The 72,089-nt window shown below is 44.7% G+C and overlaps 1 protein-coding gene across 2 annotated transcripts; it reads left to right on the forward strand.

The window, feature by feature from the left end:
* Positions 1–1,325: 1,325 nt before the first annotated feature.
* Positions 1,326–58,984, forward strand: ONECUT2 (one cut homeobox 2). Of its 2 annotated transcripts, XR_009222456.1 has the most exons (4): positions 1,326–2,612; positions 46,000–51,181; positions 51,408–57,864; positions 57,895–58,984. XR_009222456.1 is itself a non-coding variant. In XM_058557201.1 (2 exons), exons 1-2 carry the CDS (start codon positions 1,376–1,378, stop codon positions 46,284–46,286), a joined length of 1,524 nt encoding a protein of 507 aa, XP_058413184.1. In that variant the 5' UTR covers positions 1,326–1,375; the 3' UTR covers positions 46,287–51,182. The 2 variants fall into 2 exon arrangements, 1 of the variants encoding a protein (XP_058413184.1); XM_058557201.1 differs by lacking the exons at positions 51,408–57,864; positions 57,895–58,984 and having other exon boundaries at positions 46,000–51,182.
* Positions 58,985–72,089: the final 13,105 nt, after the last annotated feature.

Below are 72,089 nucleotides of genomic sequence, written 5' to 3' on the forward strand. Positions count from 1 at the left end.
GTCGTTCCTCTCCAGGGATTCGAGAAAAGCGTGTGTGTGTGTGTGTGTGTGTGTGTGTGTGTGTGTGTGTGTATTAAGGGAAAGATCGGTGGGTGTCGTCCCGCAATGTTTACCTACTCCCTGCCCCAGGAGAAGTTTGCTTACTATAGGCATCGGCAACAATCCTACCGCATCCCCCCCCCCCACACACACACGCACTGCTTTCCAAGTCACTAATGGGGCAAGCATTTAGTCACCTTGAAATCGCAGCTCTTGGAGTTCTAGTTTTGTTTTGCAATCTAGAAGGGCCCTTCGAAAGGCTCATAACTGTAAGATTTATGGGCTCGCCGGGTAATTAAATGATGTTATTGTGTTAACTTTGCATGCATTACGGCGGCCCGCGCCGCCTGTGGGCTTGTGTCCGCCGGCCGCAGCTCGCAGGTGGCGAGGGCGCTGGAGTTCCTTTCGCTCGGTAGATTATGCATGCCCCAGTCTCGGGAATTTACCCTGCGTTAGAATATATTAGCGCCCACATTTTAAAAGGCTAAACTACTGGCCTCAGCTAGAGACACTTGGGAAGTGGCTTGCTGGAGACGTGTGTTTGTTTTTACACCAGCACGTAGTGGAGTCTTCTGCCGGCTTACTAGCCTGGAGAAAAGCTTTGGGGTGAGGCGCAGGGAACTGAAGCAATGCCCTTTCCCCCAGATCGCAGCTGCTCGGGAAGGACACAGCTCGGCATCTTTAACATAATTTCTCTCCCTGGCTCGCACTCTCGCTTCTCTCCCTACTACTCCCCCCTTCTCCTCCCTCCCTCCCTCTCCTTGACGTTTGATTCCAGTGCCAAAGGAGGAAAAAAAAAGGCACAGAGCCGTCAGCCAAACATGAAACGCGCGGCCCCGCCCCCTCCTCAGCCACTGGCAGTCGCGCACAGGAGGCCCGCCCCCCGGGGCAGCCGCGGCTTCTGAGTGGCTGCTCGCGGCGCCCATTGGGCGCTTCCCCGCCCCGGGTCCGGGAGGGTAGGTTGGCTGCCCCGGCGAGCGGCAGAGCCCTTCTGGACAGCTCCCGCTCACCCAAACAGAAGACGTCGGCGCCGGAGCAGGCTCGGACATGGCGAGGCGGCGCGCCGGCCCGAGCGGCGGGGCCCGGTGATCCCTCCCTCCCTCCCCACCCCCTCCCCTCTCCCGCACGCACGCCCTGTCCGCCCCCACCCCGCCCCCACCCCGGGCGCGCCTGCCCGCCCGCCCGCCGGCAGCCCGGGGCGCACACCCGCACGCACGCTCCCCCTCCACACACTCACGCACTCCCGCGCCCTCCCCCGCTCCGCGGCCGAGCTCCGCCACGCGCGCCTTGCCAGCCCGCCGGCCGCCCCCGCCGCCCCCGAGCCCCGATGGACTGAATGAAGGCTGCCTACACCGCCTATCGATGCCTCACCAAAGACCTAGAAGGCTGCGCCATGAACCCGGAGCTGACAATGGAAAGTCTGGGCACTTTGCACGGGCCGGCCGGCGGCGGCAGCGGCGGGGGCGGCGGCGGGGGCGGCGGGGGCGGCGGCGGGGGCCCGGGCCATGAGCAGGAGCTGCTGGCCAGTCCCAGCCCCCACCACGCGGGCCGCGGCGCCGCTGGCTCGCTGCGGGGCCCGCCGCCGCCGCCGCCGCCGCCAACGGCGCACCAGGAGCTGGGCACCGCGGCAGCGGCAGCGGCGGCGGCGTCGCGCTCGGCCATGGTCACCAGCATGGCCTCGATCCTGGACGGCGGCGACTACCGGCCCGAGCTCTCCATCCCGCTCCATCACGCCATGAGCATGTCCTGCGACTCGTCCCCGCCCGGCATGGGCATGAGCAACACCTACACCACGCTGACGCCGCTCCAGCCTCTGCCGCCCATCTCCACCGTGTCGGACAAGTTCCACCACCCGCACCCGCACCACCACCCGCACCACCATCACCACCACCACCACCAGCGCCTGTCGGGCAACGTCAGCGGCAGCTTCACCCTCATGCGCGATGAGCGCGGGCTCCCGGCCATGAACAACCTCTACAGCCCCTACAAGGAGATGCCCGGCATGAGCCAGAGCCTGTCCCCGCTGGCTGCCACGCCGCTGGGCAACGGGCTAGGCGGCCTCCACAACGCGCAGCAGAGCTTGCCCAACTATGGGCCGCCGGGCCACGACAAAATGCTAAGCCCCAACTTCGACGCGCACCACACTGCCATGCTGACTCGCGGGGAGCAGCACCTGTCCCGCGGCCTGGGCACCCCGCCCGCGGCCATGATGTCGCACCTCAACGGCCTGCACCACCCGGGCCACGCTCAGTCCCATGGGCCCGTGCTGGCGCCCAGCCGCGAGCGGCCACCCTCGTCCTCGTCGGGCTCACAGGTGGCCACATCGGGCCAGCTAGAGGAGATCAACACCAAAGAGGTGGCCCAGCGCATCACCGCCGAGCTGAAGCGCTACAGCATCCCACAGGCGATCTTCGCGCAGAGGGTGCTGTGCCGGTCTCAGGGGACGCTCTCCGACCTGCTCCGGAACCCGAAACCGTGGAGTAAACTCAAATCTGGCAGGGAGACCTTCCGCAGGATGTGGAAGTGGCTGCAGGAGCCCGAGTTCCAGCGCATGTCCGCCTTACGCCTGGCAGGTAAGCCCAGAGGGTCGCCTGGAGCCAGACTGCTGGGGAGATGGCTCCGGGGCGCTTGTGGCCCCTGGTCATCGCGCCTAGCCACTTCTCTCGGTTGTCTCCTCCTCTCCCCGACACACTTCCTATTTCTTCTCGACAATGTTTCTTCTTCCATTTCCTCTTTCTCTTCTCCTTTTCTTTTCTGTTCTCCCTTTGTTTTCTTTTTTCATACTTCTTTTCCTTCCTCCTTATCTCCGAGCTTTCATTGACCAACCCCCCATTTCATTCGCCCTGCCCTGAATGTGCCAACTTTGCCCTCTCTTTCTGACCCTCCCCAGTTGTGGGAGGCGGGATGGGGATGCGCGGTGTCCGCTAGGAGCTCTCTCTTTCCAGGACTCACAGTGACCAGGGACTGCCCTTATTCAGAACCCTGAACACTTGAACTCTTGTTTAGACAATACATTTCAGTTTTCCAGGCTGACTAGTCTCCCTAAGTGGAGACAGTTGAGGGGCTGTGCCTTTCAGAAGGGAAAAAGATCTCTCTGCTCTTCTCCTACCCACCATATCAGCCAAACTTCTTTGGTCATTGGCAGGAGTCACAGCCTTGCCCGCGCGGGGAACGGGTGGCCAGGATACAACAGCGCTTCCCGAGCCCATCTCCGGCCTTGGCGTTGGCGCGGGGACTTTCTGAGCGAAAGAGCGAGCTTGGGCCAGCTCCCTTGTCACTGCCCACAGGGAGAGGAGGGTACAAGGGCGAAGGTTGAAACTGCCACATTCACCTCTTTGGGAGGACGGGAGAGGAGAAACTAAAAGTGTAGAGCGTCCTGCCTTACTCGCCGGCCGCCCTTGCCCTGCTCCCAGCGTTTGCTGGGATTTGCCGAGGTTTGGCTCGCCTCCGGGAGAGGCTAGGCGCTCGCAGGGAGAGGTGCAGAGAAATTAAGATGCAGGTTAGTTAATGCATCTTGGCCGCCGGCTACAGGCTCCGCCTTAGTATTAAGCGGACGCTGATTGCGCGCGTAGTGCGGCGGCGGGGAGGGCTGGCGGCCCGCGGGCGGGGACGGGTCGACGCGCTGGTTACATTGTTCTGGAGCCGGCTTGGCTCTTTGTGCCTCCTCTAGCGGCCAAGCCGCGAGGTACAGCCCTCTATTGTTCTAGGAGCACAGAAACCTCCTGTGTGGGCGGCGGGAGCGAGAGAGAAAGACGCAGCAGTGGCTGCGACTGGCAAGCACTTGCGCGCTTTTGTGCGCACAGACCCAGCGCGGTGCGCGTGGCAATTGTGCGGCCCCCAGGATCGAGCCGCGGGCCAAGAGGGACAAAGTGTCCAGGCGCCTCACGGGGGAGGACACACAGTACCCTAGTTCGAGCCGGGATAGGCAGCTTCTCTTACACTGGAGCGATCTCTCTGCATCGGCGGGCCTTCTGGGGGACAATTCGTGGTGGCAGTGATTCACATAGGCGCAGGTAGTGGGACACGCGCGGTTCCGAGCCGGCAACACACAACGCGCTTCCGGAGCGGCGAGCGCAGGCTTCCTTTCCCGCTCCCGGGGGCTTTCCTCGCACCGCTGAGCCTGGCTTATGGGGTGCACTCTACCGATGGCTGTTGGAGCTGGGGGATGTGACAAGCAGCGTGTTCACCCATGCTTGGGGAGCGAGCGTTTCCGCTCTGACAGCCTCCGCCTTTGCCCACTCTTGGAGGATTCCAATCTCTAGTCAGTAATTGCCCCGGCAGTGTTGATCTGAAAAGATAAAGAAAATAAGCTTTCCCCTCCGAGATCTTCCTAAAATCGGTGGACTACAAATACTTATGCGTGGATTTAGAAATCTACTTTCTCCTTCTCCTTTAGCTTACTCTTCATTCTCTCCTACAGTTTTCTCTGATTTGCTCTTGGCCCCTAACAAAGATGAAGCAGTGAACAGAGTAGCGATGAGAAATAAACTGGAGGCTTACTAACAATTCCGAACAGTGTGGTACACCATTGTCTTAGGCCCCCGAAAACCCCCCCAAGTCCCTCTCGGGCTGGCTTCGTGGGCACAGGAGGCCAGAATGAACTTGGCAGCCTTTCTTGGGCGGGGGGTGGGGGCACAGTTAAAGGCAGGATGACAGCTATTCTACTCCAGCCCATCTCAGAGCGCTGCCGCCCCCTCATGCCTGTGGCGCAAAGGACAGAGCTTTTAAAAAGACACGTGCCTTCTGCCTCTGTATGTCTGAAAGTGATGTGAAAAGTAATGCTTTACCTGTTAGCGCGCCTCAGCTTTTACAAGGGCTTCAAGCCTTTCTGGGATGAGGGAGAGTGTGGCATCCCAGGGGTCCCCAGTCCCACCACCTACCCTGGGGCGACTCCTCAAGGGCTGGCCTCGGGAATACGGGGCTTTTCGGAGGAGAAGCGCTGAAGCCGCCTCCGTGGGAGACTGAAGACTGAAAGCCTCCTCCAGCAAGTGGGAAATTCCTGCTGAGGACCCCGCTTTGCTCAAGCATTCAAATGTGTGTCTGTTTTATTACCCCGAGTTGAAAGGGGACAAGAGCTTTAGCCTTTTTATCTGGCCATTTTATCAGCAACTACAAGTGTGTTGAGTGGTTATTATTACATAGGAGGCTTTTCAGTTTGGGGTCAGTAGATCAGTCTCTTCAGACACTGACGCGGAAGCTGGGACTGGTAAGTAGGTATTATGTGCTCAGGAGCGCTAGGGCACAGGAGCAAATGGAGAAGAAAAGCGGAGGCCTTCTCCGCCGGAGTATCGATCGGAATCCCCGCCGGGACGCCGCTGAGGACCCACACCGCTCGGCTCCGGGGGTTAAACAAGCCCGGTCGCTCCACAGGGCGGCTCGGCCTGACTCCCAGCCCCGCGCCCCGCGGAGACGGCGCCGGCCCCCCCAGCTCGCTCAGACCAGGCCTCTTTGCTCTCCCTTCTACCCTCCTTTTTGTTTGTCTTACTCATGTTGGGCCCCTCTAGGTCTTGCCAGAGGCCCAAGCAGACAGGGGTTTGAGGGACCTCAGAATTAAGATGTCTGATTTGGGCCAGCGCCCGCAAGCTTCGCCCTTAGTTGAAGTACACCCCGTCACGAGCGAAGCAGCTCCTTGCTCTCTTCTCCCACCCGCGCCCCATGGCTCTCCTCCCTGCGGGCCTCGGTGCATCCACAACCCGGGGTGGCATTTCAAAGGGGAAGGGAGAAGACGTCGGGGAACGTCGGCCTGACCCAACATTAGATTTCAGAGAAATGGAGTCCAAGTGCACGATTTCGTGCGGAAAGGGTGGCGCGTGCGGCAAGTGGTTGCAACCGCGCGCCGTCGCGCCTCGTCCACGGCTGGCTCCCGAGGGGCTGGCTCCCGAGGGGCTGGCTCCCGAGGGGCTGGCTCCCGAGGGGCTGGCTCCCGAGGGGCAGTTTTTATTAACCGCTTAAGAGGCGGCGAGGACAAACTCCCGCGGGTTCGAGCGCAAACACTCTCAGGCTTTGAGCCCAAGAGGCCTCCGAACCAGGCACAAACACGAACAAGGAGGGCCTGAGAGAACCCAGGCAAGAACCTGGACAGGCGCCCCGCGCAGGAAAATCGAGGCCTCGTTAGGCGAAGTGGTTTCCTCTAACGCCCTAAAGACAGAGCAGAGCCCCGGACGACATACCCTGCCGACGTTTCCGCCTCCTGTGACCTGGGCTTACAGGGCGGCCTGCCCGGAACCTGCCTCCTGTCCCCACTGCGGACAGACGCACGGTCCTCTTCAGGCAGCAACTTTCAGCGGCCAGTCTGGAGCCAACTCTGTTCAGGCAGCTGAGGGCCCTTAACCAACTCGCCATGATGTCGCCTAGGCCACCTGACGTCCGCAGCGGCGCAGCAGGGCCGGGACAGAGCGCAGCGGCTCCTGCCAGGGGCACCACGTGCGCGTGTGGTGTCTCCTTCGGCGACGGGGACGTCTTAGGCTCCGCTGGTCGACTGGTGTCTCCTAAGTCGAGGGCGGGGGCGGGGACCTCATTCGCAGAACCCCCCCACCTCGCCTCCCCTCCCGCTGGTCCGGCTCCCGCCTCGTCCCCGCTCAGCCCGTCTCTCCCAGCGGTTTAGTTAGGGATCCGAGCCCGAGAGGCCGAACGCAGCCCACCTCGGTACGGAACACGCGCTATTTTCGCCTGCGGGCTGATCGGATTAATAATTGAAACGCTCGCTACTATCCTTGCTTGGTCAAGTCCCAGGTGCCTCGAGAACTCCTTCCTAACGCGCCTTAGGTGGGCGGGAGCGCGCCGAGGAGGCGGGACGCGAGGCGGGGTAGGGAAGCCGAGCCGGAGAAGGAGCCCAGGCCGCCGGGCGCCCTCGACGGGAGACGCTGCGCATTTATTTCTATTCCAGGCTTTCCACCGTGTGGTTATGTCACTTTCTCAAACAAATGTGTACATGGAGGGAGATCGATGCTGATAATGTTTAGAAGATTAAAAGAGCATTAATGCTGGCAACAGTAACGTAAACGTGTGGACCCAGATTTCATTGATCTGGAACCTGAGCCGGCGCGTTTCCAGTAAGCCCGACGGCGCGCTCTTCCCAGCAGAGCCCTCGCCAGCGCCCCGGCTCCCCGGCGCTCCCGGCGCGCCGCTTCCCCAGCTCCCGGCGGGTTCTCCGGTCTGACCGCAGCTCCTCCCCAGCGCGGCCCCAGCCCGCGCCTTCCTACCCGAGACTTTCCCACGTCGCACGGCAGCCTACCCTCTCCCCTAGCCCCCGCGCACACACCGCTTTCTGCGCTCCTCGCCGAGAGCTCTCAGGGAAGCTGGGTCTGCGACGGCGTTGCGTGGGACGGCGCCCAAGTCCTCCCAGCCCTCTTGTTCTCAAGGGGCCGTCGCCTCTCGGCCAGCGCAGCCTGCACCTGGTCCAGAAGGGCCCGGATCAACTTCTTTCCTCCATCGAAACCGTCCAGGAAATTCGGTCTCCCTCTCAGTGTGCGAGAACGACCAAGTCCAACTTTGGAAACGACGTCTCTAAAGCTGCCTACTAACCGCGCAGCTTTCTGACCCGCGGATCCCTTCCCAGCCTCTTTTTCATTAAAAGAGGACATTCGCATTCAATGTTCCCATTCGTAGGCTTTCCACACGGATGCGTTAGACAATTAAATGCGGCCCCAGTGACAAAGGCCTGGGCTTCTCCAGAATGGTCTGCTCTGCCCTAGGTTAATTGTGTCAACCTGGGAAGAATCTTGTTTCCTACCTCGGCTGGGACAGGAAGGTAAGGAAACCAGACTGGGGAACACCCGTCCCACCTCCCTTTCCCACCAGCTGGAGGGAGCTTCCCCTCTGAGATCCCGGGTAGGGAGGTTTACTCTGAGACACCTGCACTGACTGGAAAAGAAAGAACTTTTCAGCTTTTCCTGAGTGGGGGAGACGCTACACCCTGCCAACTGCTCCCCTTGCCAAATGGTGGCTTAGTCTTCCAGAAGGGACACTAAGTTGACTTTTACTGGAAAGAATGAAAGAGCGGGGACGGTACTGGGGTGGGATGAGAACTCAGTTCTGGTTTTTTGAAATTATAAATCATCCAATTGGAGAAAGCTAAGCTTTTCCTTCAAGAGAAGATCTTAATCTGGAAGGAAAGGCGTGTTTTCCTTCCTTCTCCAAGAACAAAATGAGGAAAAGAGGAGAGAGAAAAATGAATCTGGCATTGTTCTGCTTTGAGGTAATGCAGAGGGCAAGCAGGTATTTCTTTCTGTCCTCCCCAGAGATGGGGGATATCATCCCACCAGTGGCCTTGCTTAAAGAAGGGTGCTTTGATACAGCTCTTCGATTCCCCGTCAGAACATGCCCTACCTCCCCTCCTGAAAACTACAGTGAACTAGGTCAGATGATCAGATAGGACACCAAGGAGAGGGGGTGGTTTCCTTTCCGTGGGGAAGACAACTAGCCCCTCCCCACATGCCCCTCATGAAGGGCCCCTAGGTTCTGGGAGGGGTGAATGGGCTTTTGGAGACTAGGGTCTTAGACTCTCCCCCACCCCATCTTGAAACCCCCCAACAGGGCGGGATTCCTGCTGAATGGTGAGGGTGGGGCAGAAGGGAAACTGATTCCCCCAGATTCTCTACCTCTCCAAAAGGAGAGCTGCTCCACTTCCCTTTGGAGCCAGGTCTGCCCAGAGGCAACAGAGCTTTGAGTTGGTTTACCTTCCCCAGCTCCAGGCCTGAACCCCGAGGGAAGGAGAGCCTGCCCCTCCTGCTGTCTTCATCTCAAAACTTCATTTTAGGGTCACCTCTTGGTTTTCTAGTCTTTAGAACCTGTTTCTAAAGGAAGATCAGAGGAAGGGGGTTGAAGAGTTCTCTGGAAGAAAGTGCTGGGCCCCACCACACCATGGCTGGTGGCTGCTGTTGGCAGAAACTGTCTTCAGGAAAAGTGGTCTCATGTAGGGGGATCCCTGGAGGAATGAAAACCTCAAAGGAGAAGCAGAGAGATTTAGTTTCTGGGTTCTTGCCAAAGGAAGGGAAATGAGGAGGGAATAAATAGAAATAATTGCCTGGATAAAGGGCCCTGGGGAAAAGAGTGAATATTGAGGCACCCTGAGCCCTGAACTTCATCCACAGACTCTCTGGGTTATGCTCACCCCTGACCCTCTCAGAGACCCTTGTTTTTCCTGACCGGGGGGAAGTTGCTTCCTCCAGGGGGATACTTTTCTTGGTGGGGAGAGAAATGAGAAAGCCCATTAGGGTCATTTATGCTCTCATGTGCAGAGCCTGCTCAAGATGGGCTGGGGGCCCATCAGCACCCCTCATAACCCAGCCTGTCCCCCTAAACCCACTTCAATGCCTTTGGGAAAGGCTTTTTGATTTCCAAGTCTCACTTTAGGCAGACTCTAAAACATGTGCATATGGTTTTGGGGGGGGGGGAGCTAGAGAAGTTGATTGGATAACTTAGCCCATCTGATTCCTGACAAGGTGCAGATGGGCAAGGTGTGGAGGCAGGCTGTGTGCTGTGCAGATAGAAATAGTCTCACTTGGGGAGCAGGATTCCTAGAAGCTATGGACATTTGTTATGAAAAACTGTCCCACACAGGTTGTCCCAGAGGGAAGAGAGGCTCTGCATTCCACCTTGGCGCCTCCTCGCCATTTGAAGATCCATTACTCTTCTGTAGAAAGCAGACTTTGGGTTGGAAGCACACCTCCAACGTAATTTAATCAGCATTGGACTTTGGCTCATGTAATCAAATATACATATACTTTCTCTTGCAGGAAGAAAAATAATTTCTCTGTAACTGGTATTGACTTGAAGTCATGTAATCTCTGGAAAGCATCACATTTTTAAAGGGAAAGGTAAAATTAAGGGGAAAAGAACCCACAATTTTAGTGGCTTGCCTTGTCATTGCTAAAAGAGCCAGTTACCACCTAAGAAAGAGCAGAGAGAGCATTCTAGAGCTCAAATACTTGTGCTGCTCCAATCGTAGCTATTTCACTCAGCTTCCTCTGTGTAGTCAGTTTCCCAAATCTACATTGGTAGGAAACAAGATTGACTGGCTCACCAGATTGCAGGAATTTTGCCTTTATATTTACATTGGGTTGAGACATCATGGGGGAACCTGTTTGGTGTTCCATTTTTCTACCCTCTTTGGAGAGGCCACAGGCAGCAGCAGCAGGATCCCAGTGGGCAGCAAGCCCCTTCTTTAAGGGTGATCAGCAGCCATTGCCAACTTGCTCCCCACTCCATCCCTAGGGCCTTGAGCAAGAAGCTTTGCCCTAGAGCATCCCCCTAGATCGAGCTTGGACTCCCCACCCCCAGGGTGAGGCTCTGGGCTTTACCCAAGTTGAGTCTGTTAGAGAATCTGTTGTAAACACAGATCCATTGATTTGCATTTGTCAGAGAGTAAAGTTAAACCAGTGAAAAGAGAAGCCCTTACCCTTTTATGCAGGGCCAGGGAAACCTTTCGTATTGATCCTATTGATCCAACCTTTCCCTTTAAGGAAACCACATAGTTAAAGACCCTCGTTCAATAGATTTACCCTTCGCGCTTGTGATATTCCTTTAAGTGTTCTCATCTAGGATAGCTGGGCATTAAGCCCACAGTCCAAACCAAACAAAAATGAAAAGGGGGTAGGAGGGGATAGGTCAGAAGGGAGAATTGTGGGAAGTGAAATTGAATCAAACTGAAATGTGTAATGACTCAGTTGAGGATGTTTTTCTTATTCTTCTAAGATGACATGCGGGGGTAAGGACAAAATAGATGCATTTAGCATCTCTCTCTTTTTTTTCCCCCACAGAAGAAAATCTATTTATATGCTAGAGTAGCGACGTCTCAGGGACGTCATTTTCTGCTGTAAAATTATTTCAATCAAGGCACTAGCTTGGTTCATTTATGCTGGTTCACTTAAAAACAGTCATACTTCCACAAAAATGATTTTGGTTCATTTGTAGCCAATCAGGAATAGAATTGTCCCCAGAAATGCAATACTTTGGACTGTGTATATGAGCATGGACACTGAGGTCACTTCAGAAGAGAGGGGGCTTGGAGTTGTGAGTTCTGATGGAACTGGGTAGAAGCTAGACCAACAGTAAGGTATACTTTTCTTATAGAACAGCGTACATGAAATAGGAATTGATAAATACTGCTCAGTATCCTTCATGTTTGCAGATATGAAAATGAAAGTCTTCTTTGTTTCCAGAACTGTTAGCATGATCCGTTTCATTTCTTCCTTGACCCTTTTTTTGTTCTGTAAATAACATCCATTTGTGATTTTTTTCAACATGGTACATGTGCTATTTCTAATTGGCTGCCTCTTGGGTTGTGTTCAGACATTCATGTTTGTTTTATGTGATTGAAAAATATTAATGATTCCTTAGGTGAGCTAATGTATTTATCTGCTGAGTGAGTTCAAAGGGCAAAGTTCAGCTGCGGTTCAGGTTAATTGAACAGGAAGCAGTGAGCTCTCCAGCCTGTGTTGAACAAGGGACTAGTCCCTTAAAATATCAAACTCAGCAAACACTCAGTTTCACTGTCCTCATCCTAGAGTCTGATGTAAGAGGCTCAGATCAACTTGGATTGCCTGTTTAAAAACCTGAAGCAAAGCACAGCAACTGCAACAAAACCCTTGAGTCCCCCTCAGGGAAGAGGAGTTTTCTTATTGGCTAATTGCTTTATTGGTAGCACTGACCTGCAGAGCAGCTGCAGGGGCCTGGATGAAGGCTTAGGCCTCAGAATAATGTGCTCCATTAGAACAGGGCAAGGCATTTTTTGTTTACTCAATTGGAGCTCCCTGCGAAGTGCCATTAACCCCAGCCCAACCGCGTGTGTGCTGCAAAAGCCAAAGGTCACGCCAATCAGGCTGTAGGCGCAGCCAGCTCTGCCCTGGTGGGAGGGAGGGGCCATTCTGCTGGCATTGCCCTCCCCAAGCTTGGCCCACCCCCGTGGGCCCCTCCAGGGCTTCGACCAAAGCAAGTGGTTGCACAACTTATTTACATTTCCCAATTGCTGAATCATGTTATTGATGATTAAACAGTTTTGATCTGAGCACCATCAATCACAGTGGGAAAAAAATCCTCCCACTGACCCTCTCTTTTCTATTTATTTTCCCTTCATCACTGTGCATTACAGTAAATAGAACTGTGCAAACAGTGCTTTTTAGCAGGAATACAGTCTGGATAAGTGCTTGGATCAAGAGGAACACAGACCTGCAAACGTGGCTTGGGGTTGTTCAGCAGAAAGAAGGTTTGATGACGTGCAGCCGCGGAGCAGTCAGGGCTTCCACCAAGAGCACCTTGAGCTGCCACCTGCCGGGAGTCTTCTAACTGCACCTCCAAGGCCCAAGCCCCTTCCTTCATGTTGTTCCTTTTATCTGTGTCCCCATTCCCCACCCTCCTGACCACTACCCATATTTTCCTAGAAGTTTCTTAAGGGGCTTTTTCCTGGTCCTTTGGGACTCTAACCTCTACCTCTTCTAATTCATTGCTGTGGAGAACTCAGTGCTTCTCCTGTGATGGGTGAGGTGACTCACTCACCCTGCACATTGAGGTAATAGTCTCCCACTTAGTTGGAAAGTGCTTGGGGGAGGCGGGGCAGAGAAAGTAAAAAATATCTGTGGGAGAGAAGAGGAATGGTTATGTGTGTAAGAGAAATGGCCCAGTTGATGGTGCCAGTGAGGGTCATGCCAACTGTAAGGTGCTCTGCAAAGGTAAAATATTGTACAAAGGAGAAGAGGTGGGAGAGAATTAGTATCGGCAGGGGGGACATCAGGAAAGAGATAGGCAAAATCAGTGAGCCAGAGGTGGGCTCTGTGAAATCCCCTAGGAAGAGAGAAAGTGAACCAGCCGTTTTGCAATTGCAAAGAAGTGATCTCATGAGCTAGACTTGGAACCAAACTGTGGAGCTGGCTGTAGCTCTGTGGACAGCAGCTGTTTCCAGACTCACCTCTCATCCATCCCAGCCCAGAGCCCCTCGCAGCCAAGCGCCTGTGGGTGGGTTTCTGCGTCGCCGCCCTGGAGCGGGCTTCAGCACCACGAACAGCGCCACGGAGCATCCCCGAGTGCCATTGCGCCCTGGCGCCGTCTGAGCGAGTTTCCACCTCAACCCAGAGAAAGGGAATCCCTCCGGGGTTAAATCCCGGCACAACCCTAATCAGTAGCTCCAGCTCTCTAGATCTCGGCGCCCCAGACAGAACAGGGCCTCAGATTTTCCTCACGCACCCCGCGGCTTCTGTTCTCTTTGTGAGGTCAGCGATAATACAGGGGGAAGAGCGGATGGCGGGGTGAGAGGACAAAAGATGCTAAACGACCCTTTCCTTCCGAAGAGGAAGAGCATTACTTCTGTTACGGGGCAGAGGCATTGAACTATTTTTCTCAATGTTACTGCCTCTGCAGACACTGATTGCCGCTCTCAACACGGTATTTCAGATTTGGATTTCCTTTCAGGATTTACAGTCAGGTTGTCCCACACACAGGTGTACACAAATGGATGCTTTTCTTCCCCATCTACATGCTCTTGATTTTTGAAACTGTGGTTTTCCTTATATTAAACAATATTCCCATGTTATAGCAACAGTAATGTTGCGGGGAGAGCCAAGTGTGGGAGATCACTACCTCCAATAAGTCTAGAAAACTGGGTTTGATTTCTTGAGAGTCATCCTTGATGGGGCTCTCTTTAAGAAGAACCTCTCTACCCCTTCTGCGGGCCACGGGTTGAGTCACTTCCTCCAGACCACACAAAGGAGTCATATGGCCCTAGCCAGGGTGAGAGCTAATATTAGGCGCTGACACCCTGACCCCTGACTCCCGCCATTTTCAATCAGTTGCTCTGCTTTATTTGTATTTTTATTCCACAGAAAAGAGGCAGATGGGTCCTTCTGGTCTGTGATTGGGCACAACTCACATCTCTTTGTGTTTATAGTAAAATGGCCCTTGACTTACCAAAGCTAATTAAAATGTAAAACTTCTGCTTTATTTCAAGGAACTATAGTGGAAGCCTAATTACTGCTAAAGTGGTTCTCAGGGAGGTGGAGCATAGGAACATACAAGGGTGTCCTCTTTAAAATAAAGTCAAGGGTATGATAAATGAGATTTTCTTCCCTGTAACAATTCATCTTTAAATTCCAAGTGGCTCTTGGATGAAAGGAAGGAAAATCCAGCCCAGCACAAAAGAAATGTGGTAGAGCATTCACTCTCAATGTTGAAAAAAAGATTTTTTCTGTGTCTAAATACCTAAAATTTTGCTCTAAAAATGAGCAGGAACATATTTGAATCAGATCTAAGAACTGGCTTTAAATCTATTTGATAAACACTTATTTAAAGCAGTTTCTTCAAGTCGTATAATCGTATGATCTTTGAATTTGAAGACATGCAGTTCTTAGTAGTTCTTGGGTTACACTATAACCTTTTCCAGTAAAACATGGATTTGATAGTAAGCAAAGCCTTTTTTTTTTTAGTCCATATTATATGCATCACTGCATTTATTAAAATAAGGCAGTTGATTCTGCAACGGTTTGTACTAAATGCATTTCTTTTCTAGTGAACTCAATGTAATCTTTCTTTAAAAGGTATTTTGACAAGACTGCCATGTAAACAGGACAGGACCTTGCCTGTAGTCTTCTTTGACTCCAAATGCTAAAAAAATATGTGGAATAAAAGAACTTTTTGCTTTTCTGAAACAGTGTGACAGATTCCCAAATCTAAAAGATTTAAAAAAAAATCTTCTTGGATTTAGTTGCCTCCTAATTTATACCAGAGTTCACTTCAGTTCATGTTCAAGGCACAAAAAATTCTTTATTCACTCTCAATGTCTCACCTCTCTCATCCTTTTTGTAATTCTTCTGAAATGGAAGAGACAGTCTTCCTGTTGAAGGCTAATTCCTGACCTGATTCTGAGCCCCTGCCTCCCCTGCCTTCTCATGACCCCAGCCTGTTCTGTGATTCTAACCTCTTTCTCTCCATTTGCTTCTTCCCATCAGCATTTTTGTGCTCCAGTCTCTCCTGTCATTTTTTTAATGCTCCCCCAACACCTGTTCTAGCTTTCTCTCTCCCTTCCCTTCACTCTTAGAAAGAGTTGCTGTCACTCAGTGTCTGTTTCTTACCTCCTCGCTCAGGCCCAGCCCTGTGCAGTCTGGTTGCAGCCACTCCTATTTACTAAACCTGTTCTTACCAATGTTGCTATTGAGGTCTTTGTAGCCAAATCCAATGGACACTTCCCAGTTCTTATCTTAACTTGGCCTCTCCGCAGCAATTGACACACTGCTGACCACCCACTCTTCTCCCTTTCTTCCCCTGACTTCTGAAATACAATGCTCTCTTGTTTTCCTTTTTAGCATTCTGACCACTCCTTGTCAGTCTCCTTTCTGGGCTCTTCTTGCTTTGTCCATTTAGCTCAGCCTTGTGGCCTAGGCTATTTTATTTTTTCACTCAACGTACTCACCCTGGAAGATCTCATCCATTTGGTGACCATTTCTCTATGCTGAGGATTTCTAGGTCTCTCTCCAGCCTGATAACTCTCCTGAGTTCCAGGTCCCTGTTTCCTTCTGCATCTGGACATCTTCGCATGAGTGCTGTCAAACTTAGTCTGCCTCAAGGTGAACTCATTTCCTTACCCTCCAGCCCCCCTCACCACCACCACCAAATACTAGTCTCTTCTTTTATTCTCTCTTTCAATAACATCACCCTTGTACACAGACTCTCAAGCTGGAAACCAGGAAATCAACTCGAATTTTTTCCTTTTCCTCTTTCCCCGTCGGTCAACCATGCTAGCCATGTGGTTTATACCTCCTAAATATCTGTCTATGTCTCTCCATCCCCTCTGCTACTGCCCTACTTGGGGCCATCACTGATTTCAACAGCCTCCTGACTGCTCTCCCTAGATCTGGTCTTGCCTTCTCCCATCCATTTTCCAACCTTGCCAGAGTGATTTTTCTGGAACCCAAATCTAACCACATTACACCCTTGTTTAAAACTTTGTTAGCTCTCTGTGACCATTGGAAGAAGATCCAGATCCCTGAGCAGGACACAGCAGCCCCTATATGGACTGACCTCTGCTCCCTTCCACTCTCCTTTCACATCACTCCACCCATTCAGTCTGTGCTCCAGACATGCTATAATTCCAGCTCCTCAAACACATTTGGCCATTTCTTTGGGCTAGAACACTTTTTCCCTCACTCAGGTACCTTGAACTCAGTTTAAGATCTTGGCTTAGACATACTTGAGGTCTTCTGTGGTCTCCTAATTTGGGATGCCCTTGCACTACTACTCCCATTGCACGTAGAACATGGGTAGGTATCACCTGCTGACTAGTCAGTGTCCCCTCCACTAGATTTTCAGTTCTATGAGAGCAGAGGTTGGATGCTGCATACAGTAAGCAGTTAATAAATATCTATGGATAAATAAATACTTTTCTTTTTTATGACACTGTTTCTGCCCATTGTACTCCTCCAAGTTAGTAGATGGCATTTGAAAAAGAATCATCGGTGTTGGTGCATCATTTTGGAGCAGTATTTCGTATTTCACGATATCAAGTTCTCATCAATGTCATTTTCTTCCTAAGCTAAGATACTGCAGGTATGTGTGAGTCTTAAAGGGAGTTTTGAAGTGGGGTTAAGTCTTATCCAAAGCTTCAGATTATCACCAGTGAGGCAAGGGATGTGATATGACAATCACTAGACACTGGAATGGGGATTCATTTTACCAGTTGACTCCGGTGCCCCAAGGTAACCTGCTCCAGTCACTGTTCTGCTCATACATTGTCCTCTTTGCCGTGTCCGTGTCTTTGCACACTCTGTTCCTCCTGCCTGGAATGCCTTATTTTTATTTATTTATTTTTTTGCTGAGGAAGATTCGCCCTGAGCTAACATCCTTGGCCAATCTTCCTCTATTTTGTATGTGAGCCACAGCCTGGGCTCTAACGAGTGGTGTAGGTCCACACCTGGGAACCAAACCCGGGCCGCTAAAGCGGAGCATGCCGAACTAAACCACTAGGCCACTGGGGCTGGCCCTGGAATGCCTTATTTTCATCTGTCTCTCTCCAGGTCCTCTCCGTCCTTCCAGCCACCTCAGATTCTCCTTCTCTGAAATCTTCCCAGCTGCCTCTGGCCCATTCTTTCTTCTCCCTTTTCTGAACTCCAGTTGCAATCATCTGTTCCAAACTACATAGCAGCTTCTTAGCTGTGGTCTTACACCACTCTCCAGGTCTCTTTTGTGTCTCCCTTCGCTATGGTCTAGAGGGGAGATATCCTTGTGCCTCCCACAGCCTGGTCTACAGCTGAACCCATAGTAGGCATTTTTCTCAAGTGAGCCATTTGATGGACTCCTGCCTATCTATATAGAATCCACCAATTTCAGTCTCTCTGGGTGGAATGGATTGTATATGTGTACTTATATCTGGCATTTTTTTCTAGCCTCTCCTCTTTAAAAATGGGTATTCTTTTCTATAAATGTTTTGATCATTGACACAAATGTTTGCTTACATAACCAAAAATGGATTCCTATGTTAACCTGAAATGAGACATAAGCTTAATGTGGAGAAAACATTGCTCATGGTGGCTTGGTTAATAACAAAGCTTGCTGCTTCCACTCGAAGCCAAAAATGTTACCTATGTTAGAACAATAGAGCCTATAAACACATCAGCAAATCAGAGGGACTGGTTTCCTCTTTGACGTCATTTTAATTATCAGTAAACTAAATTTGTATTTAAATGGCCATTACTTGATGTACTGCAAATTCTTAGATTGGTATTGAGTTAAATTTACCTGTAAAGAAAAAAGCCAGAGGTCAACATTTTTATATTTATAAGTTTATCCTCTTCCTTTCTCATTTCCTTATCTTTTGGCAAATGAGTATATAAATTAAGTTACTTGACATCTTTGAGACCCAGTAGTTCAGAATTTTTCAGGGATGTAGGCAGTTCTGCATACACAGTACTGAACTAAGTAGTTAAGAATGGAAAAAAATTAACTAGCTTTTTTCACCTTTGATTTTACTGGATTTTTAAGATTTGAGTGGATAAATCCTCATTTACCATTACAATATCCATACAGGATTGAGTTAAAGCAGATTTTATATTATCTCAACTTTAGTAAGAAACTGAAACTAAGATAACTTACTGTATGTCTTATGTGGAAATTTATATTGCCTTGCGATATTTTATCTTTTTTACAGTTATGTTTTGCCATTCCTATTACACAAGTAACAAACTGTGAAGACCAAGCATATATGAACAGAATTTACTGTTAAAATTAAAATATTCCAGACTTTTTTTTTCTGATGACTTTAATTGAAGGTGTTGGTGTGCTGCATAATTAGGTATGCTCAGTAAGCCATTGATTTAAGTGACTATTATTTGTGTGCCTTGCATAGCCAAAGTGAGTTTCCTTTGACACAGAGGCGGAGGCAGAGACAGGAAGGGTTGGGCAGAGCAGGAGGCAGCTCTGATGCCTCTCTAAAGAGCCTTAGACCCCCAGTCAGAGGCCTCCCTCTTTTCAGGCTGGGGCACCATGGCCTGGACATGGCTAGCACCAAAGGCCACACACTCTGCTTTTTTCTCTTCTGCCCAGTGCCTCAGCCTCCTCCTCTGCCATCCTCCCAAAGGAATCAGATGGGACCTGGAAGAGCCCGTGCTGCTGAGCTCACCCCTCCCTGACCAGTTCTCCACCTAGAACCTCAGACATATGCAGACTCTGCAAAGTCCATTAAAAGGGCAGAGTGGGGAGTAGGTAGGTGATTGGCTTCAAGGGAAAGGGAGGAAAATCCACAGTAGAGATAGGTGGGCTTTTCTACTGTAAGCCACACCAACTCAGAACCCAAGCATTCTGCCTCCTTAGAGCTCTGGAAGTCCCTGGGATATAAACATCCCTATCTGAGATGAAGGAGGAGCCCCAAGAAGAGAGGAAGTCTATGGCAAGTCCTGGGAACAGTGCCTATACAACCCAGATCCCTCTCTCCTAGGCTGCTGGGAAGGGGTTGGAGGCACCAAGCACTCCTTCGTACCCCCCTCTCTCAGAGCTGATCTTACAGAGGTAGTGGCAGGATAGCACTGTGGAATGAATGGTCTTTGGCTTCCGAGTCAGACGGGCTTGGGTATTTATTCTAACTCTGCCATTTACTAACTCTAGCTTAACCTCTCTGAGTCTCATTTTCCTCCTTTATAAAATGGGAATAATATGTCCACCTTGGAGAGCAGATGTAAGTATTAGAGATGATCTGTATAAAGTAGTTGTCAGGTTACAGGCTGATGAACTGTCTTCAGGACTTCCCCACAGAATCCCTTGCCTTGAGTGGTGACCTGAGAGACAAAATGGCATTGGATGTTGGGAAGGGGGAGAGAAAGGAAATAAAGTACAGATTTTATCAAACTTCTATTATGTGCTGTGTATCAGTTACCTATTGCCATAGTAATGCTGAGTAACAAATCACCCCAACACTCATGGCATTCAACCAGAAATATTTGGAAATATTTTTTCCTCACATATCTGCAGAATTCAGCTGATCTAGGTTGGTCCCAGCTCAGCTTGCCCATGCATCTGTAGTTTAGCTGGCTTGACCGTGTGTCTGTGGGTGGCTCTGCTCCACGTTTCCCATCCTCTCCTGGGACCACTGGGGTGGTCTGGGCGTGTCCTCGTGGCGATGGCAAAGGGGAAAGCACAAGCAATAACATACTCTGTAACATTCCACTGGTGAAAGCAAGTCACATGGCTGAGCCCAGGGACAGAGTGGGAGGGCACTACACGTTACATGACAAGGGGCCTGGGTACAGGAAAGGGTGAATTGGAGCATATTTTAGCTCACTTTTATTCTTGTAGGAAGCCATTCTTATGGTAGGGATAGGATAGGACAACAAATAGAAAATAAATGTGGAAGTATTTCACATTCACCAGTATCACACCTGTGCCCAACTTGACAGAGCCATGTTTCTTTGTCCTATGACTATTTGTAGATGGGCCTCTTCTTCTAGATGGTGGCAGGCAGGGACCCCCAAGCTTTGCTCTCCATCCTAACGCATAGTTGGTACTCAGTAAATATGGAATGCCAAATCATCCCTGGGGTCACACAGCTCTCCTGTCCCACTAGGAGGTACCCTCCAGCCCCTCCAGATGACCACATGTAGCTCTACATGTATTTTAAAATGCAGCTTCATTTTAAACTTTTCTATTCTTTTCCACTGAAATAATCACCAAACATCTGAGGAACAAAAGTCCAAATCTGTCACCTACAGAAGTTAAGCCATCCAATTCAGATCTGAGTTTTTCTGTGCCAACAAAATTGAAACAATGTGAACGCTTAGCTTAGGGTTTGCCAAATGAATATAGAAGCAATTTGGTGGTGAAATCACAAAGATCAAAAAATTTACTCATTTGTGACTCTAACAATGTCTAAGGTTTGTTGGGTTTTTTTTAACCTTAGGTTCTGCATCTGAGGCATGCTTTTATTTTTTTAAATCATAAGCAGTGTTAAAAATACTTGAGAGTTTTGTCTTGATTCTTAATGTGGGTGTTAAGAAAGGCCTTCCATTAGTGAGTATGCCCCAGATAATGTGTTTATTTGCTTCTTCCTTCTTCTCTGCCTGTCCCCTAATGGTCTGGTACACAAAGGGCCACTTGAGCTGATTTATATGGATCTCAGTTGCCCTCATTTGTGCATACTTAATTCAGAGAGGTGATCACATTGATTTCCAACCCCCACTTTTCAGAGATTGTACTAACATAGATATCTCAGCTGCTCTAAGTACATTGTCTGAAAAGGAAAACATTTGAACCTTTGGAAATAATTTTGATGGACATTTCATTGTGTTCTATATTACTTACCTCATTAAATTTCCTTCACATCGAGGTCTGTTTAAAATTAAATTGAGAAATATTTTTGAGTTCCATGGGGCAGATAACTTTGTTTAGCTGGATTCGTTCTGCGTGCATATGAAATAGCATCGTATGAATCAATACCCAGTGCTTATACTTCCCATGGATGTGAAGAAATGACACCCTTCGTAGGCAGATGTAGTCTCCTGTTATTCATAACAAGCTGTTCCTGGTTACTAAACATGTTCACTCTGTAATTCCAAAAAGTCTTTGTGTTTTTGTGCCTGCAGTTTAGCAAGCTGATTTATTCCGATGCTAAGCGTTGTCAACAAAATTCATAACTTCCTTCGTGGATTAGCTAGAGTCCTGGGACTCCTATTTACAAGCTCAGGGTCCAGCTCAAGACAGCTTGCTTCCTTTAGGACATACAAAAGTCTTATTTGCATAGCCAAGGGGGTAGAATTCCAGATTGGGTTTGAAAGCAAATAGAGTGAGTCTGAGGATCCACCCCCAGTGCAAGAAGTGTGCTTCTCAATGTTTTCTATCTTTGGAAGCAAGACAGAAGAGAAAGGCGTTATCTCTCAGCTCCGCCCACCCTGCTGCTGAAGACGAGAGAAACAGACCCTCCTCCTGTTTTATCCTGGCTCTCCTTGAGATAGCCATTCCATTAAATTCTAAGGCAAGGGACCCTTTGGTGATAGAGCTGTAATTGGAGAGTTGGCATTACATGAGCACTGCTTTAATATTTTTAAAAAATAGTCCCAAAGAACTGCTTTTTGTTGCATTGTTAGTTAGCCTTTAAACCTTTCAGAATTCATTAGACTCTTCAAGGTCTTCAAGGTTTATCTTGTTTATCTTGTCTTAGTTCATTGGAGCTGCTATAACAAAATACGACACACTGGGTAGCTTATAAACAACAGAAGGTTATTACTCACGGTTCTGGAGGCTGGACATCTGAGATCAGGATGCCAGCAGGGTCAGGTGAGGGCCCTTTTCCAGGCTGCAGACTTCTCATTGTAACCACAGGGCAGGAAGGGCGAGGAGCTCTCTAGAGCCTCTTTTATAAGGCACTAATCCTATTCATAAGGGTTCCCCCATCATGACTTAAGCACCTCCCAAAGGTCCCACCTACTAATACCATCACGTTTGGAGGAGGTTAGGTTTCAACATATGAATTTTGAGGGGACACAGACATTCAGCCCATAGCAGTCTCTGTGCCTCAAGTAATACTAGTACATCATAAGGTTATTGGGAAACTTAAATGAGCATATAGATGCTTAGAACAACTGGTACATAGTGAATGCTCGCTAATTTAGGTGCTATCATCATTATTATTATTATTATTATTATTATTGTTATTAATATTACCTTTGTAACTTCTCTGCATATAAGCCAGAGATTTGGCCTGAATCACCAACTCTCCCATAGTTTTTACATATTAAGAGTTGCTTGGCATTGTCATTGAGAGCATGAACTTTGGGTTAGACAGATCCAGTTTGTATCCCAGCTATACCACTTATAGCTATGTAACCTCAGGCAAGTGATTCACCTCAGAGAGCCTCAGTTGCCTTCTCTGTAGAATAGGGATAAGGCTGGTGCCGACATCATCTAGTTGGTGTGCAGATTAAAGGAGATACCACAAAGTGCTTAGCACTGCACTTGGCACCTCTCGTTTCCTCTGTACTACAGATGACACCCTATTTCCTGTGGACACATCCATTCTTCAGCATAATGTGTGTGTCATTTTCGCTGGTGGAATTTGTGGTGAGAGAGATTGCCAGACTCCACACTGGCCCCTGGGTATGCTCCTTGCAAACTGTCAAACACACAGCAGTACTATTTACTCCCCTACCCCCACCCCATCCCACCCTCGTGTCCTTTAAGAATCATGGGCACTTTGCTAAGCTCATGCTCAGAACACAGAAGTCTAATGCACACACAGTAGGTTCTAACTGAATCCTTACTGACTTATGTTGGGATAAAGTCCGTTTTGTAAGTGTGGTGCGTGTTAAGCACAAACGCTACATTTGATGGAATTTTACAATTTTACGTGTAAAAATTGCAGCTCAGCCATCAAGCCTCAACTCATATCTCTATCATGATCACAGGTTTTGCCATCATATCAGAAAATTATTTTGTCAGACATCCATGAGAAATGAGGCTAAAAGTGCTGAGGAGAACAGTTTCCTCTGTAGCATCCTTTCTGGTTTCAGTATGTCTGGACCTTGCCTCTTTATCACATTCCCCAAATCCATTCATTGTGCATTCACTTGGCTTCTCATCTAACTCCATGAAGCGTTCCTGTTTTGGTTCACACCATCGTCTTTGTTCCCAAACCTGGGAGCCTTAACAAGAAAAAAATGAAAGAAAGAAAACCTGTAGACACCCCACTGTTGCTTTTTCTGAAGCAGCAACTTATTTGTTAATATAAGATGTCGAAGCCATGGGCCTCTGAATTCTCAAAACACAAGTCTATTTAAACAGTCTCTAGAATTCTCTCCTGACCCCAAATTACTCCCAAACATTAATTGTCCTAGTGGTTTCATGGCCACATTATTTCATATTCATTAGTGTTTTCATGAAAAATTATAACACTAATTAGAGCGGCTTCCAGTTAATTCACTTGGTGATTCATTACTCTCTTTCGTCTTGGTATTCTGCATGTGGTCATCTTGGAGAAAGCATCCAAGGGGTAATTGCAGCTCTATTCCCTGAGTGATCGCCTAATGCCATTAGTTCTGATCCACAGGCACAGCTCCTGCAGCTCTGATGGGGTCTGGTTACAGCTGCACCCTCATCCCTGCCCTTTGGATGCAGGGAGAGAGGGAAGCTTGCAGTGAGGACGGGTCCTCTGGAAGGGGTCCAGGGCGGCAGAGGAGTGAGAGAAAGGAGTAGGGGCGGAGCTTCTTGGTAGTAGGTGAACATCACTTTAACCTCTTCTGGAACCTGAGGTAAGGACAGGATAGTGCCAAGAGAAATCTGCCCTCAGAACTTGGACCTGAAAAAGATTAAGGGAAGCAAATTCTCTTCAGTTTTAGCAGATATGTGGCCAGGCACTGGCTAGACTCTGGAAGCCTAGTTCTCCCTCAGAGCTCTGATGTCCAGTTCTTTTCATTAAAAGTTTATTTGACGTCATACCCTTTGGGATGGCACCTATCAAAACACTCAGAAGATAACAAGTGTTGGACGTGGAGAAATTGGAAACCTTGTGCACTGTTCGTGGGAATGGAAAACAGTGCAACCTCTATGAAAAGAATTTGACAGTTCCTCAAAAATTTTAAAATAGAATTACCATATGATCCAACAATATCACTTCTGGGTATATACTCCAAAGAATTGAAAGCAGGGTCTCAAAGAGATATTTGTACAGCCATGTTCTTAGCAGCATTATTCACAATAGTCAAAAGATGGAAGCAACCCAAGTGTCTATCAATGGATGAGTAAGTAAAATGTGGTGTATACATCAATGGAGTATCATTCAGCCTTAAAAAGCAGGGAAATTCTGACAGTCATAACATGGATGAACCTTGAAAACATTATACTGAGGGAAATAAGCCAGTCACAAAAAAAACAAATACTATATGATTTCACTTATATGAGGTTATCTAGTATAGTCGAATTCATAGAAACAGAAAGTAGAATGGTGGTTGCCAAGGGCTGGGGAGGGGAAAATGGGGGAGTCATTGTTTAATGGATATAGAATTTCCCATTTTAGAACATGAAAAAGTTCTGGAGATTGGTTGCACAACAATGTGAATATACTTAACACTACTGAACGGTACACCTAAAAATGGTTAAGATGGTAAATTTTGTGTCATATGTATCTTACCATAATTTTTTATTTTATAATTTTATTTATTTATTTTTTCCCCCAAAGCCCCAGTAGATAGTTGTATGTCATAGTTGCACATCCTTCTAGTTGCTGTATGTGGGACGTGGCCTCAGCATGGCCGGAGAAGTGGTGCGTCCGTGCGTGCCCGGGATCCGAACCCGGGCCGCCAGCAGCGGAGCGTGCGCACCTAACCACTAAGCCACGGGGCCGGGCCTACCATAATTATTTTATAAAGATTCTTTGTCATTTATATTGTATTGCTTGCTTAATTTACAAAATTGGAAAATAGAAAACAGAAAAACAAAAATGTTCAGCCACTCAAAGACAACCACATTAATCTTTTACTTTTATTAAAATTATTTTTTAATTACTTAAGTAATGCATTAAAACATCCTCCTTGTAAAAAGTCAAAACGTTAATGATCAGAATAAAGTTCCCTTTGCCCACGTCCTGTGATCCCAGGCTCCTTCATTACTTCCCAGTGGTAACATTCTTATGACTGTGATGGTGGCTGCCAATCCAGGTGTTTCCAGTGCATTTGTTTACCTTCATATATACTCGGAGAAATGATGTATATCCATAAGCTTGTGCATTGTTTTGCTTTAACACAAGTTGCATCACTCAGCGTGCATCATTCTGAAGCTTGCTTCTTTCATTCAATGGTAGGTCTGTGCAGTTTCTACATATAAATGAGGTTCCCCTGACCCAAATCAGTGCATTCTATCCCATGGCGTGGGTATTTTCATTTTTTAGTCATTCCTGTATGGATGGACAATTAGTTTATACTGTTTGGCTATTTGCCTTGTCTGCTGGGCAGTGTTGAGTGAACGCCCTTGTATGTGCCTCCCTGTGTACATGTCCAAGTGCTCCCTGGGCCAGACACTGAGAAGTGGACTGCTGGGTCATGGAGAAGCACGTGTTTCAATTTCGATAGATATTACCAAACTGTTCTCCAAATAGACTCCCCATCAGCAATGTGGGAAAGCACCTGTTTCCCCCACACAGTTAATATATAACCCATCTTTACATTGTTTTGCATAGTTGGTGGGGAAAAAATGGCATTTTGTGGTTGTTTTCGTTTATATATTCATGATTTCTAGTGAGCCTGAATATATTCACAGACCTACTGGTCATATGTATTTCTTTTTCTGAGAATGTCCTGTTCATATCCTTTGTCCGTTTTTTCTGCTGATTTGTTTTTCTTTTCTTTTTTCTGTCTTTCTTTTTTTGGAGGAGTGCTTCTTTGTATATTCTGGATGCTAATCCTTTGTTTTATATTTTGCAAATATTTTCTCCCATGCTTTTTTTCGAAACTTAATAAGGTTTCTTTTGACTTTGATGCAGTCAAATTAATCTTTTTTGTTGTTTTATTTTATGTGTTTTGCTTCTTGGGTCATTTTAAAACATTTGGATCTTTAATCTTTTCTTTTTTAAAAGAATTTATTTTTTTCTAGAGCAGTTTTAGGTTTACAAAATAATTGAGAGGGAGGTATAGAAATTTCCCATATACCTCCTGCACCCACTCATGCGTAGCCTCCCCCATTATCAACATCACCCTCCAGAATGGTACATTTTTACCAAGGATGAACCTACACTGATGCATCATAATCACCCAAAGTCCATAGTTTACATTAGGGTTCACTCGTGGTGGTGTATATTCTGTGGGTTTGGACAAATGAATAATGACATGTATCCACCATTATAGTATCATAGGGAATAGTTTCACTTCCCTAAAAAATGCTCTGTGCTCTGCCTATTCATTTCCTGCCCCGACTCCCCTCAGGCAACCACTGATCTTTGTATTGTCTCCATAGTTTTGCCTTTTCTAGAATGTCATATGGTTGAAATCATACAGTATGTAGCCTTTTCAGAGTGGCTTCCCTCACTCAGTAATGTGCGTTTAAGGTTCCTCCACGTCTTTTCGTTGCTTGATAGTTCATTTCTTTTTAGCACTGAATAATATTCCACTGTCTGGATGGATCACAACTTATTACCACAACCGAGGACATCTTGGTTGCTTCTAAGTTTTGGCAGTTATGAATAAAGCTGCTATAAACATCTGTGTTTAAGTTTTTGTGTGAACATAAGTTTTCATCTCCTTTGGGTAAATACCAAGAAGTGTGACTGCTGAATTGTATGGTGAGAGTATGTTTAGTTTTGTAAGAAACCACCAAACTGTCTTCCAAAGTGGCTGTACCATTTTACGTTCCCAACAGCGATGTATGCGAGTTCCTGTCACTCCACATCCTCGCCAGCATTTCATGTTGTCAGCGTTCCAGATTTTGTCCATTCTAATGAGTGTGTAGTGGTATCTCGTTGTTTTAATTTGCATTTCCCTGATGACATATGATGTGGAGCATCTTTTCATATACTTATTTGCCATCGGTATGTCTTCTTTGATGAGATGTCTGTTAAAGTCTTTGGCCCATTTTTTAATCAGGTTGTTTGTTTTATTTTTGAGTTTTTAGAGTTCTTTGTATATTTTGGACAACAGTCCTTTATCAGATGTGTCTTTTGCAAATATTTTCTCCCAGTCTGTGGCATGTCTTCTAATTTTCTTGAGCTTGTCTTTCATAGATTGGAAGTTTTTAATTTTAATGAAGTCCAGCTTACCAATTATTTCTTTCATTGATTGTGTCTTTGGTGTTTTATCTAAAAAGCATCACCATACCCATGGTCTTCTAGATTTTCTCCTATATTATCTTCTAGGAGTTTTATAGTTTTGCATTTTACATTTAGATCTACAATCCATTTTGAGTTAATTTTTGTGAAGGGTGTAAGGTCTTTGTCTAGATTTTTTTGCATGTGGATGTCCAGTTGTTCCAGCACCATTTGTTGTAGAGACTATCTTTGCTCCATTGTATTGTCTTTGCTCCTCTGTCTAAGATCAGTTGACTGTATTTATACGGGTCTATTTCTGGGCTCTCTATTCTGTCCCATTGATTTCTTTGTTCTTTCACCAATACCACACTGTCTTGATTACTGTAGGTTTGTGGTAAGTCTTGAAGTTGCATACTGTCAATCCTCCAACTTTGTTCTTCTCCTTCAATATGGTGTTGGCTATTCTGGATCTTTTGCCTCTTTATACCAACTTTAGAATCAGTTTGTCGATATCCGTAAAATAATTTGCTGGGATTGCATCGAATCTGTAGATCAAGTTGGGAGGAACTGACGTCTTGAAAATATTGAGTCTTTCTATCCATGAATATGGAATATCTCTCCATTTATTTACTTCTTTCATTTCATTCATCAGAGTTTTGTAGTAATATATACATATAAATCTTGTATATATTTTGTTAAATTTGTACCTAAGTATTTCATTTTTTTGCATGCTAATATAAATGGTATTGTATTTTTAATTTCAAATTCCACTTGTTCATTGTTTGTGTCAATAAGTCAATAAGAAGCAATTGACTTTTGTATATTAATCTGTATCCTGAAACCTTGTTATAATTGTTTATTAGTTCCAGGAGGTTTTTTTATATATTCTTTTGGGTCTTCTACATATATGATCATGTCATCTGCAAACAAAGTTTTATGACTTCTGTCTCAATCTGTATACGGTTTATTTCCTTTTCTTGCCTTATTTTATTAACAAGGACTTCCAGTACAACATCAAAAAGAAGGGGACACAGCTTTGCCTTGTACCTGATCTTATTGGAAAAGCTTCAAGTTTCTCACCATTAAGTATGATGTTAGCTTTAATCTAGTCTTTCATCTGTCTGGAATTTCTTTTTGTAAATGTTGTGAACTTGGGATCTAACTATTTTTTTTCTCAACTGGATAGCCACTTAATCCAACAGTAGTTTCTGAATCATTCATCCTTTTCTCCTGATTTAAAATACAATACTTTGTCATATATTAAATTCACTTATATACTTGGATCTGTTTCTGGACTCCATTCTGTTCTGTTGGTCTACTAATCCCCATGTCAACATCACACTATTTAAAATACTTTTACTTTATAATATGTCTTGAGGTCTGGCAGGGCATGTTTTCCATCTTCGTCTTTTTTTTCCACATTTTCTTAGCCTTTTTTACACTTTCATTCTTCCTTAGGAATTATAGAATCAGTTTGAATTTGTATATTATTTTGACCTTTCCAGTTATACGTAGGACACAGAGTTCCACTTATTCAAATATTTATTTATATCCTCAGTAAGGAAACAAAAGTTTTAGTTTCAATCTTTCCATTTTTTTTTAGAGTTATTCCTAGGTACTTGTTATTATTGTGAATTTTTTTTTCTGGTGCACTTTCTAATAGGTTATTTCTGGTGAATAGAAAAACTGTAGCATATATAAAGAAGTCATACAATTCATTATCAAAAAAACAAACAATCCAATTTAAAAATTGGCAGAGAATCTGAATAGACATTTTTCCAAAGAAGACATACAGAAGGCCAACAGGTACATGAAAAGATGCTCAGCATCACTAATCATCAGGGAAATGCAATAAAAACCACAATGAGACATCACCTTACACCTATTAGAATGACTGTTATCAAAAAGACAAGAAATAAGTGTTGGAGAGGATGTGGAGAAAAGGGAACCCTTGTGTACTATTGGTGGGAATGTAAATTGGTGCAGCCACTATGGAAAACAGTATGGAGGTTCCTCAAAAAATTAAAAGTAGAACTATCATATGATCCAGCAATTCCCTTTCTGGGTATTTATCCAAAGAACACAGAAACACTAATTCGAAAAGATATATGTGCCCCCATGTTGATTGCAGCATTATTTATAATAGCCAAGACACGGAAATAACCTAAGTATCCATCAACGGATGAATGCATAAGGAAAATGTGGCATATATATACAATGGAATATTAGTCAGCCATAAAAAGAATGAAATCTTGCCATTTGTGACAACATGAATGGACTTTGAAGGCATTATGCTACGTGAAATAAACAGAGAAAGACAAATACTGTATGATCTCACTTATATGTGGAATCTAAAAAAAAAAACAAGCTCATAGATAGAGAACAGATTGGTGGTTGCCATCAGTGGGTGTGGGGTGGGTGGGCAAAATGGGTAAAGGGAGTCAAAAGGTACAAACTTCCAGTTATAAAATAAATGTCATGGGGATGTAATGTACAGCATGGTGACTATAGTTAATAATACTGTATTGCATATTTGAAAGTTGCTAAGAGAGTAGATATTAAAAGTCCTCCTCACAAGAATAAAACTTTACAACTATGTATAGTGACAGATGTTAACTGGACTTATTGTGGTATCATTTCACAATATATACAAATATCGAATTATGTTGTACACCTGAAACTTCAGTTATACCTCAATTAAAAAAATGTAAAAGTGGGGCTGGACCCATGGCCTAGTGGTTAAGTTCAATGTGCTCCGCTTCAGTGGCCTAGGTTTGGTTCCTGGGCGCAGACTTACACCACTCACTGGCGGCCATGCTGTGGCAGTGACCCACATACAAAATAGAGGAAGATTGGCACAAATGTTAGCTCAGGGAAAATCTTCCTCAGCAAAAAAAAAAAAAAAAAAAAAAAAGTAAAAGAAATGAAAAAGCAAAGCTATAGCTTTTTAAAATGTATTATTGTAAAATAAAACATGCATACAGGGAGTGCATAAAACATAAGTGGATAGCTTAATGAATTATTGTAAAGCAAATTGAATATTGCCAGCAGTCCAGAAGTCCTCTATATTTCTCTTCCTTGTCAAAAACCCCTCCCTCAACTGTAGAGGTAAGCAATAACCTTCCCTTTATGATAATCACCTCCTGGCTTTGTTTCACAGTTCTTAACACTCAACTATGTATCCCTAACCACTATAGTTTAGTTTTGCCGGTTTTTTAAATTTCATATAAATAGACTCACTCGGTGTGTATTTCTTTGTGTCTGGCTTCTTTTTTCAACATTCTCATCATGTTGTTGCATGTAGTAGTAGTACTTTCTTTTTCATAGCTATATAGTATTCCATTAAATTAATATGCCACAGTTTATTCATTCTTGTGTTATGTGTGGTTGGGTTCTTTCCAGTTTTATTACAAACAGAGCTGCTCTGAACATTCTTGGACATGTATATTAATGTACATAAGCATATATTTCTGTAGGGTTTTTTAGTTTGGGTTCCTCGAAAAGCAGACCCTAAAACAAGGATTCAAGTACAGGTAGTTTATTAAAAGCACTGGTAGAGGCCGGCATGGTGGCGCAGCAGTTAAGTGTGGGTGCTCCGTTTTGGCAGCCCAGGGTTCGCAGGTTCGGATCCCCAGCACGCACTGACACACCACTTGTCAAGCCATGCTGTGGCAGCATCCCAAATAAAGTAGGGGAAGATGGGCACGGATGTTAGTCCAGGGCCAATCTTCCTCTGCAAAAAAGAGGAGGATTAGCATCAGATGTTAGCTCAGGGCTGATCCTCCTCTCAAAAAAAAGAAAATAAGCACTGGTAGAGGAGTGGAGAAATAAGCCAGAGAAGGGAAGAAACCCAATAAGAGTTGCTTTATCAAGCATATTGCCACAGTAGGCACTGGAGCTAATCATACTGAGTAACTGTGAAAGTCCACAGAAGACACCCCTCAGAGTTCTTCCACCTGGGAAACAAGGGTGTTGGGGTATTTATCTGGCAGCTCTCATCATTCACTGATTTGGGGAAGCTCCTGGGAGAGGACATTAATTCCCCAACCCTTCTGGCCTACCCTGCATATGGACAGAGCAGGATCTGGCAGCCAGCAAAAGCCCTTAGGAAAAGGGATGAAGGTGCCAGCAGTTGGAAGTTAGACTGACGTGCACTAGGATGGTGAAGGCCAAGGAGGTGCCAGCACATGACAGGAGGTCTGTCCAGGAGCAGAAGTTTTGAGTCCGAGGCATGTACATATTCAACGATATCAGATAGTGCCAGTCTTCTAACCCTTCGTACCAATTTACACTCCCGCCAGTGGCACAGGAGAGTTCCCATATTCTTGCCAGCACTTGGTACGGAGAGACGCTTACATTTAAGGCATTTTGGTGGATGTATAATGTTGTTTTAATTTGCAATTCTTGGGTTACTAATAATTTTGAGCATCTTTTAATATAATTGTGGGCAATTTGGATTTCTTCTTCTGTGAACTGCCTCTTCAGGTCTTTTGCCTGTTTTCGATTGGGATGTCTGACTCATTCTTATTGATTTCCAAGAGATTTTATATGTTCTGGATTCAGGCCCTTTGTCAGTCATTTGTGTTGCAATATCCATGGCTCTCCTTTTTACTCTCTTATTAGTGTCTTTTGATAAACAGAAGTTTTTAATATTAATGTGCCCTACTATGTAAATCTTTTTCTTTTGAGTTAGTAGTTTTTGAGTCTTGTTGAAGAAATATTTTCTGTGATTTTATAAAGGTATTACGCTATATTATTTTCTGAAAGATTTATTGTTTTGCCATTCACACTAAGGTCTGTGATTCATGCAGAACTTTTTTTGTGTGTATGACATGAAGTAGGGGTCAAGAATTATGCCCTGCCCCAGTGCTTATCCAGTTACCCTGGCTCCATTATTGGCAAGAACACATTTTCCTCATGTTCTGCAGTGCTAATCTTGTCATTCAATTAAGTGTCCACACATATATGGATCCATTAGTGGGCTTTCTCTCCTGTTCCGCTGGTCTGGTTGTGTATCTTGTCCCAGTACTACACCGTGAAAAGTGTACTTATTAGTCTTGATAGGGATGCAGCAAGTATTCCCATCTTGTTCTTCTCTATCAACAATAGCTTGACTGTTCTTTGATTTTTCCCATATAAATTTTAGAATCAGCTTATCAAATCCCAAATACTGAAAGGAAAGAAAGAAAAAAGGAGAGGAGAGAAACCTGCTGGAGTTTTGATTGGAGATTTGATTGGATCTGTAGATCAATATGGAGAGAATTAAATGCCTTACGGTATTGAGTCTCCCAATCCATTTATTGAGGTATTCTTTAACTTGTCTAACAAAGTTTATTGTTTTCTCTGTCAAAGTCTTGAATACCTATTGTTAGATTTATTGTTAGGTACTTAATGTTTTGATCCTATTATAAATGGCATCTTTTTCATTTTCTGTTTGTTGTGTTGTATAGCAAGACAACAGATTCTTGTGTACTGATTTTGATCCTGGAAACTTTGCTCAATTCTCATGTTAATTTTAGTAGTTTATCTGTATCTTCTCTTGGATTTTCTATGTATAGACCATCAATATTGATTTTTCTATGTTTGTCTTGTAACTGACCACTTTGCTGAGCTTTCTTATTATTCTAATAATTTGTCCATTGAGGCTCTTGGGTTTTCTAAGTTAAAAATCACATTAACTTATAATTATGAATGTTCTGTTCCTGCCTGGAAAAGCAGTGTAGGGTAGCTGGTAGGTACAAAGAGTCTGGAGTCAGACTACCTGAGTTTCAATTCCAGCTCCATTACTTACTATGTAATCTTAAGTAATTTGCTTAATCCTCTGTAACTCAGTATCATTAATTATAAACCACCTCATAGGTTAACTGTAAAAATTAAATAAGTTAATACACTTAGAACAGTGCCTATCAAATGATGAGCACTCAGCTTATGTCAGCTTTTGTCATGTTATCAATTAGTTTCATTCCTTTCTTATTTCTTTTTTCCTATTTTATTGCATTGGCTACTTTCCCAGCATGATATTGAATAGTAGTTGTGCTTTCAGGCCTCACCTGAAACTTTGAAATATGTCCTTCTAGTTTTTAACAGGCATAGTTGTTTTATTTTGTTTTTCATCTGTTTGACATGTATGAAATTATCTTTAACTGGCCTTACAAATCTGGTGCTAAACTCTGCAAGAGGGAAAGACTTTTCCAGAGGAATTTATTTTTTTCAAAATATGTTGTTCACATAATGATGAAAACATTAATAATGGAATTATTTGATTTTAAACGTCACTGAAATCCTGTTGTGAAAGGAGGTACCGACCCTTCTGCCTTCCTGCAGATTCAATGGTGTAGCCTTTCCAAAGAGGTGCTGTTTGTTAATGTAATGATACTCCTTTGGATGTTTGGGGTGAGTTCGGGGGGTATTCATAGCCACAGGGCTGCTGACCAATTCTTTTTTTAGGACATCATCACATTCTTGAGCTTTTAATTTTGATTAAATTCCAAGTAACTTGGAGTATGTCTTCATACTATGATGTCTTCATACTATGAATAACTTTATGAAAAGTTATTTTTATTTTCATAAAGAGTATATAGATACACTTTTTGAGTCATTATGTAACTGAGGATGCCTCCCTAGAGGAAAGACCACCTGCACTGCATTAAATTCTAGCATTACAACTGTGGTTTCAGTTTTGCTCTTAATTTTTTCCAATGCTATATATATCTCATTTTCTTGCAAGTTTTTGTCTTTCTCATCTCTTATCCTATGCTTTTTCATTATATACCATTACTTATAGAGTTCTGTTTTCTTCTTAATCACTTTCTGTTCCTGTTTCATAGAAGCCATCTCTTTTTGCATGATATTGAGATACCAAATGATTCTCTAAAATGTTTTTTAAGTTTCTGTAAGATATTTTCAGATAAATTTCCTCTGATTTCAGATGATGGTCCTTTTTTTCTATTTTCCGATATTTTTCATCTGTTTCCTTTTGTCTTGTTTATTTGTTCTCGAATGAGAAAGACCCATTCAGGCCTGATGTGGTCCATAGAAAGGGTGTGTGTTTTCCTCATGACCTCTTTTCTGGATATTAATGTACTCAGTCTCTCAGATCTTCACTAAACCTACCCTAGCTCCTAACACATAACCAGCTTCATTATAATTTGCCCCTGGTGGACCACCGTGGATTCATCTCCTGCATCCACACTTGGATTGCTGACAGGCTGGTCAAACGGAGTATGTGCAGCAGTCCCCAGTGGACTGCATGCCAAAGCCTCCTCTTGTCCCTGAATCATCTAGAGCACTCTTTGAGGTGTGATCTACCACCATCGGTGTCCCTCCTCCACCCCCCAGGTTTTTTGCGTAGTTGTTTTCCTACATATGCAGCTCTCAATTGGTAGGTGGAGGGGAGTAGACAGCACTCTGGCCGTTTCCAGAGGCATCACTTATCCAGTCGAGTGATGGCTGCTTAACTTCAATTTCTGAACAGCTGGAGAACTCGGGTGTTATTTTTTTGATCCAGATGTTATTCTTCAATCTAGTTCCATTGGCCTCGTGCTTAGGTGAAAATTCCTCAGAAACACCCCCATGCAGGTTGACTGCAGTCCTGGTTTTCAGTTTGGTGAATTTTAGCTTTTATTCTAGGTCTTTGAGATGATTTTAGTTGGGAGTTAGGAGAGGCTGCACCAGGCTCTCCCCTCCGTTTTAAGCCAGACATTTCTATCTAGAATTAAACATTTGATTTAGCAACTCACAGTTTCCTAGATAGCTTGCAGGAATGCAGCTATGCAGGAGAACTGAAGATCTCTCTTTGCCAGGCTTCTTCATAGGCAGGTAGATGACCAGGAATTGTGATTTCAAAGGCTGAGTGCGCCAAACAATTTATTCTAACAGCCAAGTGGGAAATAAAAGCCCCACTGGACTAGAAGTGAAGGAATCTGGGATCTCAGGGCTCTGTCACTGAGCAGCTGTGGTCAGTGTTGGGCAAATCATGGCACCTCAAAGAGCCTCAGACTCCTTATATCTAAAATAAAAGATTGGACCAAATGGTCTCTAAAGTCCTGCCTTCTAGGACTCGGTGGTTTTACCAGCTGGCCTGGAACATCTGCTGTTGGAAGCCTATTCCTTGGGGCTCCCCTGTTGCTCTCAGAGTTCCTGCTGAAAGGAAAGCAGAGGTAGAAGGCACATCGGCACTGGATGTGTAAGCTCCGGCGATGGGCAGAACGTGCTCGAGAGGGACAGCTGGAGGAGCGCCGGGCAGCACAAGATGCACAGGCCTGGTGCCCTCCTCTGGGAGATTCACCATCTGGAGGACCCTGGGCCTTTTCCAGCCCCTGCCTTTGCATAAGCAAGTTGGCAGACATCCAAAGACCCCTATTTCCTGAGTTCCCTTCAGTGACTTTGTATTGAAGTTAAAAATAGAGACAGGAAATAAAACTTGTTTTCTTCAGAGAATGTCTTTGAGGCACGGGAACTGAGAATAGTGGCTGGCTCCCTTTCACTTGACAATAAGTGGACATTGGGGAGTTGCTGTAACGCTTGTCGCAGCCAACCTGCTTATTACCCCCCAACACCCAAGTGAAGGCAGAGGCGAGGGTGTGGAGGAAGAGCAGAGATTTATCATCCACATTTTCCAAATGAGAGGAAGAGTCATTTTCCAAAATGAAGAAGGTTCATTTTCCAAAAGAGCACGGAATACCCAGATGGCAGGAATTTGCCCCATGTCAGAAGTGAAGCCCGAGGCGTGCCTCAGGCATTCGAGGGCAGCGCCAAGCCTCCCGGGGCTCCCAGCATCTCTACACTTTGGATGTAACCTCCCTCCCAGAGTGTCCAGAATGAGAGGTGTATGTGTTTATGTGTGTGCATGTGTGCTCACACATGCATGGCCCCTCTGCTCTCTTGTTCCTTCTTCCTGCTCTCTCCTTTCTCTGTCTCCTCTTACCCTTCTGCTCCCACATGCCCCACCCAGAATATTTGCTCTAATAAGCCATGCGGTAGTCTTCACACTGGCCTGGAGTCAACCTGGAGTGCCTTGGCTATCTAGGATGATTTGCCAAATAGCTTAGAGGTTTTTCTCGCCAGGGCTTTGCCTACGCTCACAATTAGAAGAGAGTGAAAGGAAGGAAAAAAACCCGGCAACCAAGAATGGTTCCAAGTCCATTTGCACAATGCATCCTCCCTGTCTCTGCTCTTGGCCTCCCAAATGGACGTTGGTCTGGATGTCACTGGCTCCGCTGCCTGAGTGGATTGGTATCTGGTCCATGAGGAAAGCCAGCTCCCAATCTGGAGTCAAAGCCATTAAGTTTCCCGTCTGACTCTGGCCAGGGACATTTGGAGAAATGAGAGTGGTTAGAGTTTAGCTCTCTGGGGTCAAGTTCACACTACTGGCTCCACAGTAATCTGGATTAAGGTGGCCTTTGATAATAAGGTCAGAAATCACAGAGAAGCAGGGAAAACTGCAAAGAATCTACCTGTGAACTATCTAGAGTTTCCAAATTTTGGAGAGCACAAGATAATCAAAAAATTATTTGAAAAGATCGCGCCCCTTGCAGCCCCTCTCCCCTACCCATCAAGCCCTCCCTCCTCCCAGGTGGGTGATCAGTGCCCCTGGCACCCTCTGGTCCTCAATGGCCAATGCTTAGAGCCTGACCCCCAAGTCTTGTTTGTCAGACCCCCTCTCTATGTCCTGTAGCAATGTGCCAGCACCTGTCCCTTTGCTGGCCCCGAGAAGCCTGCATTACTAAGATTTATCAGCACTGATGGCTTCCTGAACATTAAATATGTACTATCAGAGTAGGTAGCTCTTCTATTCTTGCTTCCCTATTTGAATGCAAGGGGTCCTAGTATTATTTAAAAGCTCTTGAAGGGCCGGCCCCATGGCTTAGCAGTTAAGTGTGCGCACTCCACTGCTGGCAGCCCGGGTTCGGATCCCGGGCGCGCACCGACGCACCGCTTCTCCGGCCATGCTGAGGCCGCGTCCCACATACAGCAACTAGAAGGAAGTGCAGCTATGACATACAACTATCTCCTGGGGCTTTGGGGGAAAAAATAAAATTAAATTTAAAAAATAAAAAAAAAAATAAAAGCTCTTGAATATGCAAATAAGTTCCAGAGGAAGGTTGCCCTCCTGGACACCATCACCTCTCCCGTGGGCTTCTGTTAGTACCAAAGGGCCAGCTCCTCAGAGCAGGGAAGAAAAGGGCGTTTATTTCCCCTCTTCTTATCTTAAAAACTCCATAGGTTTCTCAGGGAACAAGCTGAAAGTACACATGTGAACTTACTTTTGTAACTGATTTTTCCAACACAATCCAGTTGGTTGCCCCAGTTGATCTTTCCAACACAACTCCAGCCCCTGTGTTCTCCTTGGAGTGTGCCCTCCTTGCTGGAGAGGGTCTCTCGCCCCTCTTCACAAGCCCTTGTAAGAGGGCAGCTGCAGGCTCTCCAGCTGCAAGATGGAAATGACTGTCCTATAGGCAAAGTTTTCAAACCCACATACTTGGAGGTTCAGGGTCTGTGGTGACAAATGCACACCCCATGACTTCCTTCCCCACCCCCACCCTGTGCCCTGGCAAGATCACCCTGAACTATTCAGGGAAAGTATTTACTGAATGCAAGGAGAATAGAGCACTCGTGCATTATATATGTAGAATGTATTTGGATATAAATTAGTGATGTTAGGAAACACCAGGGGTCCAAAATCTATTAGGATCTCTGACACATGTGTAAAAACGCATCACAGTCTTACCTTTTCTACCAGGCTAGGATTGGCTATGAGACAACTTCACAATAAAAATGAAAATCTTTAACCTTTTATTTGCCATTAATCCTCTGGGCAATTCATCTACCATTGTGTAAATCTTGGAAAATCATCTCAAATTCTGAATTCTTAACCTCACCTTATACACCTTCTTTCTTCTTTCTCTATGAAGGAAGAAAAGATATTCATATTTACTGAGTGCCTACTGTGTGCTAAGCCTTACGGCTGGCCTCTCAATGTCCTGGAGTGGTGGGCATTAGTATCCCCAGTTTACAGATGAGGAAACTGAGGCTCAAATTCACGCAGCTGATAAGTGGCCAATGTGGAATTTGAAACCAGGTCTCAATTTCAAGCTGAGGCTTCCTGCCCTACATTTGACTCACCCCCTGGGCAGGAAGGCAGAGGTTGTTCTTGGCTTCTGTATCAGTTATGTATTGCCACAATAAGGCTGCATAACACAGAACCACAAAACCAGTGGCATAAAGCCATAAGCATTAATTTTGCTCAGGATTCTATGGGTCAGCTGGGCAATTCTGCTGATCCAGGCCATGATCAGATGGCCTCAGCTGGGCTCGCTCATGCACCTGCAGTTAGCCACTGGGGCCACTGGGGCTGGCTGACCCAGGCTGGCCTGGTGTTTGTCACGTGGCAGCCAGGCAGAGTTCCAAGACCTTGAACAAAGCAGCCGGCTTCTTGAGGCCTGGGCTTGGAACTGCCACACTGTCACTTCTGCCACATTTGGTTGGCCAAAGCAAATCACCAGGCAGCCCAGATCCACAGGAGAAGCGAACAGCCTCCACCTCGTGCTGGGTGGAGCTGCAGAGTCACGTTGCAGGGGGTGTAGACATTGGGAGAAGAAGAATTGGGGCCAATTTTGCAATTAGTCTGCCTCAGTTCCCTCTGTGGGCTGCTTTCCCCCTTGGGGGCACCTGCTTCCCATAAGCCTCAGTTCCCTCCTCTCCTTCTTCTCAAAGCTTCTTGTCATTCATGTTAAGGGGCAGAATGACTGCGGGGAATTAAGAACGCCCCTTTTCCCAAGGGGAAGGGGAGACGTCAGTCTGGCAGAGGTTTAGCATTCCACGGCCCTGATTAAGCTAAAGCAGGCGGCCTTCAGCATCAGCCGGCACAGGAAGGGGAGTCTGGGGTGGGGGCAGCAGGCCGATCCTTCTCTGCCTACACCTGAGACTGGTGCTTCTTCAGGATCCCCTTCCGGATTGGCTGCCTCTGGCCCAGCATCTTTGGCTGACATGTGTTCTGCTGGTGGAGCCAGGACTCCCTCCTCTCCAGGCGCTCAGCCCTTCGCCTTCCCACAGGCCTCTGCAAGGACCTGTCTTTGGCCTCTGTGCTTGTGGTTTCCGGGGAGGAGGGTTGGAAGGAAAGTCCGTTTCTGGAGGGTGCTACCCTGGTCTGCACAGGAAATGATGTTGGACGTGTGGGGGAGGTGCAGAGTGGGAGTGGGGTGGGGATGGGAGCGCAGAAGGGGAAGGAGTGCTGGATTCCTTGGAGCACTACGATGGGCCAGAGAGCTCATGAGAAAGAAACAAGTTGAGAGGAAACAGGAGGGACGAGAGTTTAAAAAGCAGAGTTCAGAGATGAGAGGACAAGCCAAAGGAGGCTGGTGTTTCCAGACCCTAGCCACCAAATCAGACCACGCTTGCCCTGCTGCTAACTCGCACGCTGCACCTGCTCAGGCCGCCTTCCACCAGCACATAATTCACAAACACCCACCAGGAACCCTATGGCGTGGTCCCAGAGGTCAAAGACGCTACTCCCCAAACCCTGAAGCTTCTAGTCTAGGAGGGAAGAGAAGCTCCCGATTCCATTCTCCACTAGGTAGGTGGGGTAAGCATCCCCAAAAGAGGCACCTGCCCACTATGGGCCTTCAGAGGCAGGACGGACTGTGTACAATAACCGTCTGCAGGTGACGGCCTACAATTTCCATAATTCTTCTGACTGCTGGAGGAGAGAAGAGAGGAGGTGTCACTGAAAAACACAGCATTTGCCTTTGGTTTGGGAAAATAAGTAAAACTGTACCAGGCAGAGAGAGGACCATGAAAGGCAAATCCATCACAAAGGTGGAAAGGACCTGGGCAGTCATTTCCGGTCCAGTCACCACTAGGGAAAGGAAGGCACAGAGAGGCACGGTAATCACACCCAGATCACACAGCTAGGGAATGGCCCTGCGAGGCTTTGGACTTAGGTGGGATGGGAACTGCCCCGCCTTCATCCATTTTAGTCTTCACCCTCCATCAGTTGCCTCAAGAAAAATAAAACAAAACTTTTTGTTTCAAGCCTTAGGATTGTAATTCATTTCCACGAGGCATTTTCTTTTCCGTCAATTGAGGCTGCTGTGCAGGAGCCCGAAGGACCCTTCCGGTGCTAGTAATTCTGCAGCAAATCATTGGGCTGAACTCTCCAAAGTCAAATGAGAATGTCCCAGCCCAACCCTGAGAAGGTTGTTCACCAGGGACCTGAATTCATGGGGAAAATCCCAGTAGCCCGAGGGGTCTCAGCTCCAGAGCAGGGAGGCCGGAGGAGTCTGACCCCACGTTGGGTCCGTCTCACTTCACGGGCTCCCCAGGACCGAGGGAGGCTGGGAAAGGTCCCCAGGCCTACGTCCCAGCTCTGACGCTAGTTGTGTCACCCTAAACAAGCCACTGAACCCTCACCAACTGTAAATTGGGAATCCACACCTCTGCCTACCTTCCTCTCAAACATGTTGTGGAAAGAAAGTTCTGATGGGGATTCAGACCTTGGCTGCAGCTCTGACTCACCTCACTGGGCTTCCAGCTCCCCGTGAAAACTGACAGCCCCAGACCAACAAGGGTCCTAATGTCCTCTGACTCAGTGATGAGGATCAGGTTACAGACGTTAAAGATGTGCCGGTGCCTTGAAGAGCTGAAGCCACAGCACTTGTGGGACCAGGTGTCAAGGTGAAGAGTGGTTCCAGGATGACCCCCAGCCTGTGTCTGCCTCACAGAACCTACTAGATACTCCCCCTTACCCTCCACACACACACGCACACCCACACACACAACTGAAGTCACTCTACCTGTGTCCAGGCAGGGCCCTCCCAGGGAAGACCAAAGGGGAAAACAAGGCAGAGGGCAGGCAGGTGGTGGCCCTGTGCCGGCCCCTGCTTTGCTTCCCCTACCACTCTGCCTTCCTTTCCCCTCCCCACCTGCACAGAGACCCTGGCTTCCAACAACCCTTTAGCCCGCAGCATGCAAATATCAAAAGACCTTTGTCACAGGAAGGATGATTAGTGGGGGGTGAAAAGGAGCCTTTTCTGTCAGGGAAACTAGACGGTCTCTGACCTTTGTGGTCGGCACCAGGGCCCTCCCCAGCTGTGAGTGAAAGGAAACACAGGATGATGCATCACTTTTCGTGGCCTCTTTGATATTTTTCTCCAGTCTCTGGTACCGTGCCTCACCCTGTCCAGCCTCCCTTTGAATCCGCTCCTGATGTGAATCACCTCTGGCTTTATAACCTTGCCATATGCCCTGACCACACGCCTTCGTGCTGCCCATGTGTGGGCGCAGGACAGAACTGTGGCCAGTTACTCAGGGCGCCTGGGGACAGCTGGGTTCCTGAGGATGCCCAGGAGCAGCCTGACTATGTAGGGAACTGGGGTTGGGAGGAAGAGAAAACAGGTCCTTGTGGAGAGTTCTTCTCTCCTGGTTCAGATCAGCTACAGGCTGTGGCACATCCTTGAAGATGCACTATCTTTGTCCTGTTTCTGACCCTCTGAGGGAGAAAAACACAGTGGCCGAGAGGGAAAAGGCGAGTTAGAGTCAAGATCTCAGAGAGGGCTTGTGCCTTGGACCAGAGCTTCTTATCATTTCATTCTGGGAATTCAGTGGTTTGAAAAATTGGTCTCCCCAGGAGCCTGCATTTCTTAGGCAGTGACTGGCTGTCACCTTTGTTATTAACCACAGATGCCTCTCTCTGTGTATACCTGCCAGTCCCTGGTCCTGGTCCACAGGAGACAGCCAGCATTCCCGGTCTGAGTTGATATTGCTCCTGCCCAAAAAAGAGGGGAAAACGCACTGTAGCCTAGGTAGATAACCTTGTTGTAGATAAATGATTTCTCCTAGTCTTTGAAATAGAAATGAGCTCTCAAACCCCCATGGCCCACATAGGGACCACTTCCCTGTGAGAGGACGGAGGTCAAGAGTAGCTGAGGGCTTTCCACATCCACACCCGCATCCATCAACCTCACCTAAGACATGTATCAACCCCTGGCATGCCCTTCCTGCTTTTCTCCTGGAGGAGGGAGGAGAAGAAACAGATCCACGTGGGCTGCAGGAGACTGGGCTAACCTCACACCTTCCAGTGGCAGAATTTACCTTGAGTGGCTGGAACCCAGCAGAGGCTGGATCCGTGAAGACCACTGATGAGCGCTTGCCGTTTGTTGAGTTTCTAACACACATTCCTGGGTCATAGGGAGCTACTTGGCATTTTCCTAGCTGTTTAGAAATGGGTATTTGACCGCAGAGTGTAATATTTTAACACCAAAACCATTTACACTCTGACTGTGCCTGTGGAAATAGCTGGCTTCACACCTTGGTTCTGAGAAATTCTGAGTTTCACAACCCCATACCAGCTCCCAGACATCATTCAATCTGTCTACTTTTTCTCAGACTTTCAAAGCCAGTGTTCTTTTGTTTTTATTTTCCTTCAGCTCCCGACCAATTGCTTTTTGTGAGTAAGAATCCTGGGGTGGCAACTGCCCGCTATAAGGACTCTGGGCAGGTTATGTACCTACTGCCTCATTATTTTGGGCTTTTGGACTTGCCGGACATTTGCAGACCACAGGCTACAGCTTTGCCTTTGTTGGTGTGGTGTCTGGTGGCTTTGGAAAGCTGTTGAGAAGGCACACACAGGATCTGTTGGTCTGTTCTTTCTCTGCAGTTTGCTGCAGTTTCTCTCTTTAAGCCTTTAACATTTTTCTGTTCAAGTTTATATATGTGTGCGTGTGTGTCTGTGTGCATAAAACCAAATATAATCTGATAGGCCAACAGGGACCTGCACCAATACTGTCTAAACACCCTATTAAAAGCACAAATAAAGCATTATCTGAAGAATAATCAATATTGGTATGAAAATTGAGGGCTGTGTGGTTAATCCAAAGGAGCAGGAATTGACAGAGGACCTCAGCCAATGTTTGTAGAGGATATTTGTCCAGATTTTGTTATCAGGAGATTACCACGCACCACCATTTCTTCGTAATCCTCCAGATGAAGGCTTGGTACTGGGTGTCCCAGGAGATTAGGCCAGGAACAGTAATAGTCTGGGGACCTAACATGGCAGTGTGGTCAAGTACACTGGTTCCCATGTCTCAGAAGAGCCCAAGGAGGTTTGTAAAAGCACGGATTCCAGAACCCTGCCCCACAAGGTGAACATCAGAATCTCTGGGGGTGGAGCCCCAGAGGCTGCCCTGCAAACAGATGCCCTCTAATGTGCCAGTGGCGTGGGTGCCATTTGTGTAGAGGAGAAAGATGGAGAGACCAAAGGATTGGATTCTTGGCCTGGATCTGCAGCAAACTTGGAATGTGACCTCAAGTCAATCACTTACACACTCTAGGTCTCCATTTATTTTGTTTTAAAATGAAAATAATTCTGCCTGTTTGTCTACCTCAGGGCTACTGGGGTAATCCAATGAGAGGAAGGGTGGGAAGGAAGCATTTACATGTTACCTCACTTAAGCCTCCACAGAGGTGAGCATCATTGTTATTCAGATGAGGAAGACAGGCACTGAGAGGCTCAGTAACTGTCCGAGGTCCCAAGTCTTGGAGGTGAAGGAGCCCAGGTTTGAATCCAGGTGCGTCTAGCTCCACAGATTTCTGTTCCATCAAGGTGCTCCTCTGAGACTGTAGAAATCAGGTAGATGCTTGCTAGTCAAACTGAGGCATGCGGACCAGCAGCATCGGCATCACCTGGGAGCTCGCTGGAAATGCAGATTCTCAGGCCACGCCCCCGGCTGACTACATCCGAATCTGCATTTGAAGGAGCTTTCCAGAAGATTCCTGTGCACCTTAGAGTTTCGAAGCACTGTTGTAAAGGACAAGAGAGGGCAAGTCTGAAAATGAGGTTACGATAAACGTACATAATCCAACAAAAACGCAAGATCCTCACAGGGATGAGCAAAGAAGACAACTTTATGGCGAAACTCCTGCGAGCAGAGGACAGCTGTAGCCGTGTCAGCCCTTTCTGTCTGAGCTCCCGTTGCAGGGCAAGCACACCTTATCTGAGAAAGTCCAAACCTCCCAAGAGAATGGGTTTTTAGATGGAAACACATCATTTTTATAGGGGTGTGTATGTGTATTTAATTTTCCAAGGTAATATGATTACTTCATTCTTTAAAATGAGAGAAGGAAAAGTCAGGAAGAAAGAATTTAGCAAACTGACACCGCCCAACAGTTTTCCTTGCTGAGGGCTCTCCTGTTCCTACCCTTTGAGAGTGTCATCGCTTTTCATTTATTTCGGGAGTGATTCCCTCATGGCAGATAGCATCCACCAGGGAGGATGGCCAGTTAGGCAAAGGGAACTTCAGCTTCCAGAATATCCTTTCTATGGGCGTCGGTCCTCAGGTAAAATCCTAAGACCCAATGGTTTGAAGGATGTTCCCCTGATACTCAAACTGGAGCAGACCCAATACACATGGTGCTCCCTGCAGAATGCAACGAGCAGGAAATCCCTGACCCAGGGCTCAGAAGAGAAACTTGCCAACCAGGGCTTTGAGAAGTATGGGAAAGCATCCAGGCAGCGCCCCGAACTGCCAGCCGTAGGGGAAGGTCAGTCCGCTATGACAACCTGGGGCCAGAATGTCCAGTAGGATTCGCTTCGGGGAAGAGTGTGTGAAGCCGGCCCTTGCTCCTCCTTGCCTCTCCTGGATTAGCTCTGTTGAGGCTGCGCCACACCCCTGGGTCAGCTGGGATTTCTCTCCAGTGATTTTAATATATGTTATCATGTTTAAATTCGTGATTCATATGTACTGTATTATTTAACCCTTAACCCTTCCAAGTCACTTTTTTGAGACCAAATCTGTCTGTGAAGTATACAAATTCCCTGAGAGTCGACACCACTTGTCATCGGTGTCCCAAGCACTCGTTTATGTCCATGGCCCCAAAAAGAGCCAGTCTGGAATATGACACAGACCTGACCATTGCCTTCTAGGAACCTGAAGGGTAAGGCAGAGGTGGTGACACATAAATTAATGTCCTGGCTGCATATGTCAGTGCAGACATGGATACACATCTACTAAGTCAGAGACTCTGCATGTACTAATTGACATATTTAGGGGGTCCTGACCTTGTAACTTGGGGTTCTTTCACCACGCTCAGCCCTGGTCTTCTTGTACTGGCTTCACTTCAGACTTAGCCAAATTAGGGTTGGCTAAGCCAATTTTTTCATAGTCTTTCCTTCCCTGTGTTGTTTTGTTTTTTTAATTTTTCAAAAGTCTGGAAGAAGGGGCTTTGAGTTGGGATGATACCATCATTCTGTGACTTGTAATTTCATTCTGTTAATAATTTTTTTGAGTCATCTGAGTAGAAGCTTTGGTTTTGAAAAATTATGCACTTTTAAGTTTTGACTCCAGCAAGTAATTTCAGCTCAGCTGTAAACAGTTCTAGAGGGTGAGTCTGAACGGGGAGCTACTGAGCCAGGCTTCCCCCTGGGGACCTGGAGTCCTCACTCCTTGCACAGCACCTGATTTCACAGATAAAGAATTTTAAAGGTGTGCTGGGGGCAAGGGGATGAAAGAGAAAGCAACCTCAGTTGGTTCAAAACTAGACTGTAAAACAACCCTGCTGTTCCCTCCTTTCTCCCTTCCCCCACTGACTGATGCTTTCCATCACCTGAGATGAACCGGGAAGGCTGGCTATTGACAGCTGGGCAATTTGCACAATAAAGTTTAACGGTTTACATCCCCTTGTACGACTTGGTCAATGTTTTCAATGGATCACCTTCTCGGGCCAGTTCCCACACTCATACTGACTCTCGCCTTCTTCTCTTTCCCTTCAAGCATGCAAACGCAAAGAGCAAGAACCTAACAAAGACAGGAACAATTCCCAGAAGAAATCCCGCCTGGTGTTCACCGACCTCCAACGCCGAACCCTCTTCGCCATCTTTAAGGAGAACAAACGCCCGTCCAAAGAGATGCAGATCACCATTTCCCAGCAGCTGGGCCTGGAGCTCACAACCGTCAGCAACTTCTTCATGAATGCCCGGCGCCGCAGCCTGGAGAAGTGGCAAGACGACCTGAGCACAGGGGGCTCCTCGTCCACCTCCAGCACTTGTACCAAAGCGTGATGGAAGGACTCTCAGTTGGGCACAAGTCACCTCCAAGCGAGGACAACAGATACCAAAAGAAAACACAAAGGAAAAAGACACCGGATTCTTAGCTGGGGCCCTTCACTGGTGATTTGAAAGCACAATTCTCTTGAAAAGAAACTTCTATTCTAGCTGTAATCATAGGCCAGGTGTTCTTTTCTTTGTTTGTTTTTAATGGCGATGGGATCCAGGTGCAAGCTGGAAATTAATCTCTTTGAACCGGACATTGTCCTCTGAGCATGCTAAGCAGCCCAGAAACCCAAATGGGGCCTTCCTGCAGCAAGTTAATTTCAGTGTGGTGACAACCAAGCTCAAGATTGCTTAAAATGTCAACAGTCCCACTTTGGGTCCTGTCAACCTCTTGCCGTCAGAGTTCCCACGGGTAACGGTGGGAATGTGGCCCTGTAAGGACTCTGAGTTTGGGCTCCCAAGATGCTACAAGGAGAGAAGAATCTAGCAACAAGAATGACCTCATTTGCTTTCCAACTGCTTAGCCTCATCATACCACAGTACACAATGTTCACAGCCATAACGTAAAAAACATCAGAATGATAATTACTGAGCACAAGTTTTAAATACGGAAGTTAAAAAAAATAACAACCCAAGGACCTGTTTTTCCAACTCAGGCATCTTTTCATTCAATGGTTTAGAAAGCTTTAAGTTGATCCAGTTTACAATTTTCTTTTCCTTACCTCCTGGAAATCTCGCGTGGTCTTGGATCCATCAAAAAAAACAAATCAGTTCACTTGAGCTCAAAGTATCAAGCACAACGAAGATAAACAGAGAAGTAAGGAAGGTTCTGGATTCACCGCATCTGGATTTTCAAGACGCTGATTGTGAAGTCATTAGGGAATCGTTGAGAATATGGCTTCAAGCACATTTTGCCGTTTGCTATAAATTCTGTTTGTACATAATGCAGACGCACACTCAGGAGGCCAATTAACTGTTACGGTACATGGAACAAATGCAGCATTTTAAAAGATCTAGATTTTTTTAGATCATTAATGTATCCTTCTTGATGATTAGTCACCTGGTTCCTCCTACTGTGCATTCTGACCACCACATAATTCATTTTCACTCTTTCAGATTTAGGTTGTTCCTTCATCCATCCCATTGGTAGGGACGTTTTCAGTGTTTTCTAGCAAGAAAAAAATGAATAATGCAAACCACCATACGTGTTACTCATGACTGTCATCTAGTCCTAAATCTCTTCCATTGTTGAATGATCCTAGCAAAACAGCTGAATAAATTTGGGGAAAACACAGCACACCAAAGAAGCAGAGTACTGCGAACCAAAGACACTTATTACTTGCCATTTTCTAGCCTAAAAATACTGTGATTACTTTTAGAAATCAGAAAACCTCTGCAACTCCGAATGGCATTCATTTGCATTTGGCTCGCCATCGGGCTGAGCGGACTGGCTATGCCAAGGACGTTAGCCAAGCCACCCAGGGAGTGGCTTTGCCGTGCCAGCTCTGGTTCCTGGTTGTCACCTTGCCACAGCAAGCAGAAGAGCGCCCGCAGCACTCTGGGAGATTGCGAAGGTCATGACGTGCGTATTTACCAGTGAACGGCCCCAGGTGGGCACCGTGGGGATGTTCAAAGCAAGCCAAACGCTGCAGTGATTCTTTACAGACGCTTGAGACTGACTTTTTTATGAATTACTTAATCGAAACCAAAGAAACTTTTTCTGCACCTACTTCTGCAACAAACAAAACAGTCCCATTAAAAAGAATAAATAACGAAATACGTAAATCAATGAAAATCACCACCGACAAGAAGGAAGCACGCCAGAAAAAAAAAACAAAAAAATAGGGAGACACACTGTGTTCAAACAGACCTCTTGGGACATTTTTTTGGAAGCAGATTTTTGAAGAAAGGGTTGAGACAAGAATAGAAGTAAGGAAAAGCCTCAGTGGCGGCTGCTTCATTTGACAACTCACGCGGTAATCTTAAAGTTGAAGATTGTCTTTAATTTGTGCCTATGCAGTTTTTCAAAAGAACACGGAACAGAGCAACAGAAACCTCAACAGCTACAATACCAAAGATGAGGATTTCTCACACTTCTTGTTTCAGTTCATTATCTCCTCTTGCCTGGCTAAAATACTAATAGCGCCATTGATCTGTGTAAAGGTAATCAATTTTGTTTCTGAGCAACAAAAGGAAAGGGTCATTTATTTGATTTTATTATTTCCCTTTAATTTTGTTTTATGGTTTTCTACCCTACCATGGAATCTCTCAAAAGGTTCCATGGACTCCAAGTTTAAGATGTTGGGATACTGAACGACTCTCTTCTCTCTGCTGTGCAGTGTGTGAGGAATAATGTTGTCACTTAAATGTTCTTTGCTTACCCCTTAGACTTGGTTCCTTCTATGTTCAGAGTCTTATCTTCAGGGGAGGGAAGGGGAGTGAGGGTCAGGGTCAGGGGTCTTGGTGACACATCCTCTCCTGAGCCGTAGAACCAAAGAGTTTATAGAGGAATTGACAGCCTCATCTTCATGTGATTGCTACATCCTAACAGGGCTTCATTTGATGGTGGGGGAAACATGTAAAAATAATTGCCAGTTTCTACTTTTCTATTAGCTTTTTAAAAATCAGCTGTAAAGTTGCATTTCTAGAGAAAGATATATATATAATATATGAATACATATATAGGTTCAACTTTACATTGATGGTAACCCAAAATTATTGCTGTCCAAATTCATGTCTTGTTTTTGTCAAGTGCTTCATTTATGAAGTATTCATTTCAGAATTTTGCTCATTTCTCATGCCATCCCAGAGTTCATTTGCCACTGTGGATGATTTGGAGTATTCAAATTTCTGTGAAAACTCCTGGGAAAGGTTGAAAGTCAAGTTCAAGCGTTTCAGCATTTAACCTGTTGATAAATGGATCCGTGGTGCAAATGAGTTTTATTTGTATTTGGAGTCATCTCTATTCTATGCCTCAACCATGATCAAGGTGGTAAGTGAGGTTCATCCACCAGACCCAGCCCAGAACTGGGCCAGGGCCAGTGGGGTGCTCATCTTCTGTAACTGCTGAGAAGGCTCAGTAGTCCATTCCTACCAGTTATGGAGATGAAGCCAGCCCAGAAATCTGTTCTCCAGGAGCTGCCCTGTCCCATTAGGGTATTCCAGATCCCCCTTGGTGAGTAGATCCACCAAAAGGACTTCTCACAGGGGAAGTCCAACTCCTGTTGCAATGGGTTGATCAGGTTTCCTCAGGGTGGTAATTACCAATTCGTATAGACAAGCCTGTGTGCAACCACAGCTGTCACTGGGGTGAGGCAGTGGTGCTGGGGGTGAGGGTAGGGGGTCTCAATCTTGGAGAAAAAACACAAAGCAGGGTTTGGGGAGAACCTCAGAGTCCTGCCCCTGGGAGCCCCATTGTCCATTGTGCCGCCTCCCTGCTCTCACCATGTGGGTCTCCCTTTGCAGGGGCAGCAGCCATGGAGCTGGGAAAGAAAGTGATTCTCTATAGCTTCTGTAATTCATCCTATCTGTGGAGGTTCCTTGACTTTTCCCTGTGTCCCTTTATCTCTTGCTCATATTCCATGTCTCCTTTGTCGATGACCAAGAAAAGAGCATATTTCAGCAGGGACATGCTCCATATGGGTTGATAAAAATGAATTTCAGCTTGGATATTTCTAAATGAATCCATGTGACTCGTGGCCAGTGGAAATGGTTGTTCTTCTTGAGATTGGATTGAAGAACCAAACCTTCTTGGTTTGGTTAGTGATTCTTTGGCATTTGGGTGTCTGGCATCCCCTGAAGATGTCTAAACCAAAAGAGGCTGCCTCTGTGGCCTGAGATTTCAACACTGACCAAACCAGGTGTGGTCACGCATGCCCTTAGAGTTCCTGGTGACTTGAGGAAGATCTCATAATGTAAAAAAGGCAAGAACTTCCCTCCAAGGACCTTTGACAAATGTCTCATACCAGATAATGTCATACTAGAGAGAAGTGCTTGCTTTTAAAAAATTATTTACATACATATATAAATACGTATGTATCTATATATTTATGTGTCAAAATTTTAAGCCCTATAGAATTTAAGTTTGTTAAAAATCTGAAAGAAAAAAACGCCTGCAAGTTGAAAGGTAATGGAATTTGACCTAGTGAGTTTCCTCAAGCATTTTTAAAACTTATTAAGTTAATAATTTCAGAGAAAATAACCGTTTGGACTTGGTTATGGTTTAGGATCCATTTTCTCAATCCAAGAAAAATTCCAGGCATGCCTTAGCTATTAGCAATGAAAGGGACAGTGCGAAGGGACAGTTTTGAACCGAAATTCACATTCTTGAGGCAACAGAAATCCAAAGGCTATTGAGTGGAAAAATGCTTTCTTTATTCCTTTAGGTAAATAGGCTTGCTTTACTTTTGTTTTCAATGTGATTTTGATATGGGGGATATAATTCCTTCATTCCAGGAAATTTAAAAAAAACAGCCACTATATCTCTTTTTTAAAGGAAAACAGCAACAACAATGAAGACTCAACGCCAATATTTAAATGCTTTTCCAAAATGTGAAATAGTGTGTAGGTTGTACCAGTTACAGGGACAGGTGAGAGTGAGCCATGAACGCGCCACGGTGACGCTTTCTCTGGAATGACGGGAGCGTCACTTCTGCAGCATCTCTTTTCCCACAGGCTCTTGGCAATTGTGGGCTTAGGAAATTCAAGCTAATTCTAGCTAAAACCAGATCAAAATTAGGAAGGTAAATCTGACACGCACATGCCATGTGTATATACACAGACACATGCATTTTTGTAAGTCAAACAATTGACAGTTTCAAAGCCAAATATAAATACCTTTTAGATGATCAACCATTTTACCTAATCTATACTGGGTGCCCACCTATTAGTGCTAATAAATTAAGGTTGAGCAGATTTTTTTTTTTTTTAAGATTTTATTTATTTATTTTTCCCCCAAAGCCCCAGTAGATAGTTGTATGTCATAGCTGCACATCCTTCCAGTTGCTGTATGTGGGACGTGGCCTCAGCATGGCTGGAGAAGCAGTGCATCGGTGAGCGCCCGGGATCCGAACCCGGGCCACCAGCATCGGAGCACGCGTACTTAACCACTAAGCCACGGGGCCGGCCCAGGTTGAGCAGATTTAAAAAAAAAAAATCACTACCAGCTGGGTACACTGGGGACACTTTCCCACTTTTGAAAATGCTGGTGGAATTATGGAGGTGTCTGATTACCATTACCAAAGTGTCATGACAATATACCCTTGTGGTGAACTCTGATTTTCAGGAGGTTGTATAGTAGGAATTTTTAAAAATATAAAAAGAACAGGCTGGGCTCCAATGTTGTTGAAGAATAATGGACTATATTAAAAAGTAGAGAAAAAGACGTGATGCCTGTGGTCAAGATTGACCCCAAGGCCCAAAGAGAAGTACCGTGAAGATAACTGTCATGATTCCTAACAGATCAGAGCTGATTTTTTGTTGTTGTTGCTGCTGATGCTGTGTGATGCAGACTTAGCCTAACCAGGAAGAGTGAGCAGGAAATGGTAGATGGAGAAGCGATAGAGCTGGTAGGCCTGTAACTTTCTGATATTTACCTGCAAGACTGGATAGCTGAATAATTTTGTACCTTTAGCTAAGACCAAGTCACCTCTAAAACAAAAGGAGATTCTAGTTTTCAAAGAAAGCCACAAAATCCTTACCAAAGGAAGAAGGGGCATCCAAGTTTGGTGTATAAATCTCCTAAGTTAGTGACATTGGCTTTAAGTGTGGATGTCCCAATGCCTATTTTCTACCCATGATTTGTTTCTTTCCAAGGGCGTGGGGGGAGAGAAAGTTTGTTTTTTTGTTTTAGAAAGTCTCAGAATGCATTGTAAAATACAAAAATAATTTTTAAAATAATATAGGGCCTCACATAGGTAGACACATAATTGAGGCTGATGGGCTATTGCATGAATCCCACGGGGACCAGAAAAACTTATTGTTCTCAGATACCAAAATGACTCTGACAGTCTGAGGCATGTTAAAGCTAGAGCCCAAGCTTTCCTTATAGGTTTTTGAGTTTGGTTGACTGGAATTAACCAGCTAATATCTTTTTAGTGGAGAAAATATGTATAGGAAAAAACACATTGCCACAGGTTTATCCATTCCGTGGAAGTCTTCCATTCTGCTCCATCTTTAGCAGCAGGCATTTCACATAGCATCAGCCTTGGTAGATAAGTTTGTCTAAAGCTTATACAGTCTGTCAGCTTGGATGTATACAGATTTAGATACATCTTTCGACGTGTATTTTCATATATGTCCTTATAACAGCACACATGTCCCACGAGTGTCTAGACTGTGCACAGAAACATGTGCACAGACATCTCCGTACGTATATACTGTCATCTGTTACAATAAATAAATTTTAAGTGATCATTTAACATGTATGTGGTACTTCTGCAATGTACATTGTTTTCATTATTTATTGTAACATGGAAAACTAAAGCGCAGGGAAAAAAACAGTATCCCAGCATCTTCATTGGGTACACTTGGAATTACTTTCATTTGGGCACATCCAAGATAAACTCAACTTTCAACAAACCTTGGATATTATTTAATCATCTGTGTAAGACACATATGCTTGATGACTTCGGTTGAATAGCTTTATTCTGGATCTCTCATAACTAAAGCTAAATCCAAAGACCTGAAAAAGGACAAAAGAAAAAACAAAAAAAGAAAAAGAAGGAAAAAATAGCAAAGTAAAGCGCAAAGTAATAGGGAAAAAGTGGGCTCTGGTTTCCAGGGTTGAGACGGTGGTGACGTGGTATCGTGGGGGCTGCGCTAGCTAGAGGGGGAAGTGGTGATTTTTTTTCATGCTTGTCACATCTAAATGTTGTTGATGAATGTGAGAAAGTCTTAGAGGTTATAATTTCATGTTTTATTTTCATTTAGACTATCAAAAGAGGTTATGCATTTTGTCCATCAAAAAATGAAGACAGTCAAAAGAAACATTTTTTTTTCCTTGTCTCTTTGGGTTATGACCCAACAAGCTAAGTACCATTAATGTAATTAATTTATTTAAATTAGTTTCTAGCACACAAATATATAGGATTTGGTAATTATTTAATCATTCTTCCTTAGTTAGACTTTACTCCTTGTGCTTATTTATCAAAATCTAGACCAATGGTGCATCAGAGATGCAAAATCCCTTTTAGAGTTCTCTTGAAGTTTAGTTTGCTTTATAAAGCGGTGAAATTCTGTTACAGACAGGGAAGAAATACAGGTTACAAAAAAAAATTGAGGTATTTTTCCTTCTTGAATTAACTTTTAAAATATTTTAATAACAATGATTAAATTATTTAATTTAAGTTCGCAGCCCCACCTGATACCAGGCGAACTTCACCTTTTACTTATTGGGGCCCTCAGAGCCTTCCTATTGTAACTTATTTATTTAACTTATTCAGCATCTGAGAAAGGTGCGCTGTATAGTTTATATTTTTTATTTAAAACAACAGAGAGCACTGCCGTTCATTTGCTGTCAGAACAACAGAGCAAAGTTGGTGGACAAGCCATGACTGTTCAGCCCGAACCTGTGCATTCAGAAAACATAAGCCGAGACCCTGCTGCACCAGCCTGGATTTCGGGGCTTCTATACAGAAACTGGAAAAATAAATTAAAAAAAAAATCGTAACAGCAAAAAGAGAGAAACCCTTATACTAGCTGCTTCCAAGAATGAACTCTGTGTGTGTAAAACAACAAAACAAAAAAGGAAAAAAAAAGCAGAAAAAAGAAAAAAAGGAAAAACTTTCTATTTCTAGTGAGAACCAAAGAAGGCTACCTCACTGACTTTTTCCATTTGTAATTTTAATCGTGTTGATGACACCAAAGATACCAAAGATTTCTTTCTCTGTGCGGTCTGCATTTTGCTTATGCTCTTTTATAATTTTAACTATTCTCTCTGACATATGGTATGTACGGCCACAGCTCAGATACCCCAAAGAAGTAATTATGTATGCGACGGCGGCTGCTAATTTGGAAAGGGATATTTTCTGTGTTTCTCTCATTTGTTTGCTGTCCCCTCCACGTGTTCAGGATGCAAGTTCAGATGCTGCTGTAATTGGATTCCTTAAATTCCAATTCCAAATTGGTGAAAAAGACTGGTTGGAAGTGGCCTTCAGTCCTAGGCACGACCTCTGTCCCCTGTTTTGGAGCTGTCACAATAAAGATTCCCAATTACTGGACATAGAAATTCTAATCATTGAGTAGCAGAGCTGGAAGGGACCTTAGAAATCACTTAGTCCAACCTCCCACGGCCTGGAGGAGTGAAATGTTTCTCCAAGTCGAATAACCATCTAGAGACAAATCCCAGACAAGCTCCTGCCTCCTGCTCCCATGCTGTACCCATTGCTCAGTGCTACCTCTGCATGAGATGGGCCACTCGTTGGCAAAGAGGAAGGTGGCAGTCCCTTAGCAAGGAGTAGGGCCTGGGGCTCATCACTTAACACTTTCACTCTGTGAAAATAGTCACAGGCATTTCAGTGTCTGTCTAGTTAGAATCTCAACATACAGTCACATATGATCAGTTGCTTGTAAAGATGGCCAGCTTTGACATATTAGGACTCACAGAGGAGTTTTTGCCCTAAAGGACGCATTGATCCAATGTAATCATTGTTGAACCTCCCAGTTACAGTGTTGTATATATAAGCTTTTAATTCAGGGAGAAGAGAAAGTTCATTCTTGGTCTGTTGAGTTTAATTATTATGAATATTTTTAGGTCAGTATCAAAGAAAAGGAATTTGATCACCGTTTGCACATGTGACATTTAATCTGTTCAGCTTTTTCCTTTTCCTCTTGACTTGTAGGTGTTTATATTTCGTTTCTAGGCCAATTCTGTATTTATGAGAGAAGTTTAAGCCTTACATCATTGGATGCTAAAGGATTATTTATTGTAAATGAAAGATGACTCCAAAATTTCAGGCGAATAGACATGCCAGTTTAAGAAATGATTACTTGAAGTTGCTTCTCTCTTCCCTTCTTACTCATGAAATTAACTGATCTTCTTTAAGTTTCTTTTGATTCCATTAAATCATTAAATCACTATTAAAATCCATTCATCAGAGTGATTTGTATGTTAGCCAGTGAGTCATTCTCAGCTTTTGACTAAATGGACTTTAGACATATGCCAAGATCCGCCTCTGGTCTGTATAGTTCTTTCTCGAGTACTACTATTTTGTACTTTCCATAATGTAGTCGGCTTTGAGATTTTTAAGAGACCATTTAGACAAAGAAGCTAAGAAGGGAAAAGACCAATCAACTTATCCATTCCATGTGTCGACAGAGGGTAGCTAGTAGAGAAATTTAGAAGACAGAGCGACAGACTTTAGGAAACACTCACTTACCCCTTTCTGTAGTTTCCAAGCACCATACTGACATATGTGAAAGTTCTCTCCTGTCCAAACAAGCTCAAAGCTCCATCTTCCCCCTATACAAGGCAAATTTGTAAGGCCTTCCTTCCAAACAGCAAATTACTTTGGTCTTCTTCTCAAATTCCCATTGGAAATAGAATTCTCAGAATACCTGGGAGACACAACAAAGAAGATCTGATCATTGAGCAGCAGAGTGCTCCCCAATAAGCAAATACCACCTTCCCCAACCTTCCTACCACCAAGCCCCTACAAGAGGGAGCCTAGAGAGAGTGATGGCAGACTGAACACAGAAAACATCCCCAATTGGCAGACCCCTCCTCAGCAATCCCCCCTCAGCCTCATGCTTCACTTGCAAAGTGTGACATAACCACGGGACGAGTGCCTTGCTTGAACCAAAGCAACGATTTAGCCAGTCTGGACCTCTCTGTGCTTTTTTTAATCCTTCCTGTGAATACCTCAGCTTCAACTGGGCCTCCATACAGTAAATTGGTGGGCTTATTGTACTGTGGTGCTTTGCAAAGCAACCCTGCAAAGAACAAGATTTGTACTAATACCAAAGGTTCTTTCTCTATGTCTCTTCCTTCTGCCTCCCCTGTTCTTGTCCCTTTTCTAGTTCTTCACGGTTCCAAAGCTTTAATATGAACCTGGGCATGTTGGCAATGCAGACCGCGCAGTTCCTTACCGAATTTTCTCAGATATACCTCATAGATAATAGTGTTTAGAGTAATGTTATTATAGCGTATGTAATAAATTATTCACTGTTTCTTTTGGTAACTGTGATTTAAAAAAAGAAAAAAGAAAAAAAAGCTTTATACGTTTTAGGTTGTGCTTTTGTAATAGATGAAAAGGTGCGCTTAAAAAAAATGTATGTTCTTTTTTTCCCCTTTGGATTTTATTTATTCTGGATTGGGGAAAGTTGCAGAATGAGCCCAAAGTTTACAGTTTCATATTTTGCTGAAGAAACAATCTGTGTTCATTTGCTCTGTTGAAAAAAAAAAACTTATTTTCTACATTTGTGCTACTTGGTCTGAACAATTAATTGTTCTGTGTTAACAGTGTAGTATTATAATTAGCAACTGCCAATCAGTGCTATAATTTTATGCATGAGGCTAAAAATTTAGCAGTGTGATGCATTGTGGTCTTAATAGCAACATTTTCATTTTGAACTAGATCTTTCCCTTTGGTTCGATGGACTTGATTTATGCATGGGCGCCAATCGTTGGTTAGCAGTTGTGGAACAGTTGTGTATACATTAAACTGTGAAAATGTACACAGTTCAGCCTCAGACAGTGGTAATATTGGTTTTATTGGGAGATGTCTTACCTCGAAAATACCTTTCCATCTGTTGGGATTTCAAAATGAGTCAGGTTGAATCGAGTTCAAATTTTATGAGAAAGGTCATTCCAAGTTTGAGTTAGCCAACTTGCATTCCACAATTGGGATCCTCATAACCCAGCTCTATCACTATATGCAAGAGGGGTTTGGAAACAAGCCCTGAAAAACAACTCAACTCTGCATTTTTAATTTCCACTAAAAGGAGTCATTTTGGCTTTATGTTCATGACCTCAGACCTAACTAGCCATGTATATGGAGATGCGAATTCATCCAGCTCCTGACTCTCCTGGGTCTCTGCTTGGGAATGGCCACTTTGGCTGTGCTTGGTTTCGTCTAGTATTTTGTTGTCAAGTCAGTTCCCGGGAGAAACTCAAATGGCATCAATATCAATAATTATTCTCTGGCATTTTTGTCCATTCTCCTGGACAACTCCACCAACTGTTCCAGTGATTCGGGCAAAAATTGATGGCCGTTCACCTGTGCGGCCACATCACAGTTCTTCCTCCCTAGGGGCAGAGCTGACTCTAACTTACCCTTTCCTGCCTGACAATGTTACATCTATCCTAAAGGCGGTATAAGAAGATTTGAAACCCAGTTTAGGAAAACCATCTTGGTTTAAACTCCACAGTTATTTTGAGGCCTCTATATTTCAAAAAGTATTTTCAGTCACAGTGGTTTAGGTAAACTTGTCCTTTCTTATATTTGGGTTCTGAGACCCATTCTCAAGTTTCATACCTATTTCCCAAACCAGTATGCTCGACATAAAGCCAAATTAGCTGCCAAGCACACTTTATTTTGCATAGGAGAGTGCAGCTTAGGAAACAGTGGTGGGAAAGCAACAGTCTGCTGTGCAAAATATTGGAAATCACCAGGAGTAGAGCATTCATTTTTCCTGTCAATGAGAATATATTGGGAATGCGCTTTCATTAATATTACAAAGAAACATATTTTTATTTGGCCTTATAAAGTAGATTGTGATAATGAAAGCTTTGTAATATATAGTCTTTTTTATTTTTCCCCTTATTAATCTGCCAAAGATGGGAATGGATACAAGAATTTTAAGTCGGCTTTTGTAAGACAGTTAATGATTGTAATAGTGTTTAATCTTCCGGAAAGCTTTATATGTTCTTCCGCAATAAACCAAATCGATATTTGTTTCAGTAAAGTTCTCCTCACACTCAGAAACCCACAAACTATTCCTCTTCATGCAAATATTGTAGTATCTACAAAGTTCAAATGCATTTTTGATCCAAAATAAACAGAGGAGTGTCTGAGACATGAGTGTGCCCAGCCTTTTTATTACGAGCAACGCATGGGTCTGGCTCACTCGGCTTTGCCAAGAAGACTTGTCTTATGAAACTCGAGGTATATTTTGTTATGCCATTTTGTGTCCTTTTTTTTCTTTTAACTTTGTGGAAAGTGACATGTTGAATCAAGTGTAAGCTGAGTTTTCCAGACAACTGAAGTAGCTACATCGTGAATGTTATTTCGTTATTAAAGGGTTTTTACTTCATGCTTTGTGCCAATGGATGTCCTTTTCCTTGGGGACACAGAACTGTGGAATTACCTCAGCTTGCCCTGGATTTCACTCCTGCTCTCATGGGGGAATGTGGACCTGGCCTGGGAAATGAAAGGTCATGGGCTAGAAGGTAGGTTTTGGTGCAAGAAGAGGTCTCCCTACTATCAGCTTTAAAGGAGCTGGGCCAAAACTCTCTAACCTCACTCTCTCTCGTCCCCAACACTTCTCTGAGATCCCTTGGCCTCAAGCACATGCTGGCATGAAGGCAGACCCCAATTCTTACAGGAAAGGCAAGGAAGAGAAAATAGCAATCCTGAATCTTCAGGAAGCACCAGGCACTCACCTTTCCCTAAGCTGGGCTCCACCAGCAAGGCCATGGTGGCCCATCTGGTTGGCTTTACCTGCGCCACCACTGAAGGTATTTTCCTCCCTCTTGACTACCACAAAGTGTCCAGGTCCCCACAATCCAGTGGGACTTTTCCAAATCAGAATCCCCCTTACCACTCTTCCTCTGCATCCTGGTTTAGCTCTCCCATCTATAACATTTGCAGGTGATTATTTGAAAAACAAAGAAAGGTATGGATGGGGTTTTCTGTCATTTTGTTTCTAATTTATATTTTAGCTATTTCCAGTTCTTTATCTGGAAAAATACAAGAGAGAAAAGGAGACCCCTCTGCCTCTCTGTGCCTTGCTCCTCTCTCAGGGGGCCGTGCACATCACCCATGCTATGGGTCTTTCTTAGGGGACAGGCTGAACCACAGCTGTAGAGCTAATCAAGAATATGACCCATCAATGCCTACTTTATCTCTACTTGAAAGTCCTAATCAAAAAGTTATAGAACTTGGGGGTTTTCCCCATCTCCCTTGCTTTGACTCAACTTGGCATTTAGCTTAAGAGTTAGTTTACTATGTAGGAACATTTTTTCAGGTTATGCCAGGGAACCTGCTACCCGGAAAGAAAGGTTGTGTTTGAAGACTATCTAGCTATTGGATAGGTAGTCATGCCATTAACAGATACTTCCTTGAAGCTAGAAAATTATTTCCTTTCTTATTATGTAGTCTTATGTTGCACGAGTCTAAACGGTGCCAGCAAACTTCTTACCACAAAAGGTTGTAAGACACCTGGCAACTTGGAATTCCTGAAACAAGAAGACAACCTTCACACTGACAAAATGATAAAGAACATCTAAGTCTGGCAGGCAGGGACTGAGGTAATAACAGGCATAATCTTGGTGCTGGTTTGTCTTTTAATCCAAAATTTCAATCACCAAATCTTATTTTTCCCCCTCAATCCTAGAGCAGTTCAGTCTCTGCTCCCCCGTCTAGGACACCAAAGAATTTCATGGGCAGAGATAATTAAGGACTGACCAACATTTCAATTAGTTCTCTTCTTCATCCTTTGCTTTTCTCCAAGAAGGTGTTTTCCTGGACTGCAGAGAAAGAGCCTGGCCAATTTTTTTCATCCTTCCTATTCTGATATTTCTACCCAAATTAACATTTTACTAGTAGAGGTACTGTAGATTCTTTCTTAGTCAGTGAATTCTTATTAGAGAAACTATCCTTCTACCAAAGTGAGTGAGAACAGGTTCCAATGTCTTTCCTTTCATTGGTCTTTGTTCTCAGGACTTGGTCAGTTCTGGCTATTTTCTCACTTTAGGCCCTGACCTCAGCTGTGTTTATTTTGGATATTAAAAACACCTTTTAATTGCACATGCTGGCTCGTGGGGCTTGAATACTTTCTTCCAATATGTTGGTTGCTTTATGGTATTTAAAGGTGATTAAAATGAGAGAAGGGAGGAAGTGGAAAAGAGAGAAGAATTTGCCCCAGCTCTATTTAAAGTTTTAAAGTGGAAAGAAGAGACTCATTAAGCCATGGGAAATAGCCCTTCCTGTCAGAGCCGATGCTCTGCCACATGGCTTCTAGGTCAGTGTTTCCAGAAACCCAGCCCTTTAGTAGAAATCCAGCTACATTTCGTAGGTCTCTATCCAAATTCCAAGATAATAAGAGATCAAAGAGTCACATGCACACCACTTGTTCTATTTTCTTGCTTTCACAGATATTATCTCCAAGAAAATCATAGAGGAAAACTTTAAACTTTTATTTTTAGTCAATCTCTTTGACATCACCTCTTATATTTAAAATCAGGAAAACATACCCCTAAAATTTGCACTCCTTTCTGTTTTCAAAAAGGAAAGCCACACACTAGTTAATCCACATTCTTATTTTCTTTTCACCCAGAGCTGTATTTCCAAAGCATATTATAACTCAGATTTTGCCCTGTCCCAGACATATTAAGTCAGACTGTGCTGAAAGATTTCCCAGGGGTGGTCAACAGGGTATATGTTCGGTGGCTGCCCTGAAATCCTGGTGGGGATGAGGATCACACACCATTATCAAGGGGCTGCTTACCCCTTGATAAGCTTCCAGTCCTTTGGAAGATTTTTTTGAATGTTAATTGCATTTTCAATTTTGCTCATTTCCCATCCTGATGTTTTGTCTGCAACATTGCTTACACTGGATTCTTTCTATTTTTCTTCCTATCATTAAATGGTAGTGCTGTAAATTCTGCAATTAATGTCAAATAAACTGCTTTCATTCATTGACAATGACTCAGTTGGCTTCTTTCTCTTTTCATGGAAAGGATTAGGCATCCCTCCCCTACTGCATCCCCTTGTGGTTTCATAAAGAACAGTAAAGTTGCTCTGCTTAGTAAGACTGCAACTTCTTACTTCTGACAGAATGCAAGGCACATTTTATAATCAATGAATCTGTCATCCATGTTATCAGTCACAAAAGGTTAGAGATGCCCCTGTAAAGACTGCCTTATTCTTAACCCATTAAAGCTTTAAAGATAACTTATGCTAAACTTACTCTTGTACAGTTTCCATATGAGGTCACATGTGGTGAGTCAAAAAGGATCACGTTATTGTCACTATATGGAATAATCAAGAAAAATAAATTTGGAACCAGGAGACTTCAAATGGAATCTAGGCTCTGCCACAAATTATTTATATGGCTTTGAGCAAGTCATTTAAACGCTCTGGGCTTCAGTTTCTCCAGCCAGGTTAAGGTTAGGATGGATTGTATCTAAAGTCCCTTCCATCTTTTGTCAAAAAATTTTGAATTTTTAGTATAGGTCATATCTTGGCTTATTACTTTCTAAAAGTTGATGAGTTACAGAGTTCTTTTATTCATTTTAAACTTATATATCCCCTAAAATCAAAGGAGTTCCATTAGGTAAACCTTGGGTGTAGGTGAAATGACCCATCTATAACCCAGCCCATGAAGCACTAAGTGCCTTTATCTCGACTCGTGGTTTTCTATTCTGGATATACATTAGAATCACCCAGAGAACTTTTCAAGTTTGCTGATACTTAGGTCCATCCCACACCAATCAGATTTAACAGGGGTGGACCTCAAACATTTATATATCAGTTAGCTTTTGCTATATAACAGACCACTCTAAAACATAATGACTTAAAAGAAACAACCATGTTATAGCTCACAATTCTGTTGGTTGTCAGTTAGGGCTAGTCTCAACTGGAACCAGTTCTTCTCATCTTGGCTGAGCTGACTCATGCATCTGCAGTCAGTTCCCTGGATGGCTGAGGACTGGCTGGTCTAGGATGGCCTTTGGAGAACCCTTGAGGCCTAAGCATGGAACTGGTATAATCACTTCTGCTGTATCCTACTGACCAAAGAAAATTCTAATAGGTCCAGCCCAGATATACAGAGAGAGGAGTGGAAAGAGACTCCACCTCTTGATGAGAAGAACTGTACAAGAACATTGCCAAATGAGGAATGAAAGATTATGGCCATTTTTTACAATCTGCTACAATCTATATTTTTTAAAGCTCTTCTAGAGATTCTAATGTCCCGCAAAATTTGTAAAACACTACTGTAAAGACTACTGTTTCTCCATTTTTTCCCTCAACCCCAACCCTTATCTGTGCTAGCTCTTTCAAATGCCTTCATTGTATAGCTTGGACTCATTTTATGAAAAAACAATTTACAACTTCTGAACTTGCAAAGTAGGTGTCACCCATAAGCTGACTTTATACAGTTGAAAAAGATCTTCTGTGAACCAGAATGATTTGGACACTTGTTTGGTTGGCAGATGAACTCCCAGCCTCAGCTGCTGGTGGAACTAAGCCGTTCCATGTGCATGGCTGGTGGGAAGCCCCGGGACGGCAGGAGCCACGGGTTCTTCCTGTTAGAAGACTCTAGAGGAATCCTGGGCTTGCTCAGGCACATGCAGGGAACAGCACTGGGCCAAGCACTACCTGGAGGCCAACCACGGACATCTTGAATGCCAAATAGCATGACCTCTGGTTCTAAGATGCAATCCCTCTTATCTGCTACTGGCATAATTCTTCCCAAGATGGTTGCCCTTATTTATTCAAGCCTCTTAGAAAACAGTGGCATAAACACGCTTATGCTAAGTCTAAACTAGATGATCACCAAAACTTCTTCCACTTCTGCTGTCTTCTGCCTCTAATGATCCATCACTGTGACTCAGAAAGGGAAACAGTGGCTAAAGCTGGAAAATGTCAAGGCTAAGCGATCTCCAGTCTGTTTAGCCCCATTAAGAGCAGAAATGAGAAACTTCATAGTCTAGGTGGACCCTTTGAATGAATCTTTTAATTGAGCTCATTGGAGGAAGATACTTTCTCTTTTGGGAAGCTTGTTGACATGAGGCCATTTGTCTAGCCTTTGGTTAAAGCCATTTAATGGTATGGAGTATCCTTTAGTCAAAATACCCCAAGATTATTAGCCGCAGCCATTGCAAAACCCTTCTCTTTTATCTGCTTCCTGAACTCTTCCCTCCTTAACTGGGGCTATTTTTAAGAGGGAGAAGCCCTTGAAAAAGGAAAATAAAAAGAAGGAGTAAATCCCTGTAGACTCATCAACTGTCGGTCCACAATTGTTCACTGAGCATAATTATTTCTGGAAGTAATAAAAATGGTGGTATCCAACACTGGAGACACTACTATGCTGTGACCTCCATAATCCTCCTTCCTTGCACTGCACAACAACCCCGTGCAGTAAGCTGGGGCAGGGATCATTATGCTCTTCTCATAAATAAGAAATGGGGTGCAACAACAGAAAGATGAAGTGGTAGAACTTGCATTCAGACCCAGACGTCAGAGTTGATCCCTTTGCACCTGGTCAATCAATGTTATACCACAGGGACCCGGAGATTAGAGGCGCATGCTTCCTCTGGTTGGAGTGATAAAACGTATACCACGAAATCACTCCTGCTGTGGTAATATCTCTGCTAGATTCCAAATAAGTGGCATAAACAATCAAAAAATGCCATGGATTCAAAAGAAATGGGAATCATGCCAAACTAGGCTGGTCAAAAAAGGCTTCTCTCATCTCATGTAGATTTCCAAGCATTACATTTTATTAACAAGCCCCACTGAGCACAACCCAATGTGTGGCCAAGTAAGCTAGGTTTGTAGGAGTAGATGACATGCCTCCCCCACATAGCTAACCTCAAATGTACAGTGTGTTCTTCAGATTATTAATATTTAGATGTTTAAATCATGCTTCCATTTATACATCTAGCTTTGACTTGGGAGAGAAACCAAGGTTTTGAGTCAGAAGATTAGAATTTATGCCCTAGGTCTACCTCTTACTAATATGTCCAAATCACTTAAATTCTCTGAACTTCAGTTTTCCCATAAATTAGGAATAAGAATATAACAATGTGTTACTGCCCTGCCTAGTTCACAAAGTTATTTTGAGTATCAAGCAGTGTGATATATATGGACGTGAACTATTAAAGATAGCTGCATTTTTTAAAAAAGAAATCTGAGGCTCAAAGAGGTTGGATAACTTGCCCTAGGTAACACAGTAGTGGAGCCAGGATTTGAGCCCAGGACCGTCAGCTCCAAAGCCCACATGGAAGGGCCTATTAAACATGGATTCCCCAAGTGAAAGGAGAGAGCCAGGTCATGGCATTTGTGGAAATGCATACTTGCGAATACCAAGTCGTAAGGCATTATTTAACAATTAGCCTTGACAATAGAAGTGTAACTAGTAGAAGAAGAAACTTGCTTGTTCTGCCCTGAAAGGACTATTCATAAAAATTGTCATGAATTGACTAAGCCAATTTGGTCATGCAACATTTAGGTTCTTTCTGGTAGCTAATGGTAGCCCCCCAAAGGCTTTGGGATGGGCAAAAGTTACCGACTTCCCCAAAACTCCCTGCTAGATTTTAAAGAAAGTGAGTGCAAGACTAAATACTGCCACATACAGGCATTTGTTTAACAAATTCTATTTAGCAAATAAATAGGCCCAACACTATGCAGACTGCCTGCTGTGTGAGCTCCCTGAAGGCTGAGCTCTAACTACGCTCCAGATAGAGCCAGCGACACTCCAGGGCAGCTTTTTGTTGGCCCTTGGGCAGCATCAGACAACAAACAACCTCCTAACCTGAGGACGGAACACAGGGTCTTTTAGGGATCAGACCACCCTTGCATTCCATTCCCCAACGGTGCAGGCTAAAGATTTCACTGAATTCTCACACCCTGTGCATGCAAGGGAGGGCAGGAGGGATTCTCTGACTGTGGTCACCAAAGTCCATTTGTCACATTTCTCATGATAATGGATAGGCTACTATTTTCAACATTAAAACTCTTCCTCCGGCATTCAGGATGCTGATTAGCAGAGCCTGGTGTTGACTGAGATGATGGCTGAGGCACTGGTGTGAGTTGTGGCCGCCCTGGAGTGAGACCCTTCCAAAAGGATATTCACTGACCACCCAGGGCTGCACACCCTTGATTAGGACAACTTACTGCCCCCAGATTGAAGCTTGAACAAACTCACACACACATTACACCAAACTATGCTATGGTCTGTTAAAATAAGTCACAATCATTACAACAAAAGGTCATGTTTTATCCACAACCTATGTTAGAAAAGATGGGAGAGCATATGTTAATTTCAATGTAAATAATGATACTTTACATTTGCAGTTTAGAAAATCCTTTTCCATTCTTTCATTCATTCATCTCATTTTTCCCTGAGACTTGAAGTGCAGGTATTATTATTATTCCCATTGAATTGTTAAGCGCTAAGAGTTTAAATCATCTTTTTCATACTCATCTAATGGTAACAGCTTACCTGTATAAATATTTACTATGTGCTAGACATTGTGATAAACACTTCACATTGTTTATCTCATCTTGTTCTCCCAACTACCTTGTGAGGCAAGCACTATAATTATCTCCACGTTACAGGTGAAGGAACTGGTGTTTAGCCAGATTAAGTAACTTGCTGCAGGTCATACACTAGGTGGCCTGACTCCAGGGCTAAGATCTTATTTGTGTAGAGTTTCCTTCAGTTAATGGCAGAGCTCGGACCAGTACTCACATCTGGGGATTCCTACTCCTCTGATCTTTCAACAGAAGTCCTGATGGCTAAGCAGCAGAGATGGGTAGAAATGAAGGTAAACAGTTCAAATACTCTTCCAACATCTCCACAAAATGTGTTCATAGCTGTGATGCTGTATTATGTATTATGGCTGCTCAGAACTTGCTTACATTTCTAAGTCTTCATTTCACCCTTGGGGAACTTCCTCCAGGACACGTGCCTGGAACTCCTGGAGCTGACAACCAATGATCTGGGATTTCCCCAACCACAAAGAAGCATACTAAAGTGCAGGTAAGATTTCTCTCTTGGCTGTGTGTACTCAAAGTGCCCACAAAAATGAATTTTTAAAGGATACGAAGAGCTGCAAAACTGAAACCACAAAGAAAGTACCAGGTATTGGTATGAAACAGTCGCTACAAATGCATCTCCTAGAATTCTTTTTGCATAACCTCATTTGAGTTTTAATGGTCCTCAATATCATCATTGTCATTGTTATTGTCATAATTACCTTTACCTTCACCAAGCTGGCTGCATTTTCAGGAGACCAATAAAAAACTCTCCTGTCTTCTCCTCCTGAGTTCAGAATTAATTGAGAAATAAGACACAAAAATTAAAGTCTCTTTTTTTCAATCTGTTTTATTCGTAGAGCTGAATTGGAGGACATGGATTGGACTTGTGACCAAAGGGGCTTCCTAATATAATCCTCCTGAGTTGAACTTACCCCAAAACTGCCAGCCAACTTCTCCCTCCGTTCAGTCCTGCACTCCTCCCGCATCACAGGGGAGGAGCTCCCAAAAGCACCTACCAATAAACCTCCCACATGTGGATCTTAGATTCTGAGTCTGCCTCCCAGGGAACCTGACCTAAGACACCGACTTATGTACCTTCCCCCACTCCCCTCTCACCTCCCCTAAAAAAAACCCACATTAACTTGGGGAGGAGGAAGGAAAGGGGAGGAAATCTAAACGATTCAGCTATTTCCTAAAACAGATGGTTTAAACAGCAAGAAACTGAGATATGATGAAATGGTAAAGCTAAGTTTCTATCCTGTTCCCCAGAACCGCTGGATAGGACTCTTGAAGATCAGAAATAGAAAATTAAGAGGCTCTAGTCTCTTTAAGATTTTTTTTTTTTTTTGAGGAAGATCAGCCCTGAGCTAACATCCATGCCAATCCTCCTCTTTTTGCTGAGGAAGATCGGCTCTGAGCTAACATCTATTGCCAATCTTCCTCCTTTTTCTTTTTTTCCCCTTTTCTCCCCAAAGCCCCAGTAGATAGTTGTACATCATAGTTGCACATCCTTCTAGTTGCTGTATGTGGGACGCCGCCTCAGCATGGCCGGAGAAGCGGTGCGTCGGTGCGCGCCCAGGATCCCAACCAGCCGCCAGTAGCGGAGGGCGCAAACTTACTGCTAAGCCATGGGGCCGGCCCCTCTAGTCTCTTTAAATATCTAAGATGTAAGCTGAATTAAAACTGTGACATAGCTACACAAGAAGAGGAATCAAAATTGGACAAAGGCTGAAGGCCCTGGGTGTTCCAGGCCACCAGTAGCCTGGGAGGCAGAGCTGTGGGGCGGGACTTCCTCCAAGAGAAGAGCACAGCCACCCTCAGCCTGTGTGTGGGTGTCGGGGACGGGTCAGTGTATGAACACAGTGTGCAGGCTGAAGGTAGGGAGAAAGCTGTGAAATAGCTGCTGTTCTTGAGCACATCTCCCAAAACTGGTACCTTTCCAACAATTTTTTTAAGGCAATACATTAACATGATGGTTAAGACTATGATGAATAGATATTAAAGGAAGCAGTGGAATGCAAATTATGAAACTACAGACAAGATCATCAAAGGAGGTGGCCCCCTTTTTCACATGCTCATGCTCCCAATTATCAATGGCTCAGGCCACCCCATCCTGCTCAGTCTGGCTGCCTCCCCACTTCTCTGTTGGAACATGACTGGTCATCTGGGAACAGGGATTTGGGGTAAGAATTAGTATTCTATTGCTGCATAACAAATTAGGGCAAACTAATAAAGAAGATGTGGTGTATATATACAATGGAATACTATTCAGCCATAAAAAAAGATGAAATCTTGCCATCTGCAACAACATGGATGGACCTTGAGGACATTATGCTAAGCGAAATAAGTCAGATAGAGAAAGCCAAATACCATATGATTTCACTTGTATGTGGAAGGTAAAACAGCAACAAACAAACACACAGACACCGAAAATAGACTAGTGGTTACCAGAGGGGAAGTGGAGAGGGAGGAGGGTGAAAGGGATAATAGGGCACACGTGTCCAGTGATGGATGGCAATTCAACTTTGGGTGGTGAACATGATGTAGTCTACACAGCAATCGAAATATAATAATGTACACCTGAAATTTTTATAATGTTATAAATTAATGTTACCTCAATAAAAAATTAAAGAAAAAATAATAATAGCATACATTTATTATCTCACTATTCTGGAGGCCAGAAGTCTAAAGGTTTTGGCAGGGCCACACTCCCTCTGAAGGCGCTAGGGACAGATCTGTTCCAGGCTTCTCTCTTAGCTTCTGGCAGTTTGCTGGCAATCTTTTGCATTTCTTGATTTGTAGACACAATGCTCCAATCTCTGCCTCTACATGTTCACAGGATGTTCTCTCTATGTGTGTGGGTCCAAAATTCCCCTTTTTATAAGGACACCAGTCATATTGCATTAGGGGCCTACCCTACTCTCGTATGACCTGATCTTAACTAATATCTGCAATGACCCTATTTTCCAATAAGGTCACATTTTGAGGTACTGGGATTTAGGACTTCATATGAATTTTTGGAGGACACAATTCAACTCATAACAGTCAGTATGAGAAAACGTTCCTGGGTCTGAAGCTTAGTCAAGACCTCTTGGTTCTACGGTTAATTAATTTGTCATTTATACTTTTTCTGCTTCATTTTAGATATTCTTCTGGTTTGCTCCTGACATTTTGTAGAAAGAGGATAAAAGAGAAAGAGAGGAGGAGAAACAGAATGCAGGGAAGGAGAAGGAGGAAGGGGAAAAGAGAAGAGAGTGAAAGAGAGAGATAGTATGTCACTTATTGTAATAGCATAGGGCCTGGAATTGGTGAGTGAGGGCTTGGGTTCTGTAGCCTCTTTTGCCAGAGATGTACTAAGGGTACCTGCATCCCCAAATCTGTCTTCAACATTACTCCAACCACAAAACCCAAGATCATCCATATGGATTAAATTTTAAGACATTATATGTTTGTAAGACAAATTTCACAAGATCTAAGACCCCTTCCCAGTGGATTTTATGGCCAAGGAAGACTGAGCAGGAGCATGCTGAAATGCCTCTTCTCTACAAAAACTGGCCTAGTCTACAGTTAGAGACATTCCTTTGCTAAGAAAAACTGCCCAAAGTGAAATATCAATGTTCTTTAAGATCTGCTGTGAGAAGGTCAAATCCAGAGTCATGGGCAGCTTCCAAAACCACACTCTACCCACAGTTACTCCTGATTGGCCAGCACCGCTAGGCTGCCTCTCTCCTGGCTGGGCCTCAGCTTGCTCAGCATTCTACCGCAGGTCCAGCAGAGGAGAAGGAAGGTCAAGAGTGTGGGTTCTGTGGCACTTCTGCTTGGCAGGGTTAGAGTGGCCCACCTCCACCCACAAGGCAGAGCAGAGCAGAAGACAAGAGGCCCTGGGTCCTTGTCCTCAGTGGGCTGAGGAACGACAGTTCGTGGCCCACTGTACCAAAGGCGCAGCTGGTCTCCCCTCAGAGAAGTAGCTACATCTTCCAGATCAAATCTAGCCCCGTAGTACTCAGAATTAAGCCACGCTTAGACATTTCCGTCTGGGACAGCCTCTTTGTAACACCACAAGTCTAAGAAGCAAAGAATAACTTTGTCCCTCCTGCATGCACACTGGAAAACCTTATGCACATGCAGAATGGACTGTGACCTTTATGGCACATGATCGGAAAAATGCTAACTGCTCTGACAGTGATGCCTGAAACCCCACCAGGCAAATGTATTCTTTAGGTTAAATATAGCCCTCTTTGGGTATTCATTTTTGTTTATTTTCCCTTAAGATCCATCTCTTGCATATGTATTTTCAATCATTGTCTTTTATCCTTGCTCTCTATACCAATGGTTCTCAGCCAGGGGTGATTTTCCCCCCAGGAGGCATTTGGCAAAGTCTAGAGACATCGTTGAGTCTCACAAGGGGAAGGAAGGTGCTCCTGGCATCTAGTGGGTAGAGGCCAGGGATGCTGCTAAACCATCCTAAAAGGCACAAGACAGCCCTGCACAGCAAAGAATCTCCCAGCCCCCAATGTCAGCAGTGCCAAGAAAGAGACACTCTGGTCTGTCCCCATTCTCTTCCCTCATAGCCACTGTATCATTTTGTTTGTATGTGTTCACGTAAAATGTTTATTGTTGGGTGCATGTATTTTTAATTTGTGTAAATGATATTAGAGTGGAGATCTCATTCTGTTTCTTATAGTTTTCACTCATCTCCTGATTTTTAAGGTCCATCTATGTTGCTGTCTATGCTCTCATCCATTGCTTCTAAGTGCTACATAGTAATCCACAGAGCACATCACCACATTTCACCCATCTCCCCCCCAGAGATAGACCCCCAGATTGCCTCCCACTCCCTGTCACCATAAACATTGCTTCAGTGAACATCGTTGTGCATGGCCCTGTATGGCCCCGTGTGAGAATGTCTGCAGAGTAAACACTAGGAGTAGAATTGCTGGGTATAAGGTAGGTATATAGATAATTTGACCAAGTATGGACAGACTGCTCTCCAGAAAGGCTACCCCAGGCTACATTCACACCAGCAGTGTGTAAGGCTTCCTAGAGCCCTCACTTAAAAGGTATTCTCTTTGAAAATGCACCTCACTTGTGCTAAGATTAGCATATTAAATCACCTTCACATTCAGCATGAACTCATTTCAGCAGACCATCTTCTGCACAGGAGGTAACTTAACTGGCCTGGGTGCTTTGGATGGAAAGGCTTAAAGTAGGGGAAGCAAATAAAAAGAGGAAATGGGGAGACCCAAAGACAGACTTCCACCCCAGGAGAATTTCCTTTGCTCATGAATTGCGACCCTCCATTTTGGTGGGCTGTTTAGTATCTTCTCTTAAACTTTTTTTCTTAACTTTTGAGATACTTTAAATTTGAAGGGTGTTTCTTTTTTCCACAAATAGCTTGAAGCATAAATGAAGAGGAACAACCTAGAGAAACAGAAGCACATCAGAGTCCAGACTCTTTTGAGAGGTGTTGATGCTCCTCCTTGATATCACTCGTGCTTCTTCAGTCATCCAGCTCACCTGCGGGACATAGGGATCAACAAAGTGATATAACCACACATAAGAGAGGGCTATCAGCGATATATTAGAAAAGAGTGTTTAAAAGCAACTTTTAAAGAAGATTCAATAACATTCCACGCTGAAGTTGGTCATCTCCAATGTCCCGAAGCTAAAGTCCATTCCTTCAGAGTTAGCGAGTGGTGGACAATGAGCCCTGTCAGGCAGAAGGGACTAAACAGCTGGGAAGGCGATCTAGGGATGTCAGAGGGGCTGCCAGACAGCAGAGAGCCCCTGGGAGAGGATTATGCCCCCAATGGCAGTGCTTTTGAGGGCCAAATGTTCTCAGAGGTGGGTAGGGACAAAACGTCTTCAGAATAAACAGCCCCTTCGGGTAAGAAAAAGGATTTTGCAAAAACTCCAAGTTACTTTCTAGTGAGTTTTTTCCCTCAAAACAAGGGGTAGCCGCTAGGTTATCCCCTCTTTTTTTTTTTTTTGGTGAAGAAGATTGGCCCTGAGCTAACATCTGTTGCCAATCTTCCTCTATTTTGTACATGGGATGCCGCCACAGCATGGCTTGATGAGCAGTGTGTAGGTCCGTGCCTGAGATCTGAACCCGCAAACCCCAGGCTGCCAAAGTGGAGTGCATGAACTTAACCACTATGCCACCAGGCCAGCCCCATAGGTTATCCCTTTTTATCCATTCCCACATGTCTTTAGGCAACTGAGCTGAGCCCTGGAGATCCCAATGGGCAACCCCACAGGAGTCCAGGTCAGAGGCAGAGCACTTGGTCTCTGCCAGGTATTGGGCTCCATGTTCAATAAGCAAAAACTAACTTATATAAACCACTACAACTGGTCTAGCACATGGTTTGAGCTATATAAGTGATTG

This window comes from Diceros bicornis, chromosome 16 (genome assembly GCF_020826845.1).
Source record: "Diceros bicornis minor isolate mBicDic1 chromosome 16, mDicBic1.mat.cur, whole genome shotgun sequence".
NCBI lineage: Eukaryota > Metazoa > Chordata > Mammalia > Perissodactyla > Rhinocerotidae > Diceros > Diceros bicornis.

What these genes read in the sequence shown, in the direction of transcription:
- ONECUT2 (XM_058557201.1), top strand. Translation starts at nt 1,376, where the DNA reads ATGAAGGCTGCCTACACCGCCTATCGATGCCTCACCAAAGACCTAGAA. An exon ending in GTCCGCCTTACGCCTGGCAG is followed by an intron (nt 2,613 to 45,999) that starts GTAAGCCCAGAG and finishes TTTCCCTTCAAG; the next exon opens with CATGCAAACGCAAAGAGCAA.